Genomic DNA, 72,089 nt, shown 5'->3' on the forward strand with positions numbered 1-72,089 from the left:
CCTAAGTTTACTTTTCAGGAAATGCATTATCACACTGTGTTAGCAAAGGTAATTTGGAACTTTAAGGAATAGGCAGAGTGGAGTTGAAGGGGCTCTAGGAAGTGGTGGAAAAACAACAAAGCCTCATTATCAAGTGAATGGTCTTTTAAAGACCTGTGAAGTACTCGGGTGTGGCTGCAATAAGACGGACGCCAGACCAGCCAGCCCACAGCAGCTCAAAAACTGTCTGTGTGTCTGCCTGGGAGGCTATCTCAGCCCGGGCTGACACACACGACAGGGAGGGTCTGGGGGGTTTTGAAGCACTTTGAGCCCTAAGGGCATTGCTCGCCTGAGTGGCACCAATCATAGTAAGTGCATTAGGATTGAGGAATTTTCTACTCAGGGGAAAGTTTCATCTAGATTATACGTTTTAGGGAATAGGAGTGAGGCTGACCGGGATAGAGGTTTTTTTTTCCCTTTCCGCTTCTTGTTTTAGACACTCACACTGCCTGATTTTAATGACAACATAGCACATTGGTCACATTGGTTATATGACTTAAAAAAACTTTTTCATCTCTGTAACCCAGTACCTACTTGCATTGTGTTTCTTGTATGATTATGTGACACTATAACAGTAATACGATAAACCAGCCCAATGCTCATGTGAGTCTTCGCTCCTTTTCTCTCCTGCCACAGGGTTGACGGCTCCGGCAACATTTTGTATATGATGTTGGGAGACCTGATCACATGAGCATTATTAGGGCCACCACCTGGTCATGAATACCACATTACTAATGTGGTAATATATATGATAGCGTGCTGTATTGCAATTGTTTTGCTGTCCATTAATCAACATAGAGGTTTCTACTAATGGCATTGGGATGAACACCCATTTTTGTCTCCAGATAGGCTTGTCACTTACATAATTTATGATTGAGTTTTCATTTGTAAATGGTTTGAGTTTGTTTTATCTACAACATTAGGTGCTTGAAGTGTGGTGGACATGCCCTTTTCCACATATCTATAAGGGATGTAGGACACACCTGAACACAGAATAATATTATGAGATGTTGCTTATCTCATGACCATTATTTTCTTGGGTATTTATCACAACAGAACAAATTTTTCACCTATCCTCCCCCCCTCTTATCATAGGACCTATCCCTGAGCTTCTGCTTTACTTGAGGCGATGGCAGACTAAGATATGTTTGCACACTTAGCTTTGTGTTTGTCTCCTCACTGGATGGATAATTTCATGAATTCCCATGTTTATTTTTGATGGCAAGAATGGATGAATTAGACACAGCTTTATCAAGTTGGACATTGCAATAGAAGCTCTCATTACTTCTGTGGTATGCTCCTACAGCTCCCTCCTGTGTCCTCTAACTGCTCGCTTTATACATTTCCATTTGTCTGAATTGAATTGAAAATATATTTATTGAGCGCGATTGCTGCCCGCGGGCGTCCAAGCGCTGAGTAGAAGCAGAGAGGTGACGGAGAAGAGGAGTTAGGGCACAGAGGATTTGGCAAACAGTAGTGTCTTCAAGTTTTTCCGGAATGAGAGCAGGTTTGGGTTGGACCGGAGTGAGAGGGGGAGAGCATTCCAGAGCTTGGCGGTGTTCAAGGAGAACAACCTACCCCCAGACCTGGCTCTCTTCACTCTGGGCACAACAGCGAGGAAGGCCTCCGCGGAACGAAGGTTCCTGTTTGGGTGGTAGGGGATGACAAGGTTGTTGTTAATGGCTGGGCCCGTTTTCCAGAAGGCACGATGGGCCATGCACAGCGCCTTAAAAGCCACTCTCTGCCTCACTGGCAGCCAGTGGAGGCTTTTCAGAGCAGGTCTGGCTGACTGCATTCGCGGGATCTGCAGCAGGGTACACGCTGCGCAGTTTTGTACAACCTGCAGTTTCCGGAGGGTCATCTCGGGTGCCCCAATGTATAGGGCATTGTTTGAGTTCAGTCGGGACTGGATGAGGCCTTGTACCGCCACCTTTTTGGCCTCTAGAGGCAGAAGCGGGAGGACCTTCCTCAAGATTCTGAGTATGCCCAAGCATGTGGCAGACAGCTTAGTGGCCTGGGTGGAGAAGGAGAGTTTGTTGTCCAGCCACACTCCTAGGCTCTTAACACTGTCCTTCGGGGTTGGGGGAGGGCCCAGTGCGCGGGGCCACAGGGAGGTGAAAGGCACTGGTGAGGCTGGGCCTAGGAGCATGAGCTCCGTCTTTTCTCCGTTTAGCTTTAGGGAGGAGTTGGTCATCCACCCCTTGACGTCCTCCAAGCATTTTAGCAGATCTACCGGGGATTGTCTGTTGTTCTCAGTGGCCAGCAAGACCACTAGCTGAGTGTCGTCGGCGTACGACACGATTTTTATGCCGTACGGTTCGAAGACACCCGCCAGCGGCCTCATGTACACGTTAAACAACACAGGGCTCAGGGAGGAGCCCTGCGGTACTCCACAGCTCAGAGGTTTGCTGGATGACACTGTTTCGCCGTCGAAGATCTGAAAAGATCTCTCAGACAGGAAAGAGTCAAACCACCTTAACGCGTCACCTGAAACTCCGATGTCGTAGAGACGGTCCAGCAAGGTGGTATAGCTGACCGTATCGAAGGCGGCACTTAGATCAAGGAGGATCACTGCCACTGATCCTCCCTGATCCAGTACCCTTCGAGATTCTTCGGTGACCGCTAATAAGGCGGTTTCAGTGCCATGTCCTGACTTGTCAGGATCCCACTTGCTTCTTCTCCTATCGCTGACTCCCTCTGTCATTGGCACACACAATTGCATGGTTACACTATGAATGGATGGACAGATATTTCCCTCTAATGAAACACACACTACTGATTTATGATGTATACATTGTACCTCATGCAATATGTGTGTTTATTCCTTATTAAGACAATGCTCCCACACCATGTGGCACTCACACATGGATTAAAAACATTTTAGAATTGGAATTGGCAGAGGAATCAATGCCCATGAGTCCTTTTTTGCTTTGACATGTCTAAATTTTCTCCTTTTTAATTATTTGTTTATTTTCGTCTATATGTGTGTCTTAAATCCCATCATCCTTTTCTTTTTCTTTTCTTGTGTCTATTTATCACATGCTGTTGTATGCATTTGTTTTTATGTTGGTTTTAGCTATTATGTAATGTCTTTGTCATTTGGTATGTTTACAGTTTTGCATTGTTTGTGTTTTTGGTTTTACATACTGTAAATAATTATCACATTACAGCCTTAAACAAGTCCATTTGCATTTGGGCAAAACATGTTGGCTGGTTCTTGCTGTGCACATATGAAGCAATAAGAGAAGATTACTCATGGATTTTGGAATTTTGTGAATATATGTTTAGCTTATATAAACATTACATATGTGGTGCACCTCTGGTCTCTATCTTTACTAGTTTTCCCTTTCTTAGGGTCGTGCTTTTTGGGCAGATGGTGTCTACAGAGAGTGCACCAATAAGATACACATCCCTTCAAACAACTTTGCCCAGTGGGTGTGGCAATTTTCCATGGTGTACTGCCACCTGCTTTTCATGTGAAATATAGTGTTTATCTCACCCTGCTTGGTTTTTGTATAAAGCCGGAGCCTGTCTTACAGCCCATTCACTGGTATAGCTTTTCCTGATGCCTTCAGGTACTATGGGAGAAAAAGCTACCTTTATAACTGCTTCTGTTCGGGGCACTTCCCTAATAACGTCTGGAGCCAATCCTCTTCAGCTAGGATGATGCCATAATCATCAGACAACTGCAACCAGAAGGCTCCTTTAAAAATACACAATTCAATTTAAATATTCTAATTATAAATCCTATTAGGAAGAATCAAATGTTTATCTGAAGTCTTTATTTGTATAAAGTATCAAAAAAGGGAATTCCTTTCTGTGTTATTAATTTTCTGTATGTGACCAACAGGCCTACAAGGTTAATATGACCTTTTTACATACGATAGTGACAGTAATGATTGTCTCTGCACACCAGTAAGCTTATTTATAACTCTCAGTTGTTTATTAATTCATCAAATTTTGATTAAAAACATTTTTTATATATACAAAACACATATTCATATAACACTTCAAGACAATTGTATACTCGAATACATGATGCTACACAAAGTATGATCAAATCCTATACCATACAAATCACAATGCCTATGCTGATAGAAAAAATCCTGGGATATTTGGTGCTTGAGGTGATAATTTGTTCGAAATTCAATGCATCTATAAGGGGGGTTGCTATTTTAAAAGATAAACGGGTTAAGCTAGAAGTTGGGAAGAGTGTTTGTGATAAAAAAGGGAGGTGGGCTATCGCTCAATTAATGGTGGAAAAAATTAAATATGTTTTTTGTATAGTTTATGGGTCAAATTTTGATGATGCTTACATTTTTGACCAGTTGAATATGGAATTATTGCAGTGGGCAGGCGAATTAATCATCATGGGTGATTTTAACTGCATAATGGACTACAAGATTTATACTACAAGGGGCAATGTAAATTATAGAATGCGGAAAACACGAGCTGCTATTCTTGAAATAGGGCGCATTCATAACATCAAAGATGTCTGGCGAGCTGCCTTCACTACTACACCTGGGTTTACATATTACTCTGCCTCTCACAAGCTCTGCTCACGCATCGATATGGTCTGGGCATCAGATAGAGTAATGAGAAATAGCACCATCGAACTTTGCCCCAGAATTAATTCCGATCATAACCCTATTTTATTTACTTTTGATACCGAAAAGAGCTATATAACACCCCGAACATTTTCATTTCCCAGGCACGTATTCACCAATATCTTATTTATTTCACAACTCAAGCTACATATTGCAGACTTCATCAAGATTAATCCTAACTCCACGACATGTTTAATGGTATGGGACTCTTGTAAGGCGAGTATTCGGGGCTTTACCCAGCAATTTTTATTTAATCAAAACTCCGAGCGGTTTAAAAAGGAGAGAGCGTTGGTTAATGATATACTTTCTACTGAACTGTTACTAGCAGAGGCTCTTCGTCGACAAGCCACGAATATAACAGAATTGGAACTACAATTAGGACGACTGAAATCTGCCCTAAAAACCATCTTCTGGGATGCAAGTAGCATTAAACTACACAAATTTCAAGTGACACAGTATGAGAGCGGCGATAAAGTCGGAAAGTTATTAGCCTATAAAATAGCTGATGAACGAGCTGATACTCTGATCAAGAATTTAAAGGGCCCTAATAATAATATAATTGATCAACCCAATCAAATTCTAGAACATTTCGCTGCATTCTATAAAAAACTATACACTCCAGAAAAACAACCGACAGAGGTGGATATTCAGAAATATTTGGACGATTTTCAGGAGAAACCTGACTCCCTTGAGTTGGAACAACTATCTAATCCTATTAGCCCATGTGAAATAAGAAAGGCCATCTCTTCCTTACCAGCTGGAAAGGCATGCGGAGAAGATACGATCCCACTAGAAATCTATAAGGGGTGTGCCAAGGAACTTATACCTCTTCTCTCCCAAGTTATTAATTATATTGGGGAAAACAAGGTAGCCCCGAAATCCTGGAATAAGGTAAAACTAGTCTTTTTCTTAAAAAAGGGGAAATCACCTGATCAATGCGGTTCGTACCGCCCCATCTCGCTAATTAACGCGGATGCTAAAATATTTGCTAAAGTGTTAGCCACTCGATTAGCCCCGATAATACCGAAAATAGTAAGCCCAAATCAACATGGGTTTGTAATTGGTAGGGATACCACCGCACATATCAATCTGGCTGTCACAGCCTTTGATATTGCTGAAAAGGAATCCACCCCACTCGGTATGATTATGCTCGACGCAGAAAAGGCTTTTGACCGAGTGGGGTGGGATTACCTGTGGCTAGTTATGACTGGTCTTGGTTTTGGGGGCACATTTCTGAACTGGATACAGTCATTGTATGATAATCCCATGGCTAGGATCAGCTATGCTGGTCTATTATCAGCTTCGCTTACTATTGCTCGGGGAACCCGCCAGGGATGTCCCCTATCACCTCTCTTATTTGCCTTATCAATAGAACCATTTCTTTACGCTTTACGAATACAACCACTTATTATCCCTTTTAAGTTCGGTCCTCACTTATTGAATCTTACAGCTTACGCTGACGACGTCGCCATATATTCAACCGATATCGGTGAGGCGATGCAGGGCATCATACTAGAAGCCAATAGATTTGGGGACGTCTCTGGCTATAAATTAAATCTAAACAAAACCCAAATAATTGCTAATTACAAACCAGAAGGACTAACTATTGGACTGTGTTCGGCAGCTACTTACTTAGGGGTTAAACTATCTGCAAATATCAAGGATCTAATTAAACTAAATTACGATGACCTAGTTAAAAATACTATAATTTTGCTAAAAAAATGGCATAAACTTTCTTTAAATATCATTGGCAGAATCAACTTGATTCGTATGATAATTCTACCTAAATTTCTGTACTTTTTTCGTTCTATTCCCTTGGCATTATGCAATTCCTTTTTTAAAAAATTAGACGGGGTATTCAATAGTTTCATTTGGGGATATTGCAAAGCACGCAGATCGATGACACTATTAAAAGGCGCTATCGATATGGGAGGGTTGATCTTCCCGGACTTTAAGTTGTACTTCTGAGCAGCATTCGTTGGACGCTTACGATACTTAATTAACTCTGAAGGTACAGAAAAGCAACCTTATTTCCTTACATTTATGTTTGATCTAGATGCAAAAATGTTCTTATGGAGAATTAATGACCCCAACTATTACAAAAGAGTTCGTTTTAAGATAGCGAGGGATCTAGTTAAAATTTGGCGTAATATCCAGGCCTTCTGTAACGTGAATTTTTTCCATCCTAATTTGATTTTGTGGGGAAACCCCGGCTTACCGGGAATTTTTAACGATGGATTAACTAACATATGGGGAACACATGGAATAAAAAAGTTAGGGGATTTGTACGGAGCACAAGGGCTCCTAAGTTTTGAAAAACACTTAAAATACTATATAATATCCCTGACTCTACGAAGTTCAAGTACCTGCAGCTATTTGACTTTTTTTCTCGAAAAATGAAACTAAAGAATATTTCCGATTCAAGCATATGGGATAATTTCTATTCACAGGAAACTAAATCATTAATTAGTAGTTGTTATAAATCTCTCAACACTTATAGAAACATAGACTGCAATATAATATCAGAGAAGTGGAGCAGGATGTTAGGGACCAATATTACTCCGGCTGTAATAAGCTCATCTCTACGTAATATCAATAATTTGGTCTCATCGTCAAGTTTAAAATTGCTGCAATTCAAAATAACCTGTATGCTTTACCATACCCCAGAAAGAATAACCAAATGGGCCTCGAATAGCATATATAGTGAACAAACTAAGTGCCCCAAATGTGCGTTGGTTGCAGCAGATTTGGTGCACATATTTTACACCTGCCCTAAACTTTCAGAATTTTGGACATCTTTTCAGACTATAATAACACTGAAATTAGGGAATATACCCCCCTTAGATTCTGCGCTAGTTATGTTAGACACTAATGGTAGGAATATCCAACACAAATCCTTATTTACTATTATGGTAACTTGTGCTAAACTTATAATTGCTCGCGCTTGGATCTCCCCTAAACCCCAACATATAATGGAATGGTGGTCTCTCCTTAATGAAATGCATAGTATGGAATTAGCGCTGGCCAGGCTTAGGGGTACTAAATCTCTAGCTAAGTTCAATAAGATCTGGAGGTCTCTCATATTTTAGTTTAAAAAAAATCATGTTTAATTTAGATCATTACTGTCTTCTGTTTTATATGTGTCAAGATACATGTATATATTTTGTTTGGATTTAACAAGATATTTGTCAAATGATCTAATGCCAACCTAACGTTAACCTTGTAGACGTCTAGATTATTTCTTTTAATTTGACTCATTTTTGTATACTGTTGATTCTTGTGTTGCTAATAAAACAAAAAAAAAAACAATACAAATCACAAAGTAGACATCTTGTACATGATGGTTAATTTTTCAAATAAAACACAAAATACATCCTATCATAAATAAAACAATAAAAATCCTTAGTCAACGCGTTTCGGTGCTTTATTCTGTTGCCACACCTTCTTCAGGACAGATCTTTTAGTTAACAACAGTGTGTCTTCAATCTAAAAAGACCTTTGAAATCCATGCAGAAACACTTAAGGCCATGTTGGCACAAAGGGGCTATCCTAAGCGACTAATTAAAGAGTCGTACAAATGCGCAAAATATTATAACCGTGATAGCCTCTTTGAAACCAGAGAAAAAACAAAAGAACAAGGAACAGGAATAATAATGGTGTCTGACTTTAACGGTTTTAGTAACAAAGTAAAGAACCTGATCAACAAGAATTGGTCTATACTCAATAAAACTGGGGTTACTCCAATGGAAAAACCCATGTATGCCTATAGAAGAAATAGAACAATTAGAAATCATCTGGTCCAGACATTCAGAGAACCCAAAACTGACAGCCAGGGGAGTTTAACCACCAATACTCCAATTAGAGGCAACCTACCATGTGGGACCTGCTTGCATTGTAAAAACATTGTAAAAACTGACAAGCTGGAGGTAAATGGCATTTCCCATTGGATGAATGACCATGTAAATTGTCGGACATCCAATGTGGTCTACATACTGATTTGTCCGTGTAATAAATGCTATGTTGGTGAGACTGGGCGAGAAATGTGCCAGCGCCTCACGGAACATCGGTCAGCACTAAATAATGAGAAGAAGAATGCACCATTAGTTGAGCATTGGGTCACTGAAAAACATGGAATAGATGATATTAAATGGTTAATTCTCGAGAAAATTAAAATATCAGCGAGAGGAGGGGACCTCAATAAGAAACGGAAACAAAGAGAACAGTTTTTCATGTCCAAATTTAAAACGTACTATCAGGGATTGAATGCCCGTGAAGAATGGGATAGATTGATTAGGTAGGACATGAGTATCCCCCTTGTGCAATGTACTGAAACATAGGAGACATAGTATGTATAGAGTGTATCAATGTGAACATGAATTAGGATGATTCAACTTGTTTGAGTAAATATCTATGATGTAATGCCAATGGAAATATATAGATACCATCATGAAAAGCTATTGGCTACGATAATATTAATTGGTATATTAGAACATGAGTGTACCTAAAGCTGTTCTTATATGTAATGCCGATGTATGTACTATAAAATACAGGGACCATCATGCCCCACTTACGAATTATTTCTCTTGATACAAGTAATACTGAGTAATCATGTGATTATGAGACTATGGATAATTTGATATGCAAAGATAATCCATTAACCAATCATATTAAATGTCTGATTGCATGAAGGACATATAACGCCTTATTGCAATAGGTATAATCAGAATGGAACATAGATTGTTGAAAGAATACACATTCAATGTGAAGAAACAATGCCAAATTACCATGTTGATGGTCGATTTCAAGTTTAATGTATTTGATGCTATGATGGTAACAGAATGTGAGTTATACAAAGAAGGGGTAAAATGTATATAATTGTCTTTTGCCTATATCGAATTTTCTCCAGCGCATCAAATGAAGGAAATAAATAGGAGCCCCCCCCAAAAAAGTAATGTAGTAATAATAATGAGTTGGAACTATCAGGGTTATAAAATAAATATAAGAAAAATTAGTAAAATCGGACTATATTTAAACATATCTTTCATAAATAATGAGCCGTTAAGTTGGTTCTCTAAATTTATTATCAACACGAATATTGCTAAACAAAAGATGAAACCATACATAAGGATTAGTACACACTCTGTAATGGCCGATCCGCTACATCAAAAATGAATTTATGAACTGAATGCGGAAACGGCACGTTTTGCTACTTGATGACGATGTTTTACCGTTCCCTCAGAGATAAAAAAACTTCTGAAAACTACCAAAATGGAGGAACGTGGTATGTAAACAATGAGATAATTGATACCAATTAAGTAATTAACAAAGGCGGAATTAGTATAAATATCCGAAGCCGCCGTCCTCTCTCATTCCACCGGCGAGAGAGAGAACGTGTCGGACGTAACGCCAAGCTAGATCGAAGGTGAGGATGAAATGAAGAAGAATCCAAGTAGATTATGATAGATGCTTTAATCAATCGAAGAGCATAGAAGAAGTAATCCAGCAAGTTCAGTAGCAAAGAATAACTGACTCTTACAAAGCAAATGCAAGTACATGACATGTGTAACATTCCACATTCAGTAGTGACATAAGTAGAATGTGAAGGATTAAAGGAACAGTAATAATAAGTAAGCAACACAACACATCCCCCTATCTAAGAAAAAAAAAAAAAAAAAGGAAAGAAGGAAAATAAAAGAAAGGATTAGAAGGAACTACTACTAATAGTTGCGAAATAATAACTATTGTTAACTATTGTTAGTGATATAATCTTTAAGCCACAAAGGAACCACCTTCTTCCTTGAGGAATGGCGGAGGGAAGAATCTCCACTAGTAGCTGGAATCTTGTCCACAGGAGTGATAACAGAATCTTCAGAGATGTTGTTAGAAGACCCTAGATCACTATTTTCAGAAACATTTACATTTGAATCAGGAATACAACTCGTACAAGGATTCACACTAGAATTGTCAAATAAATTATCATTGCCATTAGAATCATCAACATCTAAATCTTCTGGTTTCCAAGAAATGTTAGGACTAGAAGAACAACACGGATTACATCTGGCAACTCTACCTAAATTCCAAACCTTTCCATTGCTAAGTTTAACAGAATTCTTTAAAATTTCCATTACTTGGAAAGGTTCAGAAAAGGTAGATTCACCTTTCTGTACCTTATAAGGTTTTTTTATTCTAACCCAATCACCAACATTTATCCTAACTTCTTTAGATCCATGCTTCCAATCATGATATTTTTTACTTTTGTCATGGACCTGTACCAACCGTGCCTTAACAAGATCCTTAGAGTAAGGCTCAATTTCTCCAGAGAATAACCAGGTAGGAATACTTTTAGAACGTGGGTTCCTACCTTTCATTAGGACAAATGGAGAAACACCAGTAGAATCATTTACAGTAATACGATAATTCCAAACAACTTTTCCAACCTGAGTTGGCCAATCCAAATTATTGCTACAAGAAAGTTGAATAGTATTTTTCAAAACCCTGTTAAAGCGTTCTACAACTCCATTGCCACCTGGATTATAAAGAGAAGTAGTTCTATGCCTAATGCCAAGTTTACTAAAATATCTTTTCGCTTTAACAGACAAGAACTGAACACCATTATCGGTGAGAATGCAAGAGGGAATGCCCTCAGTAACAAAAGTTTCATCCAAGAAACTTAAAACAGAATCAGTATCTGCTCTCTCTACTATCTTAACAACCGGCCATTTAGAAAACAAATCAATGATGACTATTAGGTAGCGATGAGAACCATCTTGATCTTGAATAGGACCCATAATATCCACAGCAACAGACTCCGAAGTTGATTCAGGGGGAGAACACTCCAACATAGGAGGACGCAGGGTACGTAAGGTTTTATCTGCAGAGGCACAAATGACACAATCCCTAACAATCTTTTCTATTTGAGAATCACAACCAGGCCACCAGAATAAATTTTTTACCAAAGATTTGGATCTCACAATACCAGGATGACCTTCATGGCAAAGTTCAATGATTCCCTCACGTAAACCACCAGGAGGAACGATTCTTTCACCCCTCAATAAAGTCTCGTGGGAAACAGAAAGTTCAGACCTGACTTCCCAAAAAGGTCTAAAAATATCATCCAAAACATCTTTTTTATCTGGCCAACCCTCAATTGTGTAGGAAATCACCTTTTGTAAACATTCATCAGATAAATACTCATTATTCCACTCTTCTTTGCTGAATGCTGAAAGGCCTTCATCATGAACATATGCTATTTGTAATTCATTCCAATCATTATTGTCAACTTCTTCTAACATTACGGGCATCCTTGACAGAAAATCCGCAAGAACGTTGCTTTTGCCAGGAACATAAACAATCTTGTAAATGAAATTCTGTAATCTCATAGAAATCCTAGCTAAACGAGCAGAAGCATTAATAACCCCTTCAGTAGTCAAAATCTTTACTAATGGTTTATGGTCACTGCGTAACAAACACATTTTACCCCACACGAAAGATTTAAAATGATCAAGTGCCCAGGCACAGGCCAAAGCCTCCCTTTCTATAATAGGGTACTTTTCTTCACAAGGAGAAAGAGATCTTGAGGCATAGGCTATAACATTTTCCTTCCCCTTCTCATCAATCTGCACCAAAACAGCTCCCAAACCCTTGTTACTTGCATCAGTAGTAATTACATTCTCTAAAGATGGATCAAAACTGTGCAAGGCAGTGGTCTGGGCAATAGCGTTCTTAATATTCATGAAATCTTCATCACAAGACTTTGACCATTCAAACTTCACACCCTTTTTTAAAAGTTGCCGAATATTGTATGAGACACTCGCAAAATTAGGAACATATTTAGAGCAAAACTCAGCCATTCCTAAGAATGACTTGATGTCATCTTTACTTGTAGGAACAGGAGCCTCGGAGATGGCTGAAACCAAAGAGGGTTTGGGTTTAACCCCCTCTGCGTCAATGATATGGCCTAGATAAGTTACACTTTTCTGAGCAAATTTACATTTGGAATGTTCAACAGTAAGGCCCTTGCTTTCAAGAATATTCAAAACTTTATGTAGCCTTGATAAATGCTCATTTTCATCATCTCCGAAGACCAGAATATCGTCCTGAAAAAATCTGACACCTTTTTCTCCTTTGAATAATTGGTACATAAGCCGTTGAAAAACAGCAGCCGCTGAGGCTAAGCCAAACGGCATGCGTTTATAACGGAAGCAACCAAAAGGTGTCACAAAGGACGTGAACTTCATTGAATCAGGGCATAGAGAAATCTGGTGGTATGCAGACGACAGGTCTATGGTAGAAAACCATTGGGCATTACCAATACTAGAGACCATCTCATTGATTTTAGGAAGTGGGAATTTGTCAACCACAATGTTGTTGTTTAAATATCTTAGGTCTACACACAATCTGATTTTGCCATTGCTACGTCTTGCGACGACAATTGGCGAAACCCATTCACTCGCCTCAATAGGTTCTATGATGTCAGTAGACACAAGTTTATCCAGTTCTTTACTGACTTCATCTCTCACTAAGATAGGCACATTTCTACACTTGTGTACCTTTGGACAAGCATCATCCTTTAATATGATTTTATGTTCAAAACCAACTAAATTCCCCAAAGTTTTACTAAAGACTTTTGGAAATTTCTTTAAAATGTTATCCGTAACAATAGAACAATCATCAACTACTAGGACTTGTTCTTTACTATTTGGATCTAAGATAATGTGGAGTTGTTTTTGGTCGAACCACCCTAAAACAGGTGGTCCTTTTTTCGAAATATAAAGTTTCCCTCTACACTCCCTGTCCTTGAACCTGAAAACAAACCAACGAAAACCCAAGATGGAAATAGGGTCTCCCAAATAACCTTCAGGGTGGATATCTGATGGTAATAATTTCTCCCCAACTTGTTGGATAAAAGAAGATTTCCACATTTCTTCATTAACAATGGTATAAGGTGAGCCCGAATCGGCATAAATTTTGACAACTACACCACCAATACTCATTGTACAAATAGGTTTGTTAACCATGTCTTCGTCTCTTATTCTTAAAACTAACTTATCATGAACATTCATCACTAGATTATCCTCAACATCGTTTTCAAAGTTCTCTTCCTCATCAATGTCATTCACGAAATTTACTTTACTTCTCTTTTTCCTATTGCATGCTTTCGTTAAATGACCTTTCAAACCACAACTAGAACATTTGGCTTTCAAACCAGGACATCCTTTGAAATCAGCCAAATGGTCTAAACTGTTGCATCTGTAACATTTAAGTTTAAAATTTGAGGAGGACTGAGGATGTTTAGTTGAAGAAGATTTGTTGTTAGAACCAAAAGATTGCCTAGAACTATAGTTAAACCTTTTTTTATCAGTAGCATTAACTTTGCAAACTACATCATTAGTCATTGCACTATTATCATTCTTTATCACATTAGCGCATCTGCCAGACATTTCTGCTTTGCGTGCAATGGCAAGAATATCATCAAGAGGAGAGTCCCCATTTATCCATAACCTATCCTGTATGGAAGTATTGTAAGAATGCATAACAATTTGGTCTCTAATTAACTCTTCTTGTAGAACACCAAATTTGCAATCCAAAGACAATTTCTTAAGATCAGCTAAAAAATGATCAATGTTTTCTTCTTTGGTCTGTTTCCTAGAGAAAAATTTATACCTCGTTACGCCAATACACACTTTAGGAGCAAAATAAGTGTCTAAATGTAAAAGCGCTAACATATAAACATGTAAATCACCAGGAAAAGAGGGTTTAGTAATAGTTTCATAAACCTTTAGTCCAACAGGACCTAAGGAATGAAGAAGAAGTCTCTTTTTCTGAGCATGAGACATTTTTCCATCTTCATCTAATGCATCAATGTAATTACAAAAATAGGGTTTCCATTCCAACCACTTAAGTGGTGGTTCATTACCAGAAATCCAAAATGCTTGAGGAGGGCTAATATTGTAGTTGGGTTGAGTCATTCTGAATTAAAACCTAAAGCTACAATAATTAAAAATTTAAATGAGAAAATGCTGGATTAATACTTCTATTAATATCACAACAATGTTGCTAAATTTGTTAAATAAAATCACTAAGAATCATTCACACTATAATGTAAATAATTATATCGAGAATAATAAAGGTGTGCGAGTCACCGTTGATAATAAGCTGATAAGGTCTTGAGAAGGTGTGCGAATCACCGTTAATGGTAACTCGCCGTTGAAATCTTCTTTACGATGCTTCAAAGAAGGTGTGCGAATCACCGTTAATGGTAATCCGCCGTAGAAATCTCTACTTTGTTATACCAATAGATAATTGTTCCCTTCGAGAGAAACGGAGAAGTCCGCAATGCGAAACGGAGAAGTCCGCAATCTAGCTTCAAGTTTTACAAAAATGGCCGCTGCAACGTGTGACGTCAGACGTAATTACCCAGGATCCAAGGCGGAACGACGTAGGCGTCCACACAGCGTAAAGTTAAACGTCACTGAAGAAGATTAGAATGGAACGAAGAGAAGTTGTTTTCTTTTGGAAATGGTGCGAGCTTTTGAGCGAGCTGTGGTGCGAGTTGTAATGCGCGCTGGCAGTAACGGCAAACGCTTCTTGAAATACAACAGTTCTTGGAAACGACGCTATTTGGCAAAAATAAACGGTAAAGCGCTTACTTCTTCGATTTCCAATCCAACAATATATTGTCAATTTTGTGGAGTTTAATTTAACTAGAAACGATGAAGTTAATGCCAATCTTGTCGTTTAAAACACCATTAGCTTTTCATTTCAAATTTATATGAAATAATTATGCTCAAACACGCAAAGATAATCCAAAAGTGGTAATACTTATCAGGAATGATCATCAATGTAGATAGAAGTCCAAAGAGTTTTTTAACGTCCTTCCAATAAAAATGAGGTAAACCAATAAAAATTGATAAAAATCAGGTATTCCACGTAGGTTCTGCTCTTCGAATCCCGTCGCCAGTGAAATGAAGAAGAATCCAAGTAGATTATGATAGATGCTTTAATCAATCGAAGAGCATAGGAGAAGTAATCCAGCAAGTTCAGTAGCAAAGAATAACTGACTCTTACAAAGCAAATGCAAGTACATGACATGTGTAACATTCCACATTCAGTAGTGACATAAGTAGAATGTGAAGGATTAAAGGAACAGTAATAATAAGTAAGCAACACAACAGAGGATTTGATGAGTGTGGGATGGTTTTGCTCGAGGCGGCAGATGGGCGGCACGGGCCACAATTTTAAGCTATCTAGTTAAACGAGCCTCTGAGCTGTTTTTGTTAAATCGGCATAGTGCGATCCTGGTCAAATGGGGAGAGGGAATTGCACACTGCACTAGCCGAGTAGCGGCTTCCGTCGATCAAATGTCCTAAGAGCGGTTGGCCTCGCTTGGTGCGGCAGATGGGAGGCACGGGCTACATTTTTTAAGCTATCTATTTAAACGAGCCTCTGAGCCGTTTTTTTTACTAAATCCGCACAGTGCGAGTCTGGCCAAATGGGTAGAGGTAATTGTAAACTACACTAGCCGAGTAGCGGCTTCGTCGACCAAATATGTCAAGTGCGGCATTCCGCTAGAAACTCAATGGTCAAGCATGAGTATAATTACGTGTACCTTAGTGCGTAAACACCACTGTTTAATAATATGTAGTACGTGCTGTACCGGACCTTAAATATCAAAATTTTAAGAGATGCTTCCACTCTTACCTCTTACTTCTAGGTGGCCAGTGGAGGAGTAATAAGTTGCACAATATTATTGAGGGCAATTTTGTAAACACCCCTGGATAAAACAGAAGTTACAACAACTCTGCTAAAAACTTCATCAAAAGAAACAGTACTCTTAACTCCACTGGTATGTATTCATTGTATACTAAATAGTAGGAGGAATCTTTTGACAAGATTTCAAGATAGAGATAGGTACAAATAAATATTCCTACTCTTTCAGGTAGCATCAAAGTCAATATAAGAGAATCTGCGCAGATTGAAAGTCGCGGTTGGTAACATAGACACGAGGGACATCAATTTTCCCGGTTTTAAAGTGAGTGTGAAGGACAAAATCCACTATTCCTCCGTCATAAATTTGCGTGAGCATGACCAATGAAATTATTTTCTCTATTATAGCATTTGGGTTACTCATGAAGCAAGAGTGACTATGAAGTGGACCTGGTAACAATTTTTTCCAGTTTGGTCCAGAACCCCATACGACATGGTTCAAGGCAAAATAATTTAAGTAAGAATGCCTTTTGTATAAACATTATTTAGCATGATAGTGACGAGCTGTGCAACCTGTAGTCAAATTAGATAAAATGAGCTTTACTCTCAAAATTAGATCAATAAGACTAATTGTATGTATTTATTTTTAGATTGGAGACACACTGTTTTTAACTAAAAGATCTGTCCTGAAGAAGGTGTGGCAACAGAATAAAGCACCGAAACGCGTCGACTAAGGATTTTTATTGTTTTATTTATGATATGATGTATTTTGTGTTTTATATGAAAAATTAACCATTATGTACGAGATGTCTACTCTGTGATTTGTATTGTATAGGATTTGATCATACTTAGTGTAGCATCATGTATTCGAGTATACAATTGTCTTGAAGTGTTATATGAATATGTGTTTTGTATATATAAAAAATGTTTTAATCAAAATGTGATTAATTAATAAACAACCGAGAGTTATAAATAAGCTTACTGGTGTGCAGATACAATCATTAGTGTCACTATCGTATGTAAAAAGGTCATATTAACGTTGTAGGCCTGTTGGCCACATACAGAAAAGTAATAACACAGAAAGGAATTCCCCTTTTTTGATACTGTTGATACCCAGTCCTTTCTGGTTCTTTGGGAAACTCTTGTTTTTTGAAGCTTTATTTGTATAAAGTCATCAGTTGGAGTTGCATCCTGAAACCTCTGAAGCATCTGATGCACTTTTGTGACTTCTGCTGTGCTATCTAGAAGTGCTCTCGCCCAAGTCCTGTTTCTCAGAAGCTCTCATAGTTGTATCAGAATGTTTTCTAGAAAGTACAGCAACTTTCTTATTTTTTGATGGAGTTTTTGAGTACAATCCTTTCTCCACCCTCTTTACTCGGATTTCAGTCTTATTTCCTATTTCACTTTCCTTCTATTCTCCTCCTTTCTTCAGTACTTGGATCCACTCCCTCTCTCTGCGTGGAAGAGGTGTGGCGCCGCGGTCAGGGCGACTGACTCTGGAATCTGGGGATCACGGTTCGATCCCCGTTGCCGGCGGCAGATTAGCCCAGCACCATGTGACTCTGTCAATAGCTTGCTTCATCTTCTCGACAGACCCCAGCGCCTAGAGACCCTTACGGGTGATTGTTTGCACTTTACAAATGTGGATTATTATTATTACTCTCAGTGTCCTCAAAAGAACATGAAGAGTGACAATCAGAATACTGATACTGTTCAGATTCTTTTAGTGTTATCACAATCCCTTAAGTTGGAACCACCCCTACTAGATTTCTGAGACCTGGGAGATCCTGTCCATCTTTTTTCTTTTACCTTTTGTTTCTTATTCCCTTCCATGGCAGATTTCTCTTTAACAGAAGCCTCATTGTAATTTTTGGGTTTTAAATGTGACTTAGCAGGTCCTTTATCTAAGATATCATATCCCACAGATATTTATACTTGAGCAATTATTTTCTGTATTGTTTATTTGCATCAAGGTGTATGTCCCAGGCATATACTAGGGATCTTATAAGGCAAAGGGATGTCAATTCAGACTATACTGTTGTCAAGTGGTTAGGAAAGGCCCAGGTAAAACACCAACATTTTACATGCTCACGGTTCTAAAGTTGCCTCATGCTTAAACACATTGACATTTGGAATACATTTGCTTGAGTGTCTGTGCAGGTAATATTCTCTAAGACAGCATTGCTCATGGGAGCAACATGGTCCTGTTTGCAGCATTGCCCCTCATTTTGCCCACATTTTGACTACTAGATGCTGGTTTTTATGGCACTGGGCTCTGCAAACCAGACTCAGGGCCTGTGCTCTGTATAAAATGTACATGGTAATTAGGTATAATTACAATTGGTACTAATAGCTTAGCTGTAAGTCCCTAGTACATATTTGGGCATGTAGGTTTAGAGACCCAGTAGACTTAATGCACTTAAGCATGCACTGGTGTGTTGCCTGATGTCATTTTAAAGGCAGCCCAGCTTTTCAAGCCACCTTTACATTAAAATAAATGCAAAGCTAACTTTTGAATTAAAGGTACTTCCAAAGTCTCAAACAACATTGTTTTTACATATACATATTTACATATAAGTTACACTAACGGTCTTCCCTCAGTGCCCCATGGTAGGGTGCCTGTAACTCTAAGCAGGGACATGATAAAATGTGTTTTATATGCCCAGTTAGGGAAAACTGCAATTTTTCATTTTTCCCTATTGTAGCACAATGGTTCCATAGGCTAATATAGGAATACTTTAATAAAGTATAACTACTGAAAGAAAGGAGAGGAAACTATAGTTAAAAGTGTCAAAAAGATATTTAGAATAAATGCAACAACGTATTATAACTATCCCAGACAAGAAACAGGGACCTTACTTCACTGTAAGCAAACATCTAGCCTTCTAGGAGCACTTCTCAGGCTAGCCAGCCTGAGCTGAGCCAAGCTATCTTCAGGAAGTGTGAAGTAGCCTACAGAGAGCTGCAATGAACCTAGTGCATTGTGATAATTGTAGTCCCGACATACCAAGGACTTTCTCAGAGCTTGTTAACCCTTGGATCAGTGTGTTGGACACTTTGAACCCACAACAGGAAATTCAGGAAGACATTCCAGAAGTTTGGACAACTTTTGAAAAATGTTCCATAGGGTGACTGACTCATCATCAAGTGTCAAGCTGACTACAGTGAACTGGCACATGACCTGGACCATAGGTTCGTACAACTGAAAGACTCAGGGCTCAAGACTTCCAGGAGATGACAAAGGGTTTGCGCTGGACCAAGCCAACAAAGCCGCTGCAAATCCGTCTTCCTGGAGTGGCCCACTTGATGTCTAGAGAAAATTCTCCGGAACAGTTTCTAAGTGTGATGGTAAATTTTAACCGAGGCCTCCTTCTTAGTGTATCTGACCTGGGATCCATCATGGTCAGCCTCAAACTTTCACTTTGTCCCGGTCAAGCATGTCCCATATGTCCCAATTTGGCGATATTCGTTTTTAAGCACTAACACAATGTTTATTCTGTATAAATTCATATCTCTTGTTCCCTAGATTGGATATAATAACAGGAATATAACATTTTTGTAAATTGGTGTTGAGTTTTTACTATGTGTTCTGTTTTACTTATTTAATGATTTGGTGTTTTAAATGCTTTACACACCTGCCTCCTAAGTTAAGCCTGTCTGCTCATTGCCAGCTAAAAAGGGTTGAGCAAGGGATTAATTTATTGAGACCCTAACTGAACCTTTTATTGTGTTGTGGCCTTTATAACTAGTGGTAAGTCACTACTTATCACTACTAATACATCACTTTCCACCTGCTTACGTCTCCACTTTGTAGCGACAGAATCACAATTTCTTGAATATTCAGTCCAAGGGGTAACGTTCACTGTTCGAATTTTGTTGTTTGTTGTTGTCTGGTAGGCGACAGTGCTATCAGAAAGAATAAACAACAGTGGCCGAACTGGGGCTTGAGCATTTCAGAATGCTGATTATTTTTATATATGCAGTCTCATTAAATTGTTTTGTTAGAGGAGCATTTCACAGACACTGCAAGGTTGCTGCATGTCAGAAATAAAGTTCAGCTGATTACTGTTCACCTCTGCAAGGAGGAATGCCCAGCTCTACCAAGACAGATATGCTGATGACACTTACCCACAGGTAATGGGGAGTTAGATCACCCAACAGGAATATAGCAGATATACCCACCTTAGGCAAACTAGGTAAGGAAGCACTAGGTGCAAGTAAACTATATCACAGTGCACATATGCCAGCATATATTCAATGTTCCAGCACAATGTTGGAATTGTTTATCTTTTCCATTATTCTCGTAATGCTAATTATGTTATTCCATTTCCTTCTATTGATTATTGCAGCACATACTACATTTTACTCAAGATTCACAATGCTTCAATAAATACTGAAACTGCAGGAAGTGTATTTCTCATGAATTTCTTTGGGTATGCATGAGTAACCAAACTAAAGGGTTATAAATCTGTGACCCCGATTCCCTTGGTGAGTCAGAGTGGTCATGTTATAAGGGTGCATAACTCCATCCATTACATGATTGAGCTTGTGGTCCAGCTAATGCACTGTGGCTAGCAAGACTACAAGCCAATATATCCTGAATTAAGCACGGAAACAGTCTGGAACAACCCAGATGTTTAAGTTGTCCAACAAATGCTCAGTTTCTATTGAGAAAGTATGAAGCTGTACTACATAGTTTGGGCTATATGTCTATATTTTGTCTTATTTGACATCAACATTGTCATAACTAGACACTTGTGCCAGACTGATGTCACATTAGGTGTAACTATGTCATTGTCGGACTAACTTGTCACTATCACAGTACATGGACCATAAGATTAGACAACATCTACTTCAATGGCAGACATGACAGTGATTCTGTATAAATTGGTAACAATGGCAGCCTTCATTACCTAAGATGGAGTTGGTGCCTACTCAAACTGGAGTCGTACATAGGATCTTCGCGTCAGCCTATATAGCTAAGTGTTTCCAAACAAGCTTGTTTAAGATTTGCAACATTTGCCCTTAAGTCATTTAAGTCTAGTATTTCCATCCATTCATTTGAGATTTTTCTCTCACCTACAGTAGCAGCATTAAATGCAAGGCTTAATACATTTTCTAGACCTTCCAAAAACAGTAGAGTTCTCTAGATCCCCTGTCATCAAGGACTTAGTCAATGTGTCAACATGAGAATAAGAAGTCAGTGGAAGGCAAACTCCAGGAACGCACTGAGCACCTCAATGGTGAGGTGAGTATTTGGTAATGATCAGCCTGATTGAAATGTCACAGGATTCATTGTCGAAGTCCAACACTCTTTCATCATGAGTAGACACACTCAAGAACACCAGGAATCGAGAAATATGCTTTCAAGATTTTATTAAAACCAAATACCTATTCTACTGCACAAATATGATTAGCATTTATTATACCAATAGAAATAATAGTGACAATGATATTTATGAGCAGGTAAAAAAAAGAAAACATTCTAACATTGTGGCAATTTTGCAAGGTATTTCTGCAGCCTCCAACCCCTCATTTCCAGTGGCTAACTAACCAAAACTTAGCACTGGAAATGAGTCTTTTGTAGTTTCATGGGTGCCTCACAACAGAATACAGCATTTGCAGTTCCCCTGCCCACGATTCAGCGTGTATGTCCGAGAGATTGGCATATGAACCATGGAGGACTTGATGTGACTTTCTTTAGCCCTTAGGAAGAAAGATGTTTTTAGCTACTGAATAATCCTCTTGTCTCGGATCCCTAGAGCGAACTCTCTCTATCTAAAAAACACTTAATTCCCTTGTATTTACTCTATTTTCATGTTGTTGATCATCTTCAGAGATAACAATATTAAAGCTCCTCTAACCTTTTTCCTTCTTACAGTCTGTAAAATATTGACATTCTATCAAACCTTTTTCATTGTGTAATTAAAATGACTAGAAATGCAATATACATCATGTTGAAATAAAAAATGAATACGTTCAAGCAAGCTGAAGTACCAGCTGCAAAGAAACACATACTTTTACAATATTGGCATTTGTGCACTTGTATTCAAAACGTAAAATAACTCTCTTAAATAAATGAACATACATAAGTCAAAGGGAATACCTAAAATATAAAATTGATGAAGAATATAACAGGCTGACCTGGGTCACTTGCTTCCAGGATGTTTTTCAACACAAAGGTGTACCATTGAGGGAACTGAAGCGGCACTGATTGGAATATGCTTCTGCCATCTTGGCAAGACATGATGCGGGAAGCAAGCAAAGCACTGCCTAATATGCAAACACTGCATGGCCCAGATGCATCTTATACATATACTCATAAATATATCTGTGGTTTCTTGTATAATGCATCTCAAACAAATATAAGGTACCAGAGGACTTCACTTTATATAAGACTTTAAATAATTTAAGGGTATTTAGATATAACCCAGATCTCTGGGTAGAAATCTTAGCCCCAGTATTTACTGAGGTCAAAAGCACACAAATCGTCCCCGCATCCTGGAAAGATTCAAATATATCACCCATTTTTAAAGGAGGGGACAGATCTCTTCCACAAAACTATTGTTTTATAACTCTGTTGGTTGCTGCTGCTAAATACTTTGCCAGAATGGTGTTTAATGAGCTAACATCATTTGCCTCTAGCAACACCATTATACCATATAATCATACCAGATTTCTATAATCACCTGGCATGATTAAGAACATCTTAGCAATCTCTTTACATGTGGATGCTGCCCGTGGCTCCAAAACATGATTATACTTCTGGTATATTGATTTTAAAGCGACATTTAACCGTGTGGACTGGGGGAAGTTGGCAAACTGGAATATACTGCAAAATCTTTTAGATATGTTGATAATGTTGCAAAGCGTTACATGGGTTTCAACTTGAAAAAGGTAGGGGCAGGCACACATCTCAATCAAAAAAGTCAAACCATTCGAGGTCTAAAACAAGGATGTGTTCTGACACCAACCTTATTAAAACTTTTTCTGGAAGATTTGACAGAACCATCCCAATCATGCAATCCTCATGCTCCTAAACTAGGCAGAAAAACAATATCAAGTTTGATTATGTGCTGATGATGTGGTAGTGGTTAGCCGTACTCAGGTGAGGCTTCAAGGACTGCTCAACACAATGATGGTGTACTCACTAGCCAATGGCCTGTCAATCAAATTGGAAAAAACAAAAAAACACGAGTTATAAAAACAGGAGCACCTGAACACAAGCCTAGTTTTTGGGTGAAAAGGGGATAAAAAACGCAGATGAGTACAAGTATCTTGGGGTAACTATTGATAACAAAGGAAGCTTTTCATGCAAAATGCAGTGATACAAAAGAAAGGCCTGGTTCTGGCCATAGTATTTAAAAACCTGAAGAAAAAGCTTGCTGTTCCCTCTTTGGATCCACTCTTGGAAGCTGTAAAAGCAAAGCTTCTCCCAACAATCTCTTATGGAAGAAAAGCATAAAGAGGGCAGGCCGCCAACACCCTAGACTCTGTAATCACTTGTGCTTACAGGATTATATTCTCCTTACCAAGTTATACCTAACCAGGCAGATAAGAATAGAATTTGGGTGGCTAATTCAGTCACTAGCACGACGCTCTGCATACATAATAGGCTGGAACAAGATTAGGATGGCCAAACCAAACACTGAATCACATGTTATGGGGCGAGCTACACCACCATAATACGTCACCGGTAAGGGTATACCCGCAGGAGTCTCTCGTCCTTGCAGGCCTCACTCAACTTTTGGAAACTCCAACTAATTTACAGACTTTCAAGCGTTTAGTCTATAAGTCACTTAAAACTCAATCTGTTATAGAGGACAAAGCCATATCAGCCATACTAGCAAAAAGAGCACATAGTTGGATGACAATAATTAACTGTCAATCTATTGCCCTTCAAGATTACGTTGTCACGGTTTACCCAGCTTTTATCAAGCTGCAGTTTTTAAAATCCCATCTTGGGTTATTACCAGTTAACATGCATATGGCACCCTGGGTACATGGAAATCTCCCTGTTACCTGTGGACTCTGGGACCAATAAGAAAGATCTGTTTTGCTTTGTCTGTTCCTGAAACATTGTTCAGACAGAAAGGAAACAACTGTTAACAAGGGCATTTAACCAAAGGGGAATTTGAACAAAGCAGGCTATCCTAGCCTGTTTCGCTCTAGGGGACCCCCAGCTAAAATGTAGCTTTGTAAAATCTTTGTTAATGTTGGAGCAAACATTATAGCAAACATAACTTGTTCACCGCCGCTAACATAAACTACTGTTTAAATGGGTACATCCCATTTAAGAAAAAAAAAGCTCCCTCCACCAAAGCAACACTGGTGCTGACCTTTTTTTGTTTATTAACCAAATCTCCTCGAGCTGTAAATACGTGCTGTATATTGAATCTTCTTGTAATATGGCTGACAGTAGTCTTTAGCCCTTCCTTAGTGTTCTTACCTCCTTAGCTTCCCAGAATACCTGTGAGTGTTCTAATCTGTACCAGAGTGTTCTACCAGTGTCAGTTGATGGTCCGGTCAGCTGGCGAGGTTTTTGTACTCAGCTGATCCTACAATAAATCTACATGTAATCATCTAGAAGTATCCTGTCATCTATCTTTTCCTATTTACAACATTTTGGCGATGTTTTCTGCTGACCAGACCAGAGAGGAAACCATCTAACACAGCTTGAGCTACACCTCGCAGAAAGAACCCACTGCTCTTCACCTATCTGCTGCCTGTAATATCATCTAAAGAAGTTGAAACTAAATGTATGAGGAGTATTTCAAAGGAATTTAAAGCAAGAAAAGAACTGTGAGTATATTACTCATCGCTGGCAGTACGGTGCAATCTTAACTTTGGCAAGAAATAAGGTGTAGGAAAGTAATAGCAGTGAAGTAATCAGAAACCTTTAAACTGCTGTGAAAAAGGAAGAAAACCATCTGAAAGTATTTGTAGCGCTTTAAAACTTATGAAACCAGTCTCATCCAACAGCTATTGTCAAGTAAAACTACATTTCAACCATCTGCAGTCAACAAAGTATTACAGGGATTACCAATGCTGTGAAACCCTTTTTAAAGAAAAGATATCAGAAATTTTAAGCGTATTACTTTCAATGTTCAAGCCACAGCTGTTGCAAACAATGAGGAAATTACAGACATAGGTTGGATACACATGCTGCCAAAAACGAGAGAATTACAGACATATATGGAGAAAGAAGAAGATTTGAGTTCGAGTTCTTCTACAGTGAGTCTGTCATGCAGTTACTGATTTCCGTTTGATTGTGAGTACCGTTTGACTGTGGGTCTGTGTGTCTGCCTCCACGCTGATCCGGTCTTCACCATGCCACTTTCGTTTGTAATGACGTGGTAGAATCTCCGTGTGACTCAGCGGAGGAGCGTGATGTTTTCAGCGTCATTGCAGCGTGTGGAAGAATCCTGTCTGCATCACCGCACAACGTGAAGCGTCACAACGCGACGTAATGCAGCCATTTTCTGCTCTTCATTTTATCGTATCCTGTTCCCATGGCAACGTTACACTGTTTGCTGCCCGGTATAAATATACAGCTCATCGCGCTCCACCAAAAGTGTTTCTCAACTGTGAAATATACACGCGGCTCATCTCTGGCAAGTGTCTCATGTATTAATACTGTTAATTTCCACATTCCAGAAGGTTTCGTGTGAGGCTGATTGTGAGCTGTAGCAGTGTGTTTGTGCTGTTCGGACAGTGAATGAGCATTTATTAACGTTACAGCACATATTTTCCCATTAAAGGAGGACCAATTCAGCAGCGTAAAACATCACGAGTGTTAACAATAGAACACGAGTCACAGTGTAAAATTTATGACAAGTGTGCCATCTAGTGGATATTTTCGGTATTCATTACAAATCTGGGAGAAACCAAGAAACGTGTCAGTAAACAGACATAAGAAATTAAACTGGGTATTGTGAAGCAACTATTTTTATCACTATGCCTATGCTGTTTAGAACAACCGGTAAATAAAATTAGCTCTTTACTATATGACAATTCTAAGGAGAATAAGAGCAGAATTCTTGGCTAGGAGCTCGGAAACGTGCCTAAGGACCTATGATTAAGTCCAATAACTTACGGTGCACAGTACCTGCAGTAAGTAAATGTGGCGCGTCTGTCGATTCGGAAATGCATTTGTCATATTCAGAAAACCTAAGAGCAGGGCAAAGCTAGTCCATAAGTGGGCCGAAGAAGCGGGAGGACAAAGGTAAAGATACATGACTGTACAAAGGTTATTCCAAAAGACAAAATATGGACAATGGTCAAAGAGGAGACAGAACAAGGAGCGGAACGTCTCAGTACAAAGTTTGAGCGCATGAACAGTAAGTCCACAGCGGGGACAAAGGTCCCAAGGGAGACTCTAGACAGTATGTTCACAATGGGGACAAAGGTCCCAGGTGAGAGTCTGGACAGTAAGTCCACAACGGGGACAAAGGTCCCAGGGGAGACTCTAGACAGTATGTCCACAATGGGGACAAAGGTCCCAGGTGAGAGTCTGGACAGTAAGTCCACAACGGGGACAAAGGTCCTAGAGGAGACTCTAGACAGCATGTCCACAATGGGGACAAAGGTCCCAGGTGAGAGTCTGGACAGTAAGTCCACAACGGGGACAAAGGTCCGAGGGGAGACTCTAGACAGTATGTCCACAATGGAGACAAAGGTCCCAGGTGAGAGTCTGGACAGAAAGTCCGCAGTGGGGACAAAGGTTCCTGGTCAGAAAAAATTTATCTTTTTACATCGCTTGTTATACTGCACTCAGTAATCTTATCTATGAATGTGGTATCTTTCAAGCACGAAGGAGTATGTTGAACTGTCTATCTTCAACTTGGAGCGTAAAGTGTTGACGGACAGAAACGGTTTAGAGGGGGTGGACTTTTCCTGTTTTGTCAGTCTAAGGGGAGTAGGTAGTGGTGATGCCTATTAGTTGTTTTAAGTGTTGTGTCTCACCTCACACTTCACGTTGACACTCTTTGCCCTAAAATGCTCTTTTGCCTTCATGAACTAAAATTAGTTCTAGTCGTCTTAGACCTTCTTTCTGTCTTTAGTTTTATTGTTGCTGTCTCCCATACTTTAAGCTTTATTTTCAGTTTGTTTCATTTCTTTTTGTAAAGAAGGAAGATGTGTTGTATATTGATTCTTCTTGTAATATGGCTGACAGTAGTCATTAGCCCTTCCTTAGTGTTCTTACCTCCTTAGCTTCCCAGAATACCTGTGAGTGTTCTAATCTGTACCAGAGTGTTCTACCAGTGTCGGTTGATGGTAAGGTCAGCTGGCGAGGTTTTTGTACTCAGCTGTGTCCTACAATAAATCTACATGTAATCAACTAGAAGTATCCTGTCATCTATCTTCTCCTATTTACAACAATAGGCCTGTAACTAAACTATAAAAAAGTATAAACAGTTCTCCCTCTCAAGTGACATTGACCTACATGATAACATGTAATCTGCTAAAATAGCGCTTCCTGTTTACTAAAGAACTGATTTCCACCTTTGTTCTTACCACTCAATATTTTCAAATTCGAATGCAAAGATTTAATTTTAAAATGACAAATTTTATGCATATCATGTATTTTTGTATTTATTTCATGTACAAGTTTTATTGTAACGGTGTTAGTAACTAAGCAATTAGTTTAAACTAAACTAAACTAGAAATAAAACATTGGTGAAGATTATAATAGGCTGACTTGGGTCACTTGCTTTCAGGATGTGTTTTAATTCAAAGTTCAAGTTCAAGTTCAGGAATTTGTATAGCGCACTACTCACCGCTCAAGGAGCTTGGGGAGGGGGTGCATTATTTATCGAAAAGCCAGGTTTTAAGTTCCTTTCTGAAGGAAATGTAGTTCTGTGTAAGGTGGGGGTGAGTGGGGAGAGAATTCCAGGTCTTGGCCGCCAAGTAGGAGAAGGATCTTCCTCCCATGGTGGATCTGTGGATGCGCGGAACTGCGGCGAGGGCTTGATTGGAGGATCTTAGTTGGCGGTGGGTGTGTAGAAGGACAGTCGTGTGTTGAGGCATTCGGGACCTAGTTTGTAGAGGGCCTTGTGTGCATGGGTGAGGAGACGGAATGTTATTCTCTTGTTGACGGGAAGCCAGTGGAGGTCTTTCAGGTGACCGGTAATGTGAGCTTGGCAAGGGATGTCCAATATGAGCCTGGCTGATGCGTTTTGGATGCGTTGGAATTTTTATCTGTAATTTGGCTGTGGTTCCGGCGTAGAGGGTGTTTCCATAGTCCAGTCGGCTAGTGACCAGTGCGTGGGTGACAGTCTTTCTTGTTTCGGTGGGGATCCAGCGGAAGATTTTTTTGAGCATACGAAGTACGTTGAAGCAAGGTGTACCCTAAATGGAAAATGCATCTGGAATCTTGGCAAGACATGATGTGGGAAGCAAGCAAAGCACTGCTTAATATGCAAGTACTGCTTGTTCCAGATTTACCTTACTCGTCAATACATTTGAGGTTTATTTTGAATAGTGCTTCTCAATCCAATGTAAGTTACCAGAGAGCTTCACATATCACAAGTCTGAATAAAAAGTCTATGAGTAAAGTAGAGACATTCGAATCATATAATAGACAAGCTATATATGCAAGCAAGTTAAAAACCTTTGTGCAATACATGACGTCACATGAGAGAGGTTGCATAGTGGAGCAGCTTTGATGGACCCGGCAACTTGAATGCAGAGGGGCAGATTTGCAAGTCCCTTGCGCGGCCAGTACATCAGTTTTTGTGACGCACTGGCAGCGCATTTCACTGCCCCATATTTACAAGGATTGGAAAAGCCACCCAGGGGCGATCCATGGGTGTTGCTGTGAGTGTTCCAGACACATTTCCAGATTTACGAGGAATTGCAAACCTGGAAATGTGTCAGTAAGCTATGCCGCTGAGGCACAACAAGAAGAAATGTTTTCCATTCTCCTCGTATTTTTCCTCTTTCAATGCGTGCTGCATTCTACAGCACGAATTGAAAGAGAAACATGCCATTAGTGATTGTTTTCACACCTTCCTGCACAAAAACAATCTCCCCATGACGCAGGCATCCTTGCACCATGGTGCAAGGGTGCCTGTGCCGGCGTATGGCAGCTGTTTGTGTGCAAGCGCAAGGGAGAGCACAGGAATATGGCATATCATTATAAATATGTTGCATTCCGGTGCACTGAAAGTGCAGCAGCGTGGCACAGTCAAAGGGCTTGTGGTGCCACACTGCGGCACTTACTTGTAAATCTGCCCCAGAGTATGTTAACGTGAACGTGAATTCATCTCAGTGTCTTAAGTGTCACACTATCACTTTTCCAAGTTAAATGGCTCACTGTGGTGTATGAGAAGTGCATGTGCTGGTTATCTGTGATATTCAGGTAGTCTGACAGTTACAGAACCAATAATATCATTGGACAGGGCAAGATTATATGATGGAACTCCTTCGACCCACAGTCGGGCACTGGAAGCCTTGATGCTGCTGAGTCTTTGGGGGAAGGGTGGTAAACAAACCTTACTTGAAAGAGTAGGGTTTACATGTACGGAGAGGGGTAGATGTGTTGAGGTCTGTCCTCATTAGGACAATAACACATGATGAATCTGTCATGTGGTATGGAGCTTGGCCTGCACTGGGAAAACTGGCACATGTATTCATGGCACATCAGAAACTGACGCTAGACTAGATGGAGCCAGAGAAGCCCCGGTCAAAGCTGCACATAAGGCATGGTGGAGAGGACGTCTAGGCCTCAGATAAGAGTAACCCATAATATTACCAACACTCCCCCATATGGCAGACAGCTAGATGGTACTTCGCTCCCTGAACTATTCTGGTTGCACTATGGTGAAAAGATGTGTGCAAGGTGCTAGGCAGCCTGTTTGTGCACCAGTGCAGGAGAAAAGAGAAAAGGCTATTTTAGTGAATTTGGCTCTTTGCAGTCCAATAATTCAGAAAATCTCCCTGCTAGATTAGAATTCACAAAGAGGTACAGTGGAGGGAACAGAATAGCAAATTACTTAAAGATAGAAAGAGTGTCAAAAACATAATGATTAAAAGAAAGAATGTCTGAGTGAGATTATGTGAGACAGAGAGGGATTATGATTGAGTGTGAGAGGTAAAAAGTGATTCAAAGTGTGAGGTTTACTAAACATCAGTGTTCAGGAGTAATTGTTAGCATTGTAGAGACACATAGTCAACCATCAAACCAAAATGTTCTGCCCTCAATCCTCCTGATCCTGCCCCAGGCTGCAATATCCACCTCCATTCCCTGTCAGCATTGTGTGTATCACCTCAATGAGGCCCCCCAATTGCTGCTCCCGCTCTGCTCCTGTCGCTCGGTTGTTGAAGGCACAGACTCGCCCCCCACAGCTCTCCTCCAGCTCTTTAAGCTTTTCTTCACATGTGCTGAGGAACATTTGTATAGTTTCACCCTCCAGGTCATCTTTCCGTGTAAATATGATCACAGTGAACTTTAGCGCCTCCTCCCCGAAGAGATGCTGGATCCTTTGTACGGACTCACGCTCCTCCACGGTGAACCGCCCGGCCTGGAGCACGAGGAGGATGGCGTGCGGGCCTGGGTGGGAGAGCTGTGCGCACCGCTTCTTTTCTATCAATTGCTCCTCTGCAGAGACTGGTGGGTAAAGGAAGTCCGGGGTATCCACCACTACCAGAGGTCTGCACTTCCACTCTACCTCCCCCCTCTGGCACTGTCTGGTCACGGGCACTGCCGAGGGTTTGGACACAAACTCTCTCCTCCCCAGGATGGAGTTTCCAGTGGCGCTTTTCCCGGCTCCTGTGCTGCCGAGTAGGATTAGCCTCAGTTCTTCTGTCCAATCTGTGGAAAGAACATTAACAAGTCAGTCCAAGCAGTGCTCGAGAGAGAGATTTTATTAAGTGACCGCACAGAGCTAAATCACATTCTTTACTTTGAGCTCCCTTGACTCGAGCAACAAAGGACATATCTTAGATAGGCTATCTGAAGTACAGTTATTAGGGTTTCACCCAGGTATTGTGAGGTAAATGCCAATGTCTGCTTCTTCACACTACTCTTAAATACAATGGCTCTTGATTGCCCCTCTTCCCACTGTGGCACATCATTGACCTCAACGTGCTCCTGCTCAGCAATGAGATTTCCTGTTTCTCATGCCTCATATTGAGGCCTTTCACCATGCATTTGATACAACCCCTTTAATCTCCAGGTTGACTTTTCATATCTAAAGCCCCCAACCCTGATCTATTTCAGCTGGTATCGACTGCTCACAATCTCATGAGCACTAAGTCACACACATCATACTGAGAGAATTAAAAAGGTCTCTGCAAATGTGACACTTCGGGGGACCCGTAGGGCATTGAAGTGCCGGTCCGGCGAGGAGCAACTGCCCTATGATGTAGCATGACATCCTTTGTGATGTGTGGGGGCAACAAGTAAGTGTCTTGCTGACTCTTTCTTCCACACCCTAGACCGACAACTCTCCCTTTAGGAATAGTGACCACTGTTTTGGTTTATACTTCATGTGGGAGCACTGGCACTGAATCCCTTTCTTTCAGCTCCCAGTCCAACTTCTTTCTTTCTTGGAGTTATATTGCAGAAGAGGGACTGCCCAACAAAGAGTCACTGGCATGCCCGCCCTCATTACAATATGGCTGCCTTCACAGCAGTCGCAATGTGCATATGTTCTATTTTGGCTTGTGCTGCAGGCTGCAGCACAAACCGCAATAGAAAATATACACTTTAAAAACATCCCTCAACCATGTGGCAGGCACCATGTGTTGCCTGCTACATAGCGCAGGCATGTTTAGGGGGTACCATAGGTGGCAGTCAGGCCTCATAGCAGAGGGCCAGGGGTAGAGGGGCTGCTAGGGGCCCCCAAAGTCACTTTCTTATAGGCAGTCAGAAAGAGAGATTGTAATATCTCTATAGCAGTGCATGAGAAGGCACCGCCCCTACTGTAGGGATTACCAACTCTTTGACGGTCCAACAGGCTTCCTAAGCCCTTTGGAAAGCATTGGACTGTCCCTTCACTTCTGCCTCCAAATGCACACATTGTAATGAGTAAGTCAGACCAGAGAAGCAGATGGCGGCCGGACTACATCTGATGAGCCTTGGTAAGTAGGGATGGGGCCAGGGTGTTGAGGGTTGGGGGAGGTCACAGTTGCTTAAGGGCTGGTGGCCAGTTTCAGGGCTCAGTGTGGGAGGCTGGTGTCGGGTAGCTTTTAGGGCTGTAGGCCGAGGTTTAGGGCTCAGGGCGGGGAAGAGGGGCAGTTTTCACGACTGGGGGCAAGTTTTAGCGCTTGATGGGGCTAAGGTTGGTGAAGGTTTAAGGCTGGGGGATTGGTTTTAGGTCTCAAGGTGTAGGGTTGTAGTAGTTTGTAGGGATGGGGCAGGTAGATTGCAGGGTGGGTGCAAAGTGTTAGGGCTCAGGGTGTAGGTATACAGGGGTATGATCTTTAACATGAATATGCCTTTACCAATCATTCATTTACAATGACATTTGTTGTAAAGACATGTGTGGCAAAGCAATGGATGTTAAAGATGCTGTCTTTGTTAAGACCACGTTGTTAGGCATGTGTGGTTTAGGCAGTCATGGTTCCGTCATACAACCAAAACAGTTATGTAGTCTATAAAAGTAACTTCAAAGAGTAGATCAGAGTGACTAGTCACATAGGGCTTTAAAACAGAGAAACCCAAACAAAAGGATCAACAAAAATCTATATAATCTGGTTTCAACTTCAATAAACCAACAGTCAATAATATATTTATGTTGGATGATGATGGCTGAGGTAAAATTAAAGTATAGGTTCAGAAATGGAACGAATATTCAGACCACCCCAGTTTAACAGAAGATCAGAAGGAGTTAATAAGGTTAGAAGTATCATACGGCAAGAACAACACAAGGCCTAATTATGATAGCGATTGGACCACAACCGATGGCTCGTCGGTTGCGGTCTGACCGCCATATACTGATCCGATCTGAGTGACCTATTAGGATGTGTGCGGTCGGAGGCAGCAGTTGGAGGGCCTGTCAGTAACTAACCATATCCTTTAAGGATGGGCTTGTTGCCATCAGGATTATGATGTTGGTTTCCGACAGTCCATTCTGACATTGAAAGGCTGTCAGAATGCGATATTAGGGGCCCCTAGCAGGGCCCGTCCCGTCGCAGAATCACCTATGGACACCTATAATACCCCCCTAAACATCCCTGCACCGTGTGGCAGTCCCTTGAGGTGCCTGCCACACAGTGCAGGGATGTTTACAAAATTACATTTTTCAATGAAAGCTTGTGCTGCTGGCATCTTCAGCCCACTGCACAAGCTCCCATTGAACAATTTATGTTTCTGACTGCAATATGTGCTGTTGCATCCAAATTGAGCAGGCGGAACCTCCGACCTATGGTCGGACTCAAGTCCGACCAACATCATAATTAGGCCCACAATGTCTATCTCAGATTATGCACACATTGCTAATTATCTTGAAGAATGATTTAGATCTCACTATTGGGTTTGTGGAACCTGGATTTAAGTAATCAGTAGATTTGCTATTTAAATGGGCTGTAATCTACCATTCTGAATTATCTTAGAAATATTAATAATAATTCATTGTTAATTATATTAATAGAACACTTTTCATTTAAAGCGGCCCTTATGTACCTATTGCAGTTTCTTGCTTAAAAGATACCCTTTAAAAAAGTCAATATGTATAATTGTATAATCTGTGCATGCTATGTATATAATAATAGTGATATGCTATAATAATAGTGACATCACATCTGCACTGTTTGTCCTCGAATACATGTAACTTTAAATGCAAAATTCCATTAGGTATAAAAGAGATTCAGAGTACCATTCTGCATCTTCATCGGTCCTTTTGATGGCTCAGTCGTCTCAGTTTCCCTTCTGAAAGAAACAAAAAACAGTATTCATATATACATACATAGCTGTCAGAAAAGAATAGTTTCTGTTTAGGTTCAATTTAAAGACTTCAGAACCTTCAGAGATGCTTCATATTTTCTACTTTTAGACACTCTGGAGTTGTAACTGCAGTTATAGAATATCTTAAGAGGCAATGCCCCCCCAGATGACAAGCAGCTCAACCTTCTTCTTACTGACAATGTCAGCACTTATCTGAGTGGCAGATACCATTGTTCTGGACAATTTCAGAAGGAACGGGACAGAGACATCATTATACCTACTCAGTGAAGTGTCTCAAGAGCACCTTCAAGTAGAATGATGTTGCCCCTATTGACCTCCTAAAACATGCAAGTTCTGCCTACTTCATTGTAAAATACCCAAGGAGGGATTACTGATCATGATAAAAGATAAGTGTGATCACCCATTGAATCTAACTCACCCCATTCCACAGAAGTACCAAACTACCAGTGTGATGTTCCGCCACATCCGGCTAAAAGCTTACCTGTATCATGTCCATGAATTATCCACCCTCTGTTAGTTCACTGTAAAAATATTGTTGTCAAAAATGTTGTCATCCTATACTTAAAATGGTAAGTACAAAAAGTTCAGAAAGAATATTGTTGTCATTATTATCGTTATATTAAATATTGTTTTTATTTTATATACATTTAAATATTAATTACATTCAATAGTAAAATTAATTTAATACAAATAAAATAGATTTCATGTATATTTAAACAAATATAACAATTAAAAGTGTGTTACAAAAGTTATACAAAAATTAATGTAGCCAGTAGATAGTTATAGTTAGGACCTAGTTTCAGTGTGAAAAGCGTTTTTTGTTTTCCCAATAACTTTTGCATCAAATGATGAATCTTTGTGAAATTTTCAAAAACCCGTGGGGCACTCCGGGCACCTCCTGTCTCGATAGTTTCGAGGGGATTCGGCAAGCAGGGGAAGAGAAAAAAGGGTGTTCTAAAAAAACGTGTTTTCTCCATGTTATTTTCCTTAGGAAACTTTAGACACGGCTACAGCTCAAACTGTTAAATGGAATTGCACCAAATTTGGCAAAAATGTAGCCCTTGGTTCAGAAAGAGACCATTTTGTTAAATGGTATAAATCTGTTCAGTAGTTCCTGAGTAATTAAAAAAAGAGGTCAGAAAATCAATTCCCCATATGAAATTTTGACACAGCTAAAGCTCGAACTGCTGAACGCAATTACACCAAATTTGGCAAAAATGTAGCCCCTGGTTGAGATAGAGACCTGTTTTTTAAATGGTGTAAATCCGTTCAGTAGTTGCTGAGAAAATAAAAAAATAAAAGTTTTGATATCTATGGCCGCGGTGGATCCGTGGACCCTCCAGACCAAGAGCTTTATTCAATCCAGTTACTGTCCATGAACTTGTAAAATGACTCAGGCATTAAGACACGCAGTGCTACAGTCAAATGTGCACAATCTATGTGGTCCCTTAACCCCCTGCAGAGTACTGATTCACTCCTGCAAAAATCCAGGTAGTAGACATGCAGTTCAGCAATCACACTGCCTCTCTCTGTCCACTTCTGCAATCATCCTTACAGAACCATGTCCTTATCTTAGGCGCCAAAACAAAAGCACTTATAAACTCACCCTGCCGTCAACTACCTGCACTCTAACTAGCCAGTCACTGTCCATGCACTTGTACAATGACTCAGGCATTAAAACATGCAGTACTACAATCAAATGTGCACAATCTATGCAAGCACTTATAAACTCACCCTGCTGTTAACTACCAGCACTCTAACTATCCCGTCGCTATCCATGCATTTGTACAATGACTCAGGCATTAAGATGCGCAGTGCTACAGTCACTTTTACATTACATTACATTACAAGTAGTAGCCATGCTGGTCAGCAATCACAATGTCACTCTCTGTCCACTCCTGCTATCATCCTGACAGAACCACGTCCTTAGCTAATCACTGTGCCGAAACACAAGCACTTATGAACCCACCCTTTTGTCAACTATCAGCACTCTAACTATCCAGTCACTATCCATGCATTTGTACAATGACTCAGGCATTAAGACACGCAGTGCTACGGTCAAATGTGCGCAATCTATGCAGTCCCGTAACCACCTACAGACTACTGATTTACTCCTGCAAAAATCCACGTACTAGCCATGCAGTTCAGCAATCACACAGTCACTCTCTGACCACTCCTGCAATCATACTGACAGAACCATGTCCTTACCTAATCACTGTGCCGTAACACAAGCACTTATAATTTAACCTTGCTGTCAACTACCAGCACTCTAACTAAGTAGTCACTTTTCATGCACTTGTACAATGACTCTGACATTAAGACAGGCAGTGCTACTGTCAAACGTGCACAATCTGTGCAGTCCCTTAACCCCCTGCAGACTACTAATTCGCTCCTGCAAAAATCTAGGTAGTAGCCATGCAGTTCAGCATTCACACTGTCACTCTCTGTCCACTCCTGCAATCATCCTGACAGAACCATGTCCTTATCTAATCACTGTGCCAAAATACAATCACTTATAAACTCACCCTGCTGCAACTACCAGCCCTCTAACTATCCAGTCACTGTCCATGCATTTGTACAATGATTTAGGCATTAAGAAACGCAGTCCTATAGTCAAATGAACACAATCTATGTGGTCCCTTAACCCCCTGAAGACTACTTATTCACTCCTGCAAAAATTCAGGTGGTAGCCATGCAGTTCAGAAATCACACTGTCACTCTCTGTCCTCTCCTGCAATCATCCTGACAGAACCATGTCCTTATCTAACCACTGTGTCGAAATACAAGCACTTTTAAACTAACCCTGCTGTCAACTACCAGCATTCTAAATATCCAGTCACTGTCCATGGATGTTTAGAATGACTCAGGCATTAATACACGCAGTGTTACAGTCAATTGTGCACAATCTATGCAGTCCTCTAACTCCCTGCAGACTACTGTTTCACTACTGCAAATATCCAGGTAGTATCCATGCAGTTCAGCAATCACACTGTCACTCTCTGTCCACTCCCCAAATCATCCTGAAAGAACCATGTCCTTATCTAATCACTGCACTGAAACACAAGCACTTATAAACTCATCCTGCTGTCAACTACCAGCACTCTAACTATGCAGTCACTGTCCATGCACTTGTACGATAACTCAGGCAATAAGACATGCAGTGATACAGTCAAATGTGCACAATCTATGTGGTCTCATAACCCCTGAAGACTACTAATTAATCCCTGAGAACATCAACTCCTGCAGTCATCCTCACAGACCCATGTCCTCATCTGCTGAAACACAAGCACTTATAAACTCACCCTGCTGTCAACTGCCAGTACTCTAACTATCCTGTCACTGTCCATGCATTTGTACAATGACTCAGGCATTAAGACACACAGTGTTTTGGAACAGAGAGCAAGGAGTCATTGTACATGTAGTTACTTCTTCTATCTGAGGGGAGTCAGAGGAATAGAGGAATAGGTGAAAGGAATGCCTGAATATGAGGAAAACAGGGGGCGGTTGGGCACAGGTATGATGCTGTTTATAGATTCTTTACAAATTATGATTTGATTGGGTGCTATCAAATAAGTTATTTCGAGTTAGATGGTACCCGGAAGTATAGCACGGAACTGGATGGTTCTTTTAAGCAGAACACCCCATTCCAATATGGCCGAATACATTTGCCACCTCATCTGTAGTCCGACTTCACTTTCTAGCGTCCCAAAAGGAAAGTCGTCTTCACTTTTTTAGAACACCACGCTACATTAACAGCGAAGGGTTAGTCCCGCGTTTAACTACTTTGAGAGTACAAGGCAGGTATCTGCACACTAGCGGTAAGTTGACGATATCGTGATTAGGGAGGGGACCGAAAACAGGTTATGTTTACATGTAAGACCCATTTTAGAGTGAGTTATATCCATACGTCAACTCGAAGGCACTGTCTGGGTTATTTTCGACTATTGTGTAACTCCTATTGTGTTCTATATTTGACACATTTGGTGTTCTAGTTACGAAGTCGCACTATGTTTACGTTAGGGGTTATAACAGGTTCTTTATTTTGAGGTTAATCCGTGAACGATTTTCATTTGGTAACTGTCATGTTTGAAGAATGTACTGCATGCTTATTTGCAATTGAATAGAGAGAATGATGGACCCTCATTTATATATATTATCTTTACAGATTCCCCTGATGAAGTACCTATTATAGGTACGAAATGCATTGGGAAAGCTCTATATATATATATATATATATATATATATATATATATATATGTATATCTATATATATATATATATCAAAACATGCTTCACGATGTGAATTTCAACATTGGAAAGTGAATGAATAAATCAAATGATGAAGTAAATTTGATGAACTGACTATTTATTGGTTTCACATGATGTTAAACAAGAAATGGATCGCACTGTCGATCCAAAACACCAGGGCCCAGAGGGTCGCTCCCAAACTAAAGGGAACGCTTTGTTTTTCATGCCTGAATATGAGCCATTTTATGCTGAAGAAATCTGTCTGTTTATCACACTGTGTTTGTGAGAGTGAAACATAAAGATATAGTTGTGGGATCTGATAGCGCAGTGATCCCCAGTCGGTGCGCCGCAGCACCTCAGTGCGCCATCAAAGCTAGTCTGGAGCGCCGCACACCAAGCACACAGTTTGGGAATGTACATGGATTTGGCTGTAATCATGTCTTTCTAAAGCACAGAGCTCTAGTTTCACTCCCTTAGCTGAAAAACATGTAAAACTGTAGTTTGCTGTTAAATTGTCGAAGCCAAGTTATTTACAATGCTCAGGGCGGAATTGCCTCCAGTTATCCCTGGAAAAAAATTTTTATTGACAAATACAAGTTTCATGCTAAGTTATAAAACATACACAGGCTATCTGAGGTGTTCAAAATTCCTAAAAGGGAGTCAGTATTCAACGAAGGTTGATGTTCAAGTTCATGGAGATTGCAGAAGAATTAGTGAATATTTTGATGCTTATTTCTCTAAAAATAAATTAACATTTCCATAAGCGACTGTCACAGATAATAAGTAGAAGACCGAAAGCAAATGGAATTGGTTAAAAGCAGAAATTCAAACTCAAAGGTCAGAAACTAAAGTGCAAAAACCATAGGCCAATGGTCAGAACAAATGGCCATGAATAAAATAATGTCACTGATGAAACAGAACGTGGAGTCCTAAACCAAAAGAATCAAATTCCAAATATGTGGCCAAACCAAGGTGACAGGAAAAACATTGGTAAAGACAGTGTGTGGTGGGAGAGACCTGGGAGGGACACATCTGGGAGCCCAGGGAGGAGCTTGCACAGCACTGATGTCATCGTCATCTTGGAGCTGAGAGAGAGGCTCAAGCACCATGCTCCCATCATCTCAGAGCCCAGAAAGATGCTGAGAGTGCATTATTGGGAACTAGGAGCAGCCTGCGGTGCATCAATGGGAGCCCTGAGCTCTCCTGGCAAGTACCAGGCCTTCCCCAGAGGGCATGCACACACAGTCAGAAGGCATGATGACACACACAGGAGGCCAGAACACATAGAGATGAGGCAGACTGAGGGCATGAGAACAGAGACAAGATGCAAGAACACACAGACAGAAGACATGAGACAGACAGCATACATGAGAACATAAAGTCTGGAGCTAGGAAGGGGCAGGCAAGTGATGTCCACAAAACACACTCCTAAAGAGGACAGAGTGAAAAGGGATCAAGCCAGACAAGGGTTTACCTGGGGTCATCAGGCTGGAGGCAATAATGTGCAAAAACAGAAAAAACTAGAGCGCAGATGCACTGAGGGTCTGAAATAACATTCCGGTATCTATCAGGGCCTCACAAACCCTGCTCAGTAATGACCTGTCCTAAAGACACACCTGTTCAAAGAGCACTACATAACAATGCAGTAACAGTTCACTTCTCCAACAACCCAGTGTCCCTCCAATCAGTTGTTGATACTGCATGGGACTCAGTGGTGGAGCAGATAGGATTGCATATATGATCCTAATACCTTCATCGGCTTCATCCAATTGTTTTCAGGGAGAAAAATGGAAATACTCCTGAGGCTGGGATTACATCCGCCACCTGTCCCAAAAAATGTAACAGAATGGGGAGCCACGGCCAATGCTCAATAGGTCAAGGAAGCTACAGGTTGAAAAAGTTTGGGAGCCACTGTGATTGGGATTTAACCACTTGAAATACCATTTTAGGAGAATTCTGTGTCTTAGTAATTTTATCAGAGTAGGAAAGGGTTCAGGTTGAGCAGCAGCCTTTGTGATAATCTTTTTAATGCCAGCTTATATTTCAGTTTATCCTCTTCCCCATTAGATTCATGCCAGATCCTTTCAAGGCACTTACAATTCTTTCTGACCCTGCATAGGGCGTCACTAAACCATGGGGCTGGGTAAAGAGATCTAGAATAAATAGTGAGTTTGGGAGGAAATCAAGAATCAAGGGAAGATGAATCCAACTGTCTAAAACAAGGGTATCAGATGCCACTGTTTTACTCAGAACCAATAGGATTGCCTGTAGAAAAGAATTGAGTGTAACAGAAATGAATTTGGACCAATTTTTCCAACAGGAGGCCGAGCCACGAGACTGAACCATAAAAGTGGAAGAGATTGAAATGAAAAAAGGTACAGCAAAATGAACGGACCATGACAGTGGAATCAAACCTTCTACCAAGAATCCTTTTAAATTGTAAAAGAGGGGGTCAAGCAAATGTCCTTCTACATGAGTAGGGGAGGTTTTAATTAGATGAACGTCCAAAGCCATAAAATCCTCTACTCTAAAGAGGAGATCATGCTACAGGGTAGGTCATCCAAATAAATAGAAAAAACACGTAGCATGTTAAAATGTGAACACGTTAGGTTGTGTCACATGGTAGGGATGGGCCCAGATAAAAACACCACAATTTTGCATGCTCGTGTTTTTTATGTTGCCCTCTTTCCTAAACAAAGTGATTTTTGACATACATTTGATTGCGTGTCAGTGCAGGATAATATTCTCTGAAACTGCATTGCGTACATTTAAACTTAGGCACACTAATATGACATCTTGAAAATTCAGTACATGGGAAAATGTTTACAGTGCACATGTCATTCTTGATATTGTCTGGTAGGCGACAGAGCTATCACTCTAGAATAAACAATTGTGGCCTGACAGGGGCTTTGGCTTGACAGCATGGGTGCTGTATATTATATATATAAAAAATCTCATGTTTCTTCTGCGAGGAGGGATACCCGGATAAATACCAAGACAAGCATCCTGACGACACAAACTTACAGGTAATGGGGGGATAGACTACCAGGCAGGGATTTGCCAGATGAGCCACCCTCGGCAAAACTAGTTTAGGACAGCATTAGGTATTAGTACACTATACACATAACTTATATGTCAGCATATATTTACTGTTATAGCACTGTGGTGCAATTGTTTTATCTTTTTAACTATTCTCATTATGTCATTTTTTGCTAATCTGTTTGCTTTTATTGATCCCTGCAGCACACGTCTTTTTCAAGAGTCACAATGCTTCAATAAATATTGAACTGATGGTTGTGTAGTGCTTGTGTATTTCTTTAGGTATGCATGAGCAACCAATCAATAAATCAATCAATCATCGAATTTATATAGCGCACTACTTACCCAGAGGGTCTCAAGGCGCTGGGGGGGGGGGGGGGGGGGGGGGGTCTGCTACTGCCCGAACAGCCAGGTCTTGAGTTGCTTCCTGAAGGCGAGGTGGTCCTGGGTCAGGCGGAGGTGGGTGGGGAGGGAGTTCCAGGTCTTGGCGGCGAGGTAGGAGAAGGACTGTCCCCCTGTGGTGGTTCTACGGATACGGGGGACGGCGGCGAGGGCGTGGCTGGTCGACCGAAGCTGGCGTTTGGGAGCGTAGAAGTTGAAGCGGCTGTTGAGGTATCCTGGGCCTTGGCTGTGTAGGGCTTTGTGTGCGTGGGTGAGGAGACGGAAGGTGATTCTCTTGTTGACCGGGAGCCAGTGCAGATCTCTCAGGTGTCCGGAGATGTGGCTGCGACGGGGGATGTCCAGGATGAGTCTTGCTGAAGCGTTCTGGATCCGCTGGAGTCTCTTCTGGAGTTTGGCGGTTGTTCCGGCGTAGAGGGAGTTGCCGTAGTCCAGACGGCTGGTGACGAGGGCCTGGGTGACCGTCTTCCTGGTCTGGATCTGTTACCACGAATCCTTGGGGAGTCAGGGTTGTCATTTTCTGAGGTTGCATAATCCATTTCTTACCATGTCAGCTTTTGGGGTACAAATGGTGCAATATGAGCTAGCAGAATTTTGGCCAATATAACCTGAGGGTGTGCACAAAATCAGTCTGGCACAATCCTGACATTTATGCTGTCAGTTTTGGAAAAGTATAAGCTGCGTGTCAGATAAATGTAGGAAGGGCTTCTAATTGCTAAGAGCATCACCTATATGCAGGTCAAGGAGGATGATAGATCAGGGCGCCAGCAAAGGTACAATTATTCAATAGGCAAAGGAAGAAATATGTTGACTTTAAAGACAATCGCAATCTCTCTCTCTTTCCTGTCCACATGGCTCTGACTGATCATACAACCATATGTAGGTAGTGTAGCACATATATCAGGTATGGAGGCCTCACTGAGCCAGGTTTCTGCTAAAACTCTGCCTCTGGCAAGTTGTCAATTAAGAAGTTAAATATTTCTAATTGATGTTTAGCTAGAGAGCAGCAGTTAATATAAGAAAGCCATATGTTTTTAGTTAAGGTTACATTACGAAAGGAGCCTTAAACTTGGAGGTGTCTAGCAGGGATGTATCCACCTTATTGATTTCAAGGCTACAGACTGGGTTGAAATATGAAAATCACAGTGGTGGCAAAACAGAATACCGCCGGTAGCCAGATCCATAGATGAAAAACATACCACCAATGTTATGGTACAAAGATCCCTTATGGGAGTGGCGGGATATATATCACTCTAATTGAATCAAAAGGACCAGCATTCCTGGCCCCTGGACCTGTTCAGGCATGGACCCCAATGTTTTTGGTCAGCTTGGTGTAGAAGAAACACCCTGTGCCTCAAACAAATGTGGATGAAGACAGGGAGACATAACATGTGCCCCCCTGTGTGCATGCACATAGGTTCCTGCAAGGCATTCACTTTCGAGTCCAGGCATGCAGGAAACTTGTTAGGCGTTCCCATTGCGGTGCCATGCCACCCGCTAGAACACTGAAAAGTAGAAATCTTGCAGGCAGGCGGCAGAGATCTGTGGCAGAGAGGAGGTGTGGTGGTTGCCCTGCTGCGCCACCGCTCTGCTGAAAGGTTGTAATAAGGCCCAGAGTGCTTTAAATCACTTTTTAGTATAAGAGTGCAGGTTAAATCATTCAGAATTGACTTTCATTAACTTTCCGCTAAGACCAGGAAATTCACCATTTTCTTGGAAGTTAATTGTACCTATAGCCTAACTTATATATCTATGCATTGCACAACTGCATGGTTCTGGGTTTACTGCAGCTTAAATGCTTGCAGTAGCTGAGATATCTATAGAGGCCCAAATATGACTTTTGGCGGAGCGGTGGCTCAGTGGTGCAAGGGCAATCCAACTGTCCAGGTCGTAATCGGGCAGTCGGATCACCGGGGTGGTGATGGCTGCATCCATCAATGTTGTGCCACCACACAATGCATGTAGAAATTGCCTGACTAACAAACATTCTTGCAAACATAACTACCCTATATCACATAATCTGAAGTATTTCCAACCACCCCCAAAACTGTGGATCTTTGAGGGATGCTTGCAAACTTCAGTACTTATTCAGAGCCATAAAATGCCCCAAAGTAAATCTTTTAACCCCCTGAGACCCACACAGATCCCTCATGACCCAGTCCATCATGGTTGGCCACAAATAAAACCAGACTTACCTGCTCTGGGAACTTTTTTCATCCTGCAATACAAAGATAAAATGAAAGTAATGAGTTTACATTGCATATTGCAGATACTAGAATTACTGCAAAAGATCAGGCACAAGATTGCCGATAAACAAACAATATTCAAGAGATCAAATTGCAATACATATGCTTGTAGTTAACCTGAAATGGTAAACATGTTTACATAGGAATTTAATAGGTTTGATGCCTGGCCAGGATCTGGACTGCTTGGATCAACTTGGAACACTCCTGATCAATACTTGAGCCAGACTTCTGATTTCAGGATTTTGTTTTAAAATGTTCCATTGATGCTTAAATATATATATCCTCAGTGTAATAAGTTACATTCCATTGTTGTATGCACTCCAAGCCTTTCCTGTTTTGATTTGCAGGCTGTAAGACTCACTGAGTTCCCTATAAACATGTGCTGTTAATTTGTTAGAAATAAGGACATTGAATGAATATTCACTGAAACAAAACAAACAATAAAAAAGTGTTGTTATAGTTAGGTGTGATAAAAAGATATGACTTGGTCCAATGAGTGTGCCAGTTCTTTTATTATAGCTTACATTGTTCATTTTAAATTCCATGTTATTTTTCTACCTAATTTTGAGCAGCCTTAGTCCAGCTAATGGGTGGCAGTGTTTACAAAACACATGTGCTCCTAACATATCATAGGTGTGTAAAGGTATTGAACATGTTACAAATCTTAGTATTCAGGAGCAACTCTGTGTGCAAGTGTCCAGTGTGTCTCAACATTGTTTGTTCTGCATATACTGTTTCTGTGAGGATTTGGATGTATTATATGATGTGGCAGGGCAGCCTTTTGTGCAATACACTCATAAAACCTGTCTTGGTCGAATCAGCCTCATTTAAAAATCCTAAGCTCAACCCTGGGTTTCTGTAGCTCTGAGCAGCAAGGCTTAGCAAAGCAACAATGTGTAAAGCATTTAACAGCACCAAACATCCTCTGTAGTCCACACAGAATCTTAAGTCTGGTTTACCTCCATTGGGATACTGTTTGGGCACCAGAACTATTGGACTGGCCTAGGGGCACATCATGTGTGCACCATGTTGTAAAACCTGGGTTCAAGGGAAACAAGTCAGCAAACTGCCCAAACAAGTTGTAAAAGTCTCTCTGTTGCTGATGAGCCAGAGTGCTAAAGAGAACTACCCCATTCACTGAACCATCTTTGACATTAGTTGACATCAGGTCTGGGAGAGGTCCACTTTCTTGTATTTGTGGTATTTCTAGAGTGCATTAGGACAGAGCATTAAAGCAATATGAGCAGAGGAATAAACTGTGAAAACCCGAAGTAGACAAACACACTACAGTGAACCCCCTAACCAAGCCAAATCGGCAAAAAAGCCATGTTTTAATTTGCTAGCGGAATATCAGATGTGAGCTTTGGCTCCTGATCTGTTCAGGAAGGGAGTTCTATAGCCTGGCTGCCACCACTGTGAAAGCATGTTTTACCCCACTTGGCTTACTTATATCATGAAACTGCTACCTGATGTTGTCGCACAGATCTCAGAGATCTCCTGTGGAATAAATGTAGTGTTTTCCTAAGATAGCTCAATTCCTGAGAGTGGAGGGCTTAATGCGCCAACCAAAATACTTTAAAAAAGCCACCCATTTCTTGCACAATGTCTCTGAAATGGTGACTCAAACTGAAACTCACATCTCAGAAGTAGAAGACACAACACACAAGCTGCAATCAAACATCAAAGACCTGAAGGCAACCTTGAGAGAAGTTATATGGAAGGTAGATAACGGGGAAAACAGAGCACGCAGAAACATCCTGCGCTTCATCAAGTTCACAGAGGGAATGGAAGGTTCTGACCAGGTAAAATTCTTGATGTCGTGGCTGCATGACTCTCTTCCAGCAGCAAAGTTTTTACCCTGCTTTATCATCAAACGGGCACATAGGATGCCGAATGCAAGACCGCCACCTGGTGCCCCCCTTTGACCACTATTAGAAAGGTTCTTAAATGTCCATGATCGAGACACAATTTTCAGAGAGTCACAGCGCACACAGGAACTTAAGCTAGCCAATGCCAAGATAATGATCTTCCCCAACAACTCCAGAGAAGTGCAGAAGATGAGGTGAACATTCGATTCAGTGAAGGTCAAATTAATTCCGAGGCATCTCATAATTCTTTCAAACCCCAGAAGAGGCATGGGCCTGGATAGAGGAACACCCTCTGCATGACAGGAAACAAGGAACAGCGGTTCACAGCCCGGAGATGCAACAAATTTGGTTGGAACTCAAACTAAAGAGGGTAAAAAAGAAGGCATCTGCTCAGGGGAGGGTACAAAATGCGGACAGGAGCCCTTGGCAAGGAACCCCGTACAGGCCAGAGATGCAGATGCATTCGGAATCAGATGAAGACTTGACTCAAGCCCAAGCTAGCAAACAACACTCCAGCCAGCAGGAAAGCACATGTACAGAACCCTCAGACAAGGAGTATCTTGCAAACATAGACAGTGAGCATACACTATTCCTGAATATTAATCGTATGGAAGGTCAAGGCAAAGAGACAAGAAATACAGAGAACACACACCAGCAGCAGGAAAAGAGTAGAGAGGAAGGATGAAATACAGGCCAAACAAATGGTAGGCAAACTACAAAACTGCTACAGAGCCCCCAGACATTACTGTGCTCAGCGTTACTGAGCAGAACACCTTACTTGAAGCATATATCCTTTATTACATTGACTAGAGCTTCCTGGGTTTAGGGCAGGGGTGGACTACAGACCTCTCAAGCAGAACTTATGCCACTATGTCAATTTGACAGTTCAGGGAATAGGCATAGGAAGTAGGAGAGAGTGTGGTGGGGATAGGGTAAGGGACCAAAGTTTTTATGGTTTTGTTGTTAAATATGTTCCCCATGCAGCAAGAAAAAAGAAGGGCTTTAGTCTACAGACAGGAACAAAGGGCAAAAGACAAGCAGGCCGACCCACCCTTGCACACAACAACAAATATGAGACATACACACAATGAGTTACTAAAACATACACAGCACTGACATGGAACATCAATGGGTTAGGCAGCACGATCAAGAGGGGATTGATCACAAGATACATTAAGAGACTTAAGCCTTATATTCTTTTTTTTTAAAGGAAACCCACCTGCGGGGCACACATAGTGCTTTTATCGGGAGGGGGACATACACAATGCTTCCCCATGGGGGATTCTTTCCAGAGGCGCGAGGAGTAGCCATGCTAATTAGGAAACTACCCTCTTCCGTACAACCAAAATCTGGACGGATCCTAATGGAACCTTTGTTGCAGGGGATCTGGGGTGACTTGAGCTCACACTAATCAGTGTTTACACCTCGCCACAACTGCAATCCCAAACCCTAAATGCATTCAATAATATACTATTAAAATCGGGACCATCAACACACATCATTGGAGGTGACTTTAATGATGTAACCAGCCCAAGGATTGACCGCACACACATTGCCACAGGAACCCATGTTCCCACCCCACTGGCAGACATTGTGAAGTCGCTAGGATGGACTGACCTTTGGCAGCAACAACATCCACTAGACCTCACTTATTCCTACATTTCAGGGGCACAAAGGGATTTTCTCCAGACTTGATTACTTTATGGCCTCAGCGGGAGAAATAGGAACAGGTGATGAGGTGGAATACCTCACAAGGGGCATTTCAGGCCACTCACCGCCGTGGTTGACAGTAGGAGTTAGGGGTAAGAGACAACAATCCGACTGGAGACTGAATGCCTTGGAGCTACACAACAAATCAATACCGGGAGTGATAAGAACGGATACCGAGATATACTTTCAAGAGAACGAGGGCTTGGTGGCCTCAAAACCACCCTCTGGGAGGCCTAAAGGAAGGTGATTCAAGGCAGGGTGCAGGACATCATAGCGCGTAAGCATAGGGAAGAAACTCACATGGAAACTCTATAAGATAAACTTCTGGAACTTGAGAGAAACATTATCCCAGATACTGTAGCCACCCAATTAAGACAATTAGCAGTCCCAAACAGAGTACTTTGTGCCCTAATAGAATGGGAGGAGCATACCCAAATCCAGGCCACACATCACAGATTTTATGAGACAGGAGATAGAGCTGGGAGACTCCTGGCTTGGCTGGGCAGGAGCGTAAGAGAGGTTAGCTTGGGGTTGCCGAGCTGGCCGACGTATTCTTGGACCTGGTGAAACACTCTAAAGACTTTGCAAGTGTACTCGCTTGTCAGACTGCATCTACCATGATGCTTAGGGGCGACCCTGCTGGGAGGTGAAGCAGTGTGCTCCCACACTCATTTTCTACTTGAAGGCTCCCTCGAGCCGCTGTGGGCTGACGAGCTCGTGGAGAGGCACCTGCGCGCCTGGAGAGATACTACATTCCAAGGAAATGGCAGCCTGCTCAGCAACCCCAAATATTGCCTAATCTCTGCTGATGAAAGATAATAATCTAGAAACATGTGTCCAGTGATGGCCAGCACTAATCTGCACCCACCTGGTGAAACACTCTAAAGAGTTTGCAAGGGTACTCGCTTGTCGGACTACATCTACCATGATGCTTAGGGGCGACCCTGCTGGGAGTTGAAGCAGTGTGCTCCCACACCAATTTTCTATTCCAAGATGGTGTCTGGATGTTTACTCCCAATCCACATATAGCCCAACATTGTTTCAAGATGTCGCCTTAACAAAATGTTGTGTGAAACTAAGTTGTGGTTTTAATGTGAAACTGATATGATTTAATAATATAACCGATACATTTCTACGCATTTACTAAAACAAGCATTTTTTCTTACCAGGTTTAGGTTATAAAGAAATTGACATTACAATTGAAATTTCTACTTACTTGTATGTTCTCTTCACATTCTTAGCTGTAAGCCGATATTAGTCTATCAACCCATTTCAAGATGGCATCCAAATTGTGTATTCAGACCCAATGTGAAACTTTGCTCCTATGACTAAGTTTTCAGTAATTTAGCACATTGGGATGTTAGCTAAAAATAAGCTAGGACATTGAGATTTCTATATATATATTTAAAATATACTTTATCATGAGACAAATAATGTATTGTATTAATTTTTTGTCTTAAGGATACTCTTTTGTTGTTTTGGGATATTTTACAGAATGTTTACATAGGAAAAGAAGGACTTGACATCACAAGAATATTGAAAGGTACTCACTATTGTATGGCACAAGTTTTCAATATACTAATTGGAGTTAGGTTACAGTATATGATTCTTCGCTTCGAAATCAAGCTGTTCTGTCCTTGAAGGATAATAGCTTTATCCAATAAATGTGACAAATAATTGAAACTTATAAATACCTATCGCATGTGTTGATGAGCTCCCTAACATGATATGAGGAAGATTAAATGATGCATAATTATGGTAGTGAGTTCGACAATCTAAGGTTCACTTAATATAGTAGAGATGTATTGTATACATAAAAATAATTGTTTATCTGTACTGTATGTATGTTATCACAACCTCCATGAAGCATTGTTTGTAAATAGAGTTATGAGCGCATTCAAATAAGTTTGTAAAAATGTAATGTTATCTTTTAAAATTGTATGTAGCTGTGCACAATGTAAATACGTTTCTTTGTTTGTGTATATTTTCTGTAGCCCTGAAGAAGTCTGTGCTGGACGAAACGCGTTGGATACTATAAATCACTACTTTAATTACGCTTTTTAGAAGAAGAAAATGAATTTAAAAAAGTTTCAACTGAGATAATGTTGTCAGATGCAGTGATTTACGTCCTGTGTTACATACTTGGATATATCACCATTATGAACTCTTAATGAATATATGTCTGACTCTTAATAACCTGATATATTGTCAATAGAATTGTGGGTGCTGAACTGACAGTGTTTAAATAATTTTGGAAAATTGTTTTCAAATTTTGATCACAGAGGGATTATACTCCTGGTCCAATTGCACCTCATACAAACGCGTATTGCCGCACACATTTGGGTGTGAGGTGTGGTTATTGGTCTGCCTCGATCCCTCTGTACATAGATGTTCATACAACCGAATAAAGTGTTCATGTGTGCAAACAATTGTTCACTCATTCACGTTCCCATCAATGCTGCCTTTGGAACACTTGGTTCATCTACCAACATAGTACGAATGCATCTCTCATTCAGTATCTTTCATGGTTGACTGGGCCTAGAAGCACTGTGCAGAGACGCTGTGTTCGCACCGCAGGTCACACCCAGACCTGTGTCTCTCCACACCCGGTGTGTCTTGATTTCCCATAGAATCTTGCATCGCGGGTGGGCGGGGTCTCCGACGCACCGCCCTGTGGCTTCGAAGCGCTGTAGTAAACAGTGGTTCTGAGCCGGATCTGCTGCAGAGTGCACGTGTGAGAGTGCGCTTCACACTGATCTCTGCCGTGCATTAGTGAGCGCAGCTGCGAGCTGTCTGCCTCAGTGACACATGATGTGAGCCTGTCACTGCGGCCTTCAGGCAATCTATGAGTTACACACACTTCTACAACACAAACTCGGTTAAACTATCGGTATTGGAGGTAACACGATTGTACACAGTACAAAAGGCTACATATTGGCTTCAGGCTCCCCACCCCGTAGGTTGACGCTCAATGCACCCACCTGTAGTGCTCTGAAAGGCAGGGACGACTCAGCCTTTCATCCTTGTGCGAGAAGTAAGCTGAACACCACAACACGATGAAAAGCAACGACTCTTATTTAGAGTGGCTAGAAAAGCAAATGTGCGGTCAGAAGTCCACTCAAAGCACACCTGTACATACAGCTATAATGCGATTAGTTTGTGCGTGCGGTGATACCGAAACTTACGTAATAAGGCACATAGAGAAAACGTCAGCACGCTGGGCTCGACGTGCAACTCATATCCAGGGGAACCTTAGCACACTCAGTAGCTGGAGTGTGCTGAGCTGCCCCTGTGCAAAGTGCATGGGTGTGGGGGGCGGGGGGTATGAGACTTCACCACCTCCGGGAGGCGCTTCACAGCCGCTCTCTGCGCCCCGCTCCCTGCGCCCCGCTCCCCGCTCCCTTCCAGCGACGATGAGATATGGATGAGTCAGGGGTTCAAAAAGAACCTGCAAAAGTTAAGTAAAGGGGTGCGCAGCCTTCCTATTTGGCACCTCAAACTTTGACGTCACCACGAGTTGGGTCCTGAAGAAAACTTTGTGGTTGACAATTGCTTTTTCTTTTTTCACAAGTGCAGCATCGGCATGACGTAGGTTTAGTTCTTACCTCCGGGTCCGCGGCGGCCTCCGTTCGAGGCTGGAGGCTGTGGGTGCCGTGCTGCCCCAGGAGGCTGCACACCGGGCAGGGGGGCTTCAGGTCCGCCGCCCGGGCGCCTTGCAGCAGCTTCAGGTGCTCCTGGCACAGAGGCGGCCCCCTGGGTCTCACTGATGGCACTGAGAGCGGTCTCCTCTGCTCCCCCGTGTTCTGCAGCTCCCGGTGCTGCTCCCACTGATTCTGCCCCCTGGGACTCTCTGACCGAACAGGGCGCAGCCTCAGCTGCCCCACCGTGTTCGGCAGCTCCCGCCGCCCCTCCGAGAGCAGCCTCACCTGCTCCACCATCTTCTGCAGCTTCATGTTGAGTCTGACGATTCCCTGGGCACAGATCTCTCTGCACTCCGGGCAGGGGGCCCGGGGCCCCTCTCTCCTCCAGTGCCCAAAGATGCAGGAGCAGCAGAAGTTGTGTCCACACTCCGTGGTCACCGGATCTTCATAAAACCCCCGGCAGAGGGAGCAGGTGGCTTCATCCTTCAGGCGCTGCACGGGGCTCGCAGCCGCCATCCCGCCAGCAGGAGGGAAGGGAGGGGTCGCCGAGCACTGGAGGGAAGGGAGGTTTCAGTTTTATAGGAAGTTATTCAGGAAGTGCGGGTGTATTCTGCCCTCACTGGAGCTGGTCCTGCTGCTTGCCAGCCTCTCCGTGGGCACTGACACGCCCTCCACACTTGCCCATCCCTTCTGAAGGCACCTTCCATAGCCCAGTGCGCTGCACCTGACTCCACCCACAACCGTTAGTAGAACAGAATACAAAGTTACAGAACGTGTCCCGGTGCACCCGCATATATTCACCACAGTAACTTCTCCGAAGATTCCCTTTCAAAGTACAGGCTGACTGCTTTCGACTCTATATGTATGTATACACAATACCATAGTGTGGCCATTACCCAGAGGCGGCAGAGCGATTTACAAGAGAAATATTTAATCACATGGAAGGTACAGAGGGTTTAAGATGAACAAAAATGACTACAATCACAAAAGTCTAGAAAACAACATGGTGCATCCTGACATAAAACTAAAACAGAATGTACAAGAGGCATATACAACAGTACAGAGGTTGAGGTAGACTACCTGTCTGCTCCAAGAGTTCATTACAGTGTCTTTGCCAAAATATCATTCTAAAAGAAGAGTTTTAGCTCCATTTTGAAAGTCACCAGGGAGGTGGTCGCACGTATATTGCGCTATCCGAGAAGGATGGGCCATCAGTTCATTTTGAAACAACAGGGGTTTTAGCAGCATCGCTTTGGTGTTTTGCTGATGTGGAGAGCTTTATGAGTGATGCAGGCAGTGTTGTAAATAGTAGTCCTGGCTTCAATTGGCAACTACGGCAGAGTGATCAGCATGGGGGTAAAATGGTCCTTCCTTTTTGCCCCTTGGACGGACCATGCTCCCAAGTGTAGAATTGATTTCGAGGGGTCAAGGTGTGTTCTGAGATGACCAGTCAAGAGAGGGTTAAAATAGTTGATTCTGGAGAGCAACAGTGTATGAGCAAGAGATTTAGGATCTTGTTCTGCAGTGTAACAGCAGATTTCCCGCCGAAAACGTAGTTGATAGTACACATTTTTGACTGATTTATTGGCAATTTAGCGCCGCAAAAGTGGCGATAGATTTATCGCCCTATTCTCAAGCAGGTGCAAACTGCAGATATGTAGAGTTCCAAGTTGATAAGATGTTCTATCTTGATGTTCTGTTGTTCACGTGCATAGTGTTATGTTTCACGTGCGTCTCTTGGAGTGTGTTTACTTTCAAGAGACGCGCTACTCGAGACAATCCCCGCATGCAACCTTCAACTGTGGGTCTGCGACTTACACAGTTGGAGTTTGCCGTGTGTGGACGTGCTCCTGTGGTATACCGTTATTTGGAGAATAAACTTACCTTCTTCTAAAGACAACTCCTCCTGCTTGTTACTTCATTTCCTGCGGAGCGTATCTTCACATTTGGCGACGAGGGACTCCTTTCTTCAAAAACGGCGTATCACCAATTTTGCACCGTTCAACTTCCTCACCGTTCATTTTCATTGTTCCCGGCTCATCCTTCGCCATCCTGAAAACCCGCTTCAATTTGGCCTTTTCCTTGGAGGTATTGGACATTTTCTCCATTTTCCTCATTTCTCTCGCTGTGTGCGCTCATTCTATGACGTGAGACGTGAGCACACGTCTCGAGCATACGTCATCACGCGCACCCAGGCAAACACGTAGCTACGCTTAGCTACGCAAAGGGGCCATTTTGATTTTGTTACCGAGGGTTACCATGGCTACGATTTCTCGATCGCATGGATCGGAAGGAAATTAACTTATTACATTTCACTAAAGCATCTACGGTGAGCAGATTTTTAAAGCTTATTTCATTTTCTTTACATTTCAGACGTTTTAAAAGTTCGTTTTAAAAGAACTTCTGAACTATTTCCCAGTTTCAGACTATTTCTGTTTTAAAGTACTTTACAGTTATTTTATTCAAGCAACATGGCTACTAATCAACAAATTGTTACTTTAAATTATTTCCTACCAGTCCCTGGTAAACCTAAGGAACCTTGGAGACATTGGTTTCAAAACTTTGAAAGTTATTTAATTGCTATTGGGGCTGATGAATATGCACCTAAGAGGAAAATGGCTATTCTTTATAGCAATTTAGGGAAAGAAGGAAGACAAATTTTTAATAATTTGCCAAATCCCCTTCCAGCTTCAGGAAGTGGAGATGAAATTAATGAATATTCTGCTGCAATTTTAAAATTGAATAGAAAATGTTTTGATCAGCCTAGCGTTATCCTTGAACGTTTTAATTTCATGAAAAGGCGTCAGGAACAAGATGAAACTATTGAAGAGTTTATTTCCGCTTTGAGGAACCTTGCTTCTGAGTGCAGTTTTGGTTCTTATTTGGACACAGCTCTGAGAGATCAATTTGTATAAAACTGCTGTCACAAAAAAATTCAAGAGCGTATACTAAGCTGCAGAGATCCATCTTTATCCGAAGTTCTTGAAATGGCCAAAGGAATCGAAAGATCAATTGTATCTTCTAAATGCATCTCTGAAAGTACTTCATCTTTTGTTCCAACTGACTTGAATGTAAACGCAGTTTATTCTAGGGGCAAGCCGTTTCAAAGACCGTTTCAAAGGAGAACAAATACTTTTTGATTTCGTTGTGGTTCTAAAACACACTTGAGTAACAGCCCTACTTGCCCAGCTCAAGGAAAAAAGTGCACTTTTTGTCAGAAAAATGGACATTTCCAATCCGTGTGTCGCAACAGAAAGAGTTCTCAAATTAATAACATTTCTTATTTTACAGGCGAAGATGCAGATGTTCAATCTATTGATTCTGATTAGTTCAGTCAATATTGATGCTAATAAGGGAAATTTAGCTGTAAAGGAAATTCTCTCTATTCATTCTGTTTCTATTTTTATGGTTGACTGCATTGATTCAGAACGTGTGAAAGATCCCACTTGCCAGGTAATTGTTGATCAGTTAGAAATTGACATGATGGCGGATTCTGGTGCCCCTGTGACCATTATATCTGATCATTTGTTCAACACTCACTGGTCTTCAAGAATTACTCTTGAACCTTTAGACATCATACCTAAGGGATATACTGGCAAACACATTGACATGTGGGGTTTCTTCATCACCAGTGTAAGTTGTTTGGGGAGATGTATTTACACAAAAGTATATGTAGCCACTGATGGCAAATGTATTGTAGGGTGGCAAGACCTTGCTAGAATGGGCCTCAAACTTGTTCCTGGTTCAGAATTTCCTGTTCAGATTAATGAACAAAGTACTTTTTCCTTCATCAATCTCATTGATGTAGGAATTGTAAACAAAATCATTGCTGATTTCCCAGAGGTTTTTAATAATTCTGTTGGTATGATAAAAAACTACGAACATCGCATACATCTCAAGCCCAACGCCATTCCTGTTATACACAAATTGAGGAATGTTCCCCTTAGCGTTAGAGACGATTTAAAAAAGGTACTTTTGAAAATGGTGGATGAGAAAATAATTGAAGCTGTGGATTCTTCACTATGGGTTAGTCCGATTGTCGTAGTGAAGAAAAAGGATTCCAGCATTCGTCTGTGTGCAGACCTTAGATTACTAAATCAAAATATTCTAATTGACTGTTATCCTTTGCCCAGGATTCAAGAACTTCTCACCGGCATTGCAGAATCCAAAGTGTTCACCCTCTTAGATTTAAGGAGCGCTTATCATCAAATTCCCCTTACTCAATGCTCATCAGAACTCACCACCTTTATCACTCCTTTTGGGGCTTTTAAATATCTGAGGCTACCTTTTGGTTTGGCGAGTGCCGCAAGTGTTTTTCAAAAATTTATGGACAGTGTCTTGTGTAATATAAAGGGTGTACAAGCATATCAGGACGATGTGTTGATTCATTCTAAGAGTATTGATGCACATATTAAGGATTTGCGTTTGGTTCTGTCTCGCTTCAGAGATGTAGGAATCACTTTAGGTGAAAAGAAGTGCAAGTTCTTTGTAGAGGAATTAGACTATTTGGGTCATTCTATCGCTACCTCGGGTATTAAACCCAAACTCTCTCTCACTCAAGCCATTTCTAATGTGCCCACTCCCAACAACAAAGACACTTTGGGATCGTTTCTCGGCCTCACCGAATATTACTCAAGATTTGTTATGAATTATTCTCAGTTGATCCAACCCCTTAGGATGCTTATAAAAAAAGATGTTGCATTTTTGTGGAATGAAGAAGCAAATTTAGCTTTTAATAACATTAAGAAGGTTATTGTCAATGCTCCAGCCTTATCATCCTTCACACCAGGTCTCAAGTGTGGCATTTACGTGGATGCTAGCCAGAAAGGTCTTGGTGCAATCCTTTGCCAGTGGAATGGTGCTGTAGAACATACTATTGGCTTTGCTTCAAAGTCACTGAACCATGCTGAGTGCAATTATAGCACCATTGAAAAAGAGGCTCTTGGTTGTGCGTGGGCTGTAGAAAAATTCAAAGTCTACATTTGGGGCTCTCATTTTTTGCTGTGTACTGATCATAAGCCCCTACTTCATCTACTAAACGGGAATGGTACAGGGAAAGCCTCTTCGAGGTTGGTAAGGATTCTCTCTAAATTACATGACTTCAATTTCAGCATCCACCATATTGCTGGTGGTAAAAATATGAGAGCGGATGCTCTTTCCAGGTTGCCCTTGGATGGTGATGAGGATGTCCTCAGAGATGACGTTGAGTGTGTTGTAGCCTCGTTGGAGGATTTGGTTTTTTCCCCTCTCTCTATTTCTGAAGAAGATTGGCACAAATATTATTCGGAGGATGAAACTCTTGTGGCTGTGAAGAATTTAGTAGTTTCAGGATGGCCCAGAATACGTTCTCTCCCTGCTTCTTTGAAGTTCTTTGCACAAGTGTCTGAAGATTTGACAATTGTTAATGGAATCGTTTTTAGGGGTGATCGTTGTGTTCCTCCTTTGGTTTTACGCAAAAAATTATTTTTTGCAGCTCATCAGGGTCATTTAGGTGTAGGTGGAACCTCTCGCAAATTAAAGGAACACTTCTGGTGGCCCGCCATGGAAAGAGATGTCAATGAATGGGTTGATTCTTGTAGTACTTGTTTAGCATCAGACAAACACTGGAAATTACAAAATTTACCTTTACACAACGTTCCCATTCCAGAAGAAGCCTGGGTTAAGTTGGCAATTGATTTTTCCGGGCCTTTCGAGATACTTCCGTTATCTCAACGGTACTTAGTCTCCCTGGTTGATTACCACTCTAAGTGGCTTGATTTTGATTTTTGTTCCAACCCAGATTCCATGTCAGCCATAAGTTTTTTGGATAGAGTTTTTAGAATGGAAGGTCCTCCTAAGGAAATTGTCAGTGACAATGGTTCGCATTTTTGCTCCCGTGTCATGGAAGAATTTTTGAAGAAATTTGATGTAAAACACTTGAAAGTTGCCCTTTATTCTCCCGCGTCCAATGGTCTGGTTGAACGCATGAATAGGTTTTTGAAAGAGGGTATTCAAACTGCCTACTCTTGTAAAATGGACGTTGAGGTTTTTCTAAGGGAAAAGGTCTGGGCATACTTAATCACACCTCATTCCACTACGGGCATTTCACCTTTCAGACTCCTTAAAAAAAGGAACCCACATGGTACTGTCTGCCCCTCTTGGATCAAAGATCTGACCTTACAAAATTCTAAATGCATTTCCTGTTCTGACAAGTTGCTTGTAAAGAGTAATGTTGTGAAACAACAATCTGTGCAAAAGCGTAATTTTGATTCAAAAGTTGTTCCCATCCCCGAAATGTTTACAGTAGGTGATTGGGTCATGTTCAAAACCATGGATAGAGTCAAGAAAGGCCTCTCCAAGTACTCAATCCCCACTCAAGTACTCAAGGTTTCCAAAGGTTCTTTGTTTTTAGATAAAAGAGGGTGGCGTAACAAACGTTCTCTCGTTAAGCTAACCTCTGAGCAAGCTAGGATCATTCTCAGAACTAAACATGGGGATGAGAACTCTTCCTATGTTACTTCTGATTTTCCTTCCCAGTTTGATTCCCCTTCTGTTAGCGATTCTGTTCTACCAACCCAGGAAGAATGTTCATCTTCCAATGATACCACCTTTACTCCTCAAGACCCCTCAGTTGAAGGGCTTTCACCTTCTATTGAGGTTTCATTGCCTCTTCAAAACACTTTAGAAAATGTTGAAGTTTCTTGTCCATCCTCCTCTGCTTCCACTTCAGATGTCATATCCAGAGCTCATAGGAACTGCTCTTTCCCCACACGTTTTAAAGATTTTTATTCATGCTAAGTTTCCTTTCTTTCAATCAATCTTCTTTTTCTTTGTTTTGTGGGAAGGGAGGAGATGTAGAGTTCCAAGTTGATAAGATGTTCTATCTTGATGTTCTGTTGTTCACGTGCATAGTGTTATGTTTCACGTGCGTCTCTTGGAGTGTGTTTACTTTCAAGAGACGCGCTACTCGAGACAATCCCCGCATGCAACCTTCAACTGTGGGTCTGCGACTTACACAGTTGGAGTTTGCCGTGTGTGGACGTGCTCCTGTGGTATCCCGTTATTTGGAGAATAAACTTACCTTCTTCTAAAGACAACGCCTCCTGCTTGTTACTTCATTTCCTGCGGAGCGTATCTTCACAAGATATCACCAGTTTACCAGCGATAGCTGCCGCAAAAAACATCGCAACGGATGAGAGCGATAACTTACGCTAATGATATTCAGAGTAGGTGTCCCCTAGCAAAAACACACAAAAACACAACTTCTCGACATTCTCAACAACCAGCCAGATCTGCGATGTGTCCTAAAAACAGGTGATGAGGCGCATTTGCAGCAGCGATTTAACACCTGCCTTTTACTGGTTTTAAGCAGGAAGCCAACCTGTAGTATGAAAGGGAGCCCAGCTCAGAGCCACTTCGGCAGACCAACACATGTCATGGAGAGCTACTAATCATGCAGCTCGGACACCCAAGAGGGCCACAACACCCTCCGCCACCACCCCCGGACCCACCCCCAGATTACTACTGAGGCAGTACTGAACAAGACAGCAGACCTTCAGAAAATGGTATAACCCCCAGCCACACATTTGCAGAATGTGGGGAGAGGTGGGAACCAAGTATGTGTGAAGGAGGTAAGTCACCCATGAATAAGAATGTACACAATGCCAAGTGTGGGCGTGACGTGCTGGACAGACTTCAGAATGTAGAGCACAGACATGTCCATTTGGATATATGCTGCTGGTGTTCGTAGTGTTGTGGACAGTGGACACAACCATGTCACCTCAGGCAGTGGGTAAGACCTTGGACATGTAGATTTGTCGTCCCCCCTGTAAGCGTAAGTGGATTGGTCTGCTCCAGCATACCCCAGTCGTGCGTAGGAGTGTGAATTAACTTCCGGGATGAACAACATGCCTGCCAGTGCAGTGCCCCTCACCCTGCCATGAGGACACCGCAGTGACTGCCAGGCTCCCCAGCCGATTGCTGGCTTCCGCGACACAGGCCCCCAGCGCACATCACCGCGGAGTCATGTGTGTGCTGACTACTGCCTTTGGCCTACATTGCGGTCAGCAGGACCCCCAATTAAATTGAGTCTTGATTTATTATTTGCTGAGTCCAGTAGGCAACAGACATTGCATCGTGTGCGCCGGCATGGACGACGCATCATCGCTGGCTGCTCACATGCTGAGTGCTTCAGGTGCCACTAACTGTGCAGCTCAAGTCAACGCCACGTGGCTGGGTGCCCTTGCTGACCACTGCCTCCAGCCTACATTGTGGTCGGCAGGGCTCACAATTCTTAAGTAAGTAAGTAAGTAATTTTTATTGTTTAGATTAATTAAAACCATTACAAAAAATGCGTTAAAACAAGCCTCCACAAGAGAGAAAAAAAAAAGGAAATGTAAAAGCCAGAAGTTTTAGTTAAAAAATAACAGTGCTAAAAACCAGTCAAAAACGAGGGGGGCATATTGTTCGTAGCGGCCCAAGGTTTCCTCCTAGGCAATACCTGGCATGTTTGTTTCCGTTCTGCTAATTTCAGGAATTGCACCAACTTCCCATTTAGCGGCGGAAGACCCGGATCGAAACAAGCTACGACGGCTTGTCTCCGTGAGCGGATGCTTAGTTCGTTAAAGGCTGTTTTTAACAAAGCTGCTCTCTCCTCGTTCAGCCTCACGCAAGTGCATAGTAAATGCTCCAAGTCTTCGACCCCTGTTCCGCACAGCCGGCATCTAGTCCCATAGTTCGTTCTCAGCCACGGTGGTAGGTATGGAAGGGCAGGTAGGATCCCCAGCCAATGTTTAAAAAAGGCTTCTTTTGTTTTCCAGCCATATCTCAGACCAAAATATGCTTGGAGCCCCGGAATTTTGTATGTGCCCAGAGTCATACAGGCATGACGCCTGTGAGAAAAGGTGGGTTTGGTCTCCACATGCGAGTGTCTCTTTAAGCTCTTGTTGACTGCCTGCTTAAATTGCGCATGCAATAGGGGAATCTCCCATAGCTCCTTCAGACCTGTAATGCTCAGGGACTCCTCTAAGTATTTTTTTGCCGGTGTTCTAGAGGAGCTGTTCAGGTGTTGCCAGAGCTGTTGATTCAAGGTGTTTTCTGGCGAATTTTTTATTTTATGCCAGCACTTTATGTATGACCCTCTACGTGCAAGCGTTTGGCTTGTCAGACCAAGTTCTAAATGAATCTGAGCTTGTGAGGTGTAGGATGGCAGATTAAAGAGAAGTCTGTAGGCCTTTGATATGGTTGTATCTAGAAGTTTTGCATCAGTACCTCTTAGGGCCTTGCTGCCATACGTGATTGATGACTCTATTTTAATTTTAGCCACTCTAAGCAGTGGCAGTAGAGTCTCACCGCTCAAGTTGGACTTTAGCTGTTACAGTGTCATGGTTATTAGCATCCCTTTCCTCTTAATGGCCTCTAATTGGTTTAGGTAGCGACCACCTTTATCGACTATGATCCCAAGGTATTTATAGTCCGAGCAGTTTGAGATTACTTTTGTGCCAAGGGACCAGGTGTGCAACGTTTTCTTCCTAGTTATGGACAAAACTTTGGTCTTATTGATGTTAACTTCTAGTAGGTTGTCATCGGCGTATCCATGGAGCGTGTTAATCAGATTTTGAAGACCCACTTTTGTGTGGCTGACCAGGACCACTTCGTCAGCATAACATATGCTGGGCAGCGCTTTGCCCCCTAACCGGGGGGGCGTGGGAATTGAAAGCCTCTAATGCGGGTGGCAGGTCAGGTGTAAATAGATTGAAAATGGTAGGAGCTAGCACGCACCCCTGCTTTAGGCCCTTTGTAGATGGAATACGCCTAGAGAGGTGCGAGCCATTCCCGAGCTTTACCTGGACCCACGTATTCATGTGTAATTCAATCAGGAGACTTAGTAAAGACGAGGGGATCCCCCAAGAGGCCAATTTTCGCCAGAGGGTTCCTCGGTTGACATTATCGAAGGCCGCCTTAAAGTCCACAAAGCAGAGGTGGAGAGCCTGTTTGGTCGCTCTTGCCTTGTCGATGAGTAATAAAATGGCCACCAAATTGGTTGTTGTTCTGGTGTCTCTAGAGAATCCCGTTTGTCTAGATGGTATTAAGCTGTGGTTTGTTGCCCATTCTCATAGCTGGGTCAATAAGAGGCCCGCAAAGTATTTAGCCTCAATGTCTAGGAGTGCAATCAGGCGGTAGTGTTTTGGGAATGAGCTATCCCCCGCCTTGTAAATCGGTGAAATGATTGAACCCCTCCATGAGGCAGGAAGGCGCCCCGAGTTATTGACAGACTTATAGAGGGGGATCAACGTATCGGCCCAATATTCTGGTTTGAGTTTGAAGAGGGCCGGAGGAATTCCATTTGGCCCGGCTGCACCATCTTTTCTACCGTTGGAAATTCATTTCCTAATTAGAACCGCAGAAGGTTCAAATTTGGCATCATCACATGGTGAAACAGTTTGAAGTGGTCGGCCCTCCAGTAGAACCTGGGGCTCGCCTGATTTTGCGCCATGTTGATTGAAATGTTCGTCAAGAAAGGATTCCCAGGACGATTTGGTTATATAAGATGTTATGCCATTACTTTTCGGATTTAACATTTTGTTTATAATGGACCAAAACTGGGCACTGTTGTTGGCCTTGGAAGCATAGTGGAGTTTTGCCCAGAAGTCTTCATCATTAGTTCTTTTGATTGCCCATTTCAGCTTTTTGAGATCAGCACGATGCTTATGAAGCTGCGCTAGAAGTATTCCATCTCCCGGGCTTTTCTTCAGAAGTCTTAAAGGTTTGTTAATCACTTTTTTGTGGGATTTCATGGCCAGTTTCTGAGTGCCTGAAATCTTCCTTGTGACACCAGGTGCAAATGGTGGAAAGTGCCGTACGGTTGTTGAGTAATTGTTTGCAAACTCAGTCGTGAATTTTTCCCAACCTGCAACTGTATTGCCCGAAGGGTAGTTTTTGTAGTTTAATTGGATTTTTGCAGCTTGAAGTACCTCCGCAGTATGTGCTACCAAAGTTTTAATTCGTTTGAGATTGATGGTGTGGCTGGCCTGCGGACCTATTGCGTTTGAAAGTATTGCCTCAGGAAGGGCTCCTAGAATGACTTCTTGAAGGCAATGGTCACTGTCACCCTTGTCCCCTAATTTGAATCCCAATACATAATGGAATAATGGGATGGAGACTAAGGTGTAATCAATTGTAGAGATTGTCTTGCCTGAGGTGAATGAGGCCACAGACGGTGAGTCATCAGCAAATCTTCCATTTAGAGTCCTTAGGCCCATATGTTCCTGGTCTTCCAGTAGCGACTTTGCAAGCTTGGATGCTTTGCATTGGCTGCTAAATGATTGGGTTGGTATGTTCCAATGGTATGACTGGGCCTGAATGTCACTGTTTGCTGAGGACCCTTAGATGCATTGGTTAAAGTCTCCAGACAGGATTACATTTGTTGATGTTCGAGTAGTGATAACCTAATGTAAATGCTCCATTAGGAGTTTTCCCTCGTGTTTCCTATTTTTTGGATTAGTGTAAGTGTTAGTCAGCTGGATCTCTTTCTTTTTGCCCCCGAAGTTAAGTGATCGCTCTACTGTGTTTGTGGCCGAAGAATTGGTGGTTAGAGCCCGTGCATTACCAATAGTTGATATTTTAAGGTAGGTTGCTAGGCCTCCTGACAACCGACCAAACGTACTTTTCCTTGTTGCTGCGGAATGGTAGCAGGTGTAACCCTCTAAATGAACCTGTTCTTCCAGCCATGTTTCCTGGAGGAGGATGATGACAAATGACTTCACGTATTGTAGGAAATCAATGTCCGCTGCTTTGTTGTTAAGCCCGTTTATATTCCACGAGCACAGTTCCAGGTGCGGAGCGTCTGTGAGCTTATCCGTTAGATATCCTTGTCATTGGGGATTCATTGTTGTGTTACTTATTCTGAAGAGCCGATGTTCGATCGTGCGATACGTGTTGACGAACCTTGAAGTGTTCTCCGCAGGTGTCGCCTGGGCTGCAGTAGGAGAGCGACCCAATGCACCCCTTAGCACAGACCTTGTCATTGAAGTTGTATTGGGTGGTGTAACGACCGGATTTTTGGACCAGATAGAATCAGCTCACCAGAGCACCACCAACCCAGCCGAAACGCAACCGCCTCCCTCCTCAGGACCCATCTATCCAGGCACCTGGGTACCTACCTGAGGATGGGGAATTAGCAATATACAAGCTCATATCATCAGAAACACCACTAAATCTATAGGGATTACTAGGAATACTCACTGATTACTAAGGACGTCCATGCCCTACACCACACTCATACAATATAGTCTCGCGACCACATGGGCCCAGACTAATCTACCCTGGGGCAGTTCTGATTACTTACCATTACACACTGACCGCAACCAGTGCTCTCATTAAACAAGCCACAATCTTGTGGGTATAAATACCAGTATCCCCCTGGTACTCTCTCTATTTCATGAGAAATAAACAAGGACCCCCTGGGTAGTAAAGTAAGCAGACTCCTAGGGCAGGGTAAAAACCAATGTGGGAAAAAAAATCCTAGGCCATCAGCAAGGTTAGTGAGCAATTGGTCTAGACTATGCAGAGAAAAGAACAATAAAATGTGAATTTATATTAAAAATATATGTTTAATTAACATAGATAAAAATCATATAGAGACTACAACAAGGTGAACCTATATGATGTGATAAAAATAACATAAACAAATTATATCCACAATAAATGCATAACATATAAATCATAAACATTACAATTAAAACAGTTCATACACAGTTGTCATAATAAATTGCTGTAGAATAATATTAAAAACTCAACGCGCGTTTCGGCTGAAAAAACGCCTTCCTCAGGAGTCACTGGTGATAACTCTGGAAATACATTTACAAGAAAGACATATATCAGTTCACTAGTAAATATTCTGTTTTAAACATTATTAACAAAAGACTAAATTCATATACAAATACAAAAGAAAATTCATAATAATAAGACAGTTTAACAATGTATATATTAGATTAAAAAATTCTTCTCAACCTGAAAAGTCTAGACTGTGAATTTGAACACTAAAGTCAGATGATAGACAATTATTTGTTAGAGAATTGTGCAGTACTCAGCTAGATAGCATTCAGATCATGATTTATATATAAGAAACAATATACTTTCTTCTTATTCACAACGATATCAAACACACAATTAAAAAGAACCAATAGTTAGTCTGAGCCTTGATATGGTGCTCTTGAGTATTCAGAGGACAACTTACATTTAAAGTACTATATTCTTGCTTAGTACATCAGAAAATGGATAGCATCTTCTCATATCCAGTAAAGAGAGCCACTTGATAAAGGCTAATTCCTGGTCAATAGAAACATCCAGTTATATAATATAGCTATGATGAAATCACGTTGAACACATATGGTCATATAGATTGCTGGGCAAATTAATCTAGCTTAGTCACCTATAGTTAAATGGAGGGACTGGAGATAGTCAGATAGATAGATGAGGGTTTGTATAGTTTCTCAACTAGATATAGAAACTATATAAAAAATGAAGTTGTTCTATCAGAGATATTTGTTGTGATAACAATATATCTGGTTATCATGATAATGGGAAATATCAAATTAATCTCTGTACAGCCAGCTATAATTACATGATTCCTATAATTGCAAGCTACTGCGATATAAGTGGGTAATTGATTATCTATACTACTATTATAAAGAGAGAACTTGCACCTTTTGGCAAGGTAAACACGGAAACCACAGCACCAATCTACACACCCAATACATTGTTTGAATCCTCAGGGTGTGTAGATGGACATAGGCGACAGAAAATAAAAAAAAAACGTAAATTAAGAAATAAAAATTTCAAAACAAAGTAGTTCCCAAACTAGCGCCGGCCGCGACGTAGCCGTCATGACGACATGTGGGGGAGGTGCGGTAACGTGCGGCCGAGGAGTGGCGTGGAGTCTGCAGTGGGCCGCTCATGGAGAGGCAAAGAGCGGCGAGGAGTGGCGGTAAAGTACGTTGCGGGCAGCCAGGTAAGGCAAAGGCAGGCTGTAGGCGGGAGGCGGGCGGATCGAGGCGCGAGGCGGGAGGCGGGCTGGGAAATGTCGGGCGGGAGGCGGGAGGCAGGCTGGGCAATGTCGGGCGGGAGGCGGGAGGCGGACTGGGCAATGTCGGGCGGGAGGCGGACTGGGCAATGTCGGGCGGGAGGCGGGAGGCGGGCTGGGCAATGTCGGGCGGGAGGCAAGAGGCGAGCTGGGCAATGTCGGGCGGGAGGTTTATTTACATAGCTGCCAAGGTTTCAAATGGCTATGTGTGACATTTTCAGAATGTCAGTGGAATTATGAGTGACATTTCAACGAAGGGAAAACTAATTGTAGCAGACTGCAGCATGCACGACGGACATTTGGGGCATGGCAGCCGAGTCGAGCCAGTGGGCAATTATAAATATATGTTAGATCATGTGTTGTGATTGGTAGAAGTCAAGTGAGTGTTTATGTGGGACAGAGAAATCATTTTACATTACCTGAGCTGGCCTGAGAAAGGTGTCATGCCGTGCACGTTGTGTGTGCGTGTGTAAGTTTCACTGACGATGTGCAAGTATGCTGCCCCCAGCCCCCTTCTGCCCGGGCAACGCAGGGGCGGGCTGCTAGTATATATATAAATTCCTTTATTCGGTTTTTGTCAATTATAAAAGCATAAAAGCAGCAATATGAAATTTACAGCATTAAAACAATTAGTACAAAAAAAAGATTTCTTTTTAAAGATTCCTTCGATGTCTAATGATGCATTTTAAAAAGTTCAATACATGATAGCAGGTGCGCTCAGAATCTAACATCTGCAAAAGGATCATGGCCGGACGGCATTGTCTAAGGCCCCAGTCTTTTAGTAATGGAAATAGCCAGGTTCTCCTGTGGGGATGGTTATCCACAAATGGAAATATGAGGTGGCAGTTCAAATGGCTGGGCGCTCGTTGACTCTTAGCTGATTTTGATGAAAATCAAGCGTGCAGCAAGATGGTGCTGTTCCTGGAAAAAAGGGGTTACCAGGATAACCAGCTCACTTTAGCTTTCAAGCCTATCTATTAGAATACCTTCTTCTTTATTATATTTTTCTCTTACTGCAGCCCTGCGATATCCGGCAAGAAAAGGCGGCTCCACTCTTATATATAGACCTTCATCATTCAACTTTAGATGTTGTTACACAATATATAAGGTACTGTGTTGTCTATACACTAGTGTTTCTTTATCTATTTAGCGACTTGTGTATTCCTTACAACCAGCGTACCGCTAGTAGCAGGTCTCTTCTAATTTTTTAAAACATTTCTTTATATCTTTTTTATTATAGTCATAAGCTATCGAGCACTATCAGATATATCCGTCTTTTTGATGCTACCGGCCCCCTTATGAAATCAGTACGCCAATCTAAAACACTAAAGGTAATTTATCTTTGTTGCAGTATATCTCTAAGTCTAAGTCTGGTACCCATTTCCTCTTATCTGGCATCATTAGGTGTTAGAGTCATTGCTTTATGGTATTATTCTGGCTCATTATTTCCCAATTTCCTTTTTTGTTTATCCCATAGTGTTTATTTTACACCAACGCCAGGGGCGCTTATTTACATATTTTACCGTGTTGAAGACTTATCCCGCAGCTCCACACAATCATTGTGTATGTTCTGAATATATCTATACCCTGTATAAGATCACAACAGAGTCTATCAGGTAATTCGATAACCAGTATGATTTTTTTAATAAAAACATCTTTTTTTGAGTTAGGTAGTAGTTAGTATTAGCTATTAGCGATTGATGATAAAATCCAATATATTCTGTTCATACAATATCCACGATATCTTTGATATGAGACCGCTTGTATCTAAATTAAAAAGGGTTGCGACATTAATATATTTATCACGCTTTTTTTGATGTCTAAATAATGATGACTGTTATAAAAAAATTATCTATATCAGAGTGTCTTGCACCAAGCTCCAATCAATTACCCACTTATATCGCAGTAGCTTACAATTATAGGAATCGTGCGATTATAGCTGGCTGTACAGAGATTAATTTGATATTTCCCATTGTCATGATAACCAGATATATATTGTTATCACATCAAGTATCTCTGATAGAACAACTTCATTTTTTATATAGTTTCTATATCTAGTTGAGAAACTATACAAACCCTCATCTATCTATCTGACTATCTCCAGTCCCTCCATTTAACTATAGGTGACTAAGCTAGATTAATTTGCCCAGCAATCTATATGACCATATGTGTTCAACGTGATTTCATCATAGCTATATTATATAACTGGATGTTTCTATTGACCAGGAATTAGCCTTTATCAAGTGGCTCTCTTTACTGGATATGAGAAGATGCTATCCATTTTCTGATGTACTAAGCAAGAATATAGTACTTTAAATGTAAGTTGTCCTCTGAATACTCAAGAGCGCCAAATCAAGGCTCAGACTAACTATTGGTTCTTTTTAATCGTGTGTTTGATATCGTTGTGAATAAGAAGAAAGTATATTGTTTCTTATATATAAATCATGATCTGAATGCTATCTAGCTGAGTACTGCAAAATTCTCTAACAAATAATTGTCTATCATCTGACTTTAGTGTTCAAATTCACAGTCTAGACTTTTCAGGTTGAGAAGAATTTTTTAATCTAATATATACATTGTTAAACTGTCTTATTATTATGAATTTTCTTTTGTATTTGTATATGAATTTAGTCTTTTGTTAATAATGTTTAAAACTGAATATTTACTAGTGAACTGATATATGTCTTTCATGTAAATGTATTTCCAGAGTTATCACCAGTGACTCCTGAGGAAGGCGTTTTTTCAGCCGAAACGCGCTTCGAGTTTTTAATATTATTCTACAGCAATTTATTATGACAACTGTGTATGAACTGTTTTAATTGTAATGTTTATGATTTATATGTTATGCATTTATTGTGGATATAATTTGTTTATGTTATTTTTATCGCATCATATAGTTTCACCTTGTTGTAGTCTCTATAGGATTTTTATCTATGTTAATTAAACATATATTTTTAATATAAATTCACATTTTATTGTTCTTTTCTCTGCATAGTCTAGACCAATTGCTCACTAACCTTGCTGATGGCCTAGGAATTTTTTTCCCACATTACTCTCTCTATTTCATACATACACAAGCCACAATCCTGTGGGTATACACACTGACCACAATCAGTGCTCTCACTAACGCCACTTTCCCTAGAGGCGATCTCATTACACACCAGTTTCCCCCCTGGTGCTCTCTCAAGCCACAATCTTGTGGGTATACACACTGACCATAATCAGTGCTCTCACTAACGCCGCTACACAACGACGATAACTTTCCTATGAATACCTTCAGCTCTCTCTCTCTATGTTGGGAAGTTTCTCTCACTATTCACTAGAGGTATAATACTACGATATTATGACTCACACAATGATAGCCAAATTAGATGATGTACAACTTTTCCTCTACGTCAAGGGCTCCTCTCTCCCTCATTGTTCAACCACTGCTTACCTGATCGGGAATTGCGTCCGTTCACGAAACAGTACCTGACTAGAAGAACGGGTTACCTTTATGGTATAAGAATAAGAGGCACATGCCGGTTCACTAAGAACTGGGGTACTTTATTTATCAGAACAACAATAGCAATATAACACTATACTATAACACATAACCTGAAAAGTAAAATGGGAATAGACACATACACAGATCTGCGGGGTCTCTGTAAAGCTTTATTACCATACCACATCCACATGTAACTAACAGGGACTGTAAATCGACTGCACACCGCTGAAAGAAAAAGGATTAGCAACACAATAGGGATAAGGTTAATGTTTAAATGTAAAGCAAACTATATAACAGGAAGAATATCACCTTATTAGTATGAAGTCTTGCTCTAGCTTTCATCTGGGTTCCTCTATCGTCTGTGCCTTAGCTCGTCTCAGATACACGCATCTGAGCTGATCACTCTGCACTGGATTCCTCTCCCCCACAAACTCTCTCCACCTTCCAGCTTCAGCCTAATGGTTTCTGCCGCTCTGATAACCGTTCGCTCCACTAGCTTCTTCACTCTGTCTGATTATCTCAGTTCCAATGTCCAATTCACTCCAGCTGCTCCCACAGACTAATCCACGATATAACTTCAGTCTCTTCCAAAAGGCATCACTTCAGACTCCAGCTGATCACAACTCCTCCTGATAAGTAACTGCTTCCTTCAGTTCCAAACATCATCTCACTTCTCTCTGCTCAAAACACCATCTGCTCAAAACTGCTTCTGGCTTGTCTCTCTGGTTCCAGCTCACTGACTGTCTGTCTGTCTTCTCTCTGTTCCAAGCATCTTCTTCTTTCTCTGACTCCAACTGTCTCACTGACAAACTGACGAACTGACTTCTCTCTGTTCCAAGCATCAACTGTCTCTTCTCCTCTGCTCCAACTCCTTCTGATTGACTCCGCCTCTGCACTTCACTAATATGGAATGCTCTCTCCTCATGGAAAGTTCCAGCCATCAGCCTGCCGCCCATCAGATCTCTGCACCACTCCGCATCAAGGACACACACCCAGCCGGCCGGCCTTTTGTGGTGTCTTCGACACAAAGAATATTACAGCCTACCGATAAGGGCTGGCCCAGACCGGTTCTCTCCAAGTGAACAACACCTCATAACTAAAACATCACCTTTACCCTGCAAGCATCTCAGTCTGCAGGGACAAAAAGCAAAATGGAGTCTCTCTAGTTCTGGGCCTTGTAGGTCTGAGAAGGATGAAATAACACTTAGCTCTGTCAGAGTACCTACACAAACCATACCAATATGTAATATAAAGTCAGGACTACAGGATCCACCCTCTACTATAGGTAGGATGATGAAAGGACACATATGTATGTCAAAGCCAATAGACAATAGATGGATTAGAGTCAAGAATAAGGGATCTATCATCATGTTAAGCAGCTATCCTCTAGTTTATGCTTCTAGGTCTGGAAAAAGGCCTGAAAGGGACCAACACAAGCCAAGAATAAAGATCCAGGATGGTAGCAAGCTTAAAGTCACCATCACTCAGAAATAGAGCCAAAAATACGGTCCCAACAGGTGGTCGCTGCTTTGGCCTCTCGAGCAAGGGCAATGGGTATCCTGTATTATAGTGGACGGCTGTGTTAATTCCCCATGATTTTAGGAGACTTTGCTCTTCAAGGATTTTATTAGCGATTTCAGGAGAAATCCATGTAGCTTTTGTCGCCTCGTTCCCATCCAACGTTTCAGTTCTTATGAATTCTATAGAAAGCAAGTCCGCTGAAGATAAGTCATTTAGCGCTGGTATGGTGCTAAGTAGTCGGAGTAGATTCCCTCTGTTTAGGATGTCAAATGGGCCCTTTGATTGGTACTCAGGAGTAAAAAGAATGCTAGTCGAAAACTTGTTTGGAACATGCGACATGGCGGTTAACTGGTTGTTAGAGCCTTTAGTTCTTAGATTGTTATAGTCAGGCTGAGGCAACAGCCCAATGGAGTTGTCTCCAGAAGGGAAAGTTATTGAAACGGGCACAGAAGGAGCTGCAGTGATGCTTGCTATGGTGGAGTAGAGCTTAGTTTGGGGGCACAGAAGCCGTGATTCCGTCGGTTCTTGGGGGCGGGACCTTTCACAGAGGTACATGATTGGTTCATCCTGTACAGGGACCATGGTCTGATTTGGGTGAACCGCTCCAAGCTCAGGTATTCGGAGTGGAATGAGGGGGCTCCCTTCGATCGCTTTGTTAAGGCCATGCTTGTCCGTCATGTTCTGCTTCCCGATGTTCCCGCCAGGTAAGACACTGCCGTCCTCTACCGTGAAAGCTGCTGTACTTGCCATCTCAAGTACACCGGGGGGGAAGTCTGGGGCCCGTAGAGAGTGGATCTCTTCTAAGGTTGCCGGCTGTGTTAGGTCCTATAGTCTGCGGCTCAGGGCTTTTTCCTTGCTGAAAGAGTGGATACATTTCTGGCATACTTGTTAATGTTTGTTTTTTCCGGCCCTTCCTTTTCTGCTGACGCCGCCCTCTCGCATTAAGGAGCGGTTTGGTGACATTTGGGGGAGGAGTGGAACAAGTTGATGTGTGAGCCGGTTCTGGCACCAGAGACCCCGACTGCGACACCAATATAACTTTTTCAGAGGTGCTTGATGTAGTTGACCCCCCTGTTGGTACTGCATGGAAGGCTGTTACAGCTGGGTTGATGCACTGGGGCCTTGCGTTTGTCCCTTTAGGCAGCCCTTCAATTAAACAGGATACAATTTCTGGAAGTGCTGCAAGTTTGTCAATAATGGGACCGCAACTACATGCCAACTTTGCCTCCTGCTGGCCTCTGCTGATTAACAAGTTTAATTGACCGAGTTTGTCGTCTATCCGCCCAACAAAGACAGCCAAGGTGTCGAGTAGGGTCAGCTGTAGGTCCATTTTGTCAGATTGGAAATGGAGTGTGTCGACGGTTCGTTGCATAGTGTTGAGCAGGCTGTCCCACATGTTTGATACTTCTGACACTTGGATGGTGGCCCCGTACCAGCGGCCCCTTTTTTGGGAGTTGAAGACAGTGAAGAATTTGGTAAGGAGGATGAATTTGAGAGGTCACCCTCCCTGATTGGGCCCCGTTCGGTGGCCTGGATATTATTAATTAATTCCGCTGTTGGCAAAGATGGATTAGTACCCGTAGTCGGAATGTAAGCGTCAACTAC

At 41.6% G+C, this 72,089-nt stretch overlaps 1 protein-coding gene across 3 annotated transcripts; it reads right to left on the bottom strand.

Moving 5' to 3' along the window:
* Positions 1 to 21,711: 21,711 nt before the first annotated feature.
* Positions 21,712 to 53,526, bottom strand: LOC144828310 (GTPase IMAP family member 9-like). Of its 3 annotated transcripts, XM_078686393.1 has the most exons (5): positions 53,299 to 53,526; positions 44,145 to 44,167; positions 34,745 to 34,784; positions 34,175 to 34,227; positions 21,712 to 31,167 (listed from the first exon to the last, which is right to left on the bottom strand). In XM_078686393.1, the coding sequence occupies exons 4-5, from the start codon at positions 34,188 to 34,190 to the stop codon at positions 30,554 to 30,556; spliced, it is 630 nt and encodes a 209-aa protein (XP_078542519.1). In that variant the 5' UTR covers positions 34,191 to 34,227; positions 34,745 to 34,784; positions 44,145 to 44,167; positions 53,299 to 53,526; the 3' UTR covers positions 21,712 to 30,553. The 3 variants fall into 3 exon arrangements, with proteins under 3 accessions (XP_078542519.1, XP_078542523.1, XP_078542522.1); XM_078686397.1 differs by lacking the exon at positions 34,745 to 34,784; XM_078686396.1 differs by lacking the exons at positions 44,145 to 44,167; positions 53,299 to 53,526 and having other exon boundaries at positions 34,745 to 35,140.
* Positions 53,527 to 72,089: the final 18,563 nt, after the last annotated feature.

Source organism: Lissotriton helveticus, chromosome 4_1 (genome assembly GCF_964261635.1).
Source record: "Lissotriton helveticus chromosome 4_1, aLisHel1.1, whole genome shotgun sequence".
Lineage (NCBI taxonomy): Eukaryota > Metazoa > Chordata > Amphibia > Caudata > Salamandridae > Lissotriton > Lissotriton helveticus.